Source organism: Lolium perenne, chromosome 6 (genome assembly GCF_019359855.2).
Source record: "Lolium perenne isolate Kyuss_39 chromosome 6, Kyuss_2.0, whole genome shotgun sequence".
NCBI classification, from domain to species: Eukaryota; Viridiplantae; Streptophyta; class Magnoliopsida; order Poales; family Poaceae; genus Lolium; species Lolium perenne.
This window is the reverse complement of record NC_067249.2, coordinates 221,176,693-221,248,781: the sequence shown is the minus strand read 5'-3', so window position 1 is coordinate 221,248,781 and position 72,089 is coordinate 221,176,693. Positions and strand designations below refer to the sequence as shown.

Below are 72,089 nucleotides of genomic sequence, written 5' to 3'. Positions count from 1 at the left end.
GAGATCTACGACGATTTAGGGTTTTCACCGCATAATCGGATCATCCTACTCCAGGTTGGGCCTCGCGGCCACGCACGGTGATCGTAAGCCGATCCTAAACAAGGCCTAAAAACCAACATGAAGTTGATCCTCGGAACATCCTGTTTAGGACTTGCGAACGACACCCTACGCGCCGCTGGATCCTCCCCCCCTTTGTAAGGCCTAACTATTGCAGATATTAAACTAATCCTTGTAGAACAAGGAGCAATCGTAACGGATCAGATCTACTAAATAACGATCAAGCAGGGTGCCGCCCCCACACCTAAGATAGGTGTGAGGGCGGCTAGATATGCAAGGGTTGCACTACGTAAGCATGTTATACGAAGAACTATGCTAACCCTAACACATCTATGATAACTACGTTGCTCGCCATCAAAGACGCTTCAGTACGAGCAACGCATGAACAACGTGGAGCTTGTGCTGCCTAGATCGCAAGATGCGATCTAGGCAGCATGTCGCTTACCTGATAGAAACCCTCGAGACGAAGGAGTTGGCGATGCGCCGAGATTGGTTTGTTTGGGTTGAACGTGAGTTGTTGTTTATTCCATAAACCCTAGATACATATTTATAGTCCAGCGGACTTTCTAATTCGGACGTGCACCTAACCGTGCACGAGTAAAACTCTAACTTTTAATCTAAGATGCGATCTACTATATTACAGATACATGGGCAATTCAGCCCAACTTCGTGTATAAGGCCAATTCTTGTTCTTCCTTCCATGTATATCTTCAAGTCCATCTCAATCGTGGCCCACCTCTGACTCGGTCAAATTCTGGTGATAACACTTATGAATAAAACAATGCAAGCAAACATCCATGACATGCTACTCATATTAATAGATTGGAGCTAAACATGAGAGATCATGAACTACTAGACTTTCTCAAATAACATATACCTCACATGAACCAACTAAGCATGCTCACATGGATGAGTATATGTACAAAAATGAAAACAAATAGAGTTCATACCAGCCTCTCACCACAATCAGATTGTTGTAGATCGTCATTATTGCCTTTTCACTTGTGTAGCTTGGATAATATGAAATGAAAACCACGCTCCAGCCACCGAAGACCATTGAACTCATAATGAACTTTACAAACCAAAGAAGAACAGCAAATATTTTTGGTGTTTTCAAATTTGAGAACAAGAACAAAAGGAAACAAGCAAACAAAGCAAAATCTTTTTGGGTTTTCTTATAGCAAACTAGCAATAGCAAATAAAGCGAAACAAATGCAAGAAACCAAAGCAAACAAATTATGAAGAGAAACAACAGAAATATTTTTGGTCTTTTTGTGTTTTGGAAAGAAACAAAACAGAAACAAGAAATAGCAAACTAAAAGAAACACAGAAAAGCAGGATGACAGAAATCTGCCAAAACCTGACAGCAGTACAGAAATTGATTTTTACAAAAATCTTACGTTGCTCAGCTCGAAAAGTGTTCAACTAATGAAAGTTAGATAACAACCTGGGGAACCTGCACAAAAATTGGCAGCTCAAAATAACGCTCTGGCTGTGCGCACGAATTTTTCTAGTAACAGTCCAGAATCTGTTTTCAGGCAGCACTTCCCCAAATATCATCTTCCTCTCATTAGAAAACCACTCAAACGAACAAAGCAAGTATGTACAAGTATCCAGCAATCATAATATGCAAAGAATGAGTGATGCCGGTATACCTCCCCCCAAGCTTAGGCTTTTAGCCTAAGTGGAGTTCAACCCCAACGAGGGTCGTTGTTCCTCACCGGTGGATAATTCATGGAGTAGTCATAGTAAAGCTCCTGTGCAGAAGAAAAGCGTGGAGGCTCCGCATATCCACCATGTTGATGCGAGGAACTTGCTGCATCGGATGATGAGTCAAGGTGCTCCTCGACCTCCGTGTCATCTCTTGCATGTTGGCCTCCTCTCTCTATGTGTGCATCCAGTGCACCTTCTGTGACCGACCAATCTCCCCTGGAATCAAGGTTAGACAGAACAGGCGCAGGCAATCTTACTAATTTCTCAGTTTTCTTAGTTATTCTCCAGACTTTCTTATAAAATATCATCTTGTAATACAGGTTACCCAAGTTGGAGGAATCAGAAACAAATTCATGTTTAATCATAGAGGCTATGTCAAGTTTTTCTATGGGGAATGGAATATCAAAATGATGAGGTTCTACATTATGAAAAGCTAGTAAACGAGAGGCGATGAGACCTCCACAAATTCCACCTTTCTCACGGTTAGTAGCAAGTCTATAAGCTATCAATGCCCCCAAATAATAAGTCCTACTATTTTGCAGTGCCGCAGCTAGAAAAGCCAAATCCGGGATAGAAAGTTTACCACCAATCTTTTTAGCAAGAACGCATTTGGTAATAAAATAGGCAAAGTAGCGGATAGCCGGGAGCTGAATGCTAGTGATTTTACCACTATCCTCTGAGAAACTCCTTCCATAGCAAATCATCTTGAAGAGGTCCAAGAGTTCTTGCGGCGATTCCCTTATCTTCTCGCATGACCCCCATTGCGGTACTCTAATTGCTGCACAAAAATCACTGAATGGAAGTTGACAGCTTTATTGTAAATTTTATACTGGACCGTGGGGTTAGATCGCGACCAATTGAACTTGAAGTCCTACACAAAAGACATAGTTAATTTTACATATTGTCTTGGCTCTCCTTCAACAAAGTCACTCAGCCCTGCACGAGAAATTAGACTTTGAACATCCTCAAATATCCCCGCGCTTCTCATGAAATCCGCGCACGGGTAGTAAGAGGGGTACACTCCCTCTTCACGATTGACTCTCATAACTTGCTAGACTTCCAATTCTTGCTGGTTCAAGTGATATCTATTCCACTCCATTTTCTGAAATTTCAACAAACAATATAAAAATTTGATTTGGTGACATATAACTGAGGGAAACTACCATAGGAACTTGCTAGAGTACTAATCATGCATCAAAACTAATTTCTACCACTTAGAACAAGCATGCAAGCTCACTAAACATGTTACCTACAGCAGCAAAATATTCAAGATATACTCAACCAAACAAAATTCTACTTGGATGGGTGGAGGAGTCACATACCGAAAAGCAAATGTGCCAAATTTCAGACAGAAATCTGGGCTGAGCAAAGAGATCGAGAAATCCGGAGCTCTGGAGCAAAAACGCGAGTGAGAGGAACTTGGTACGAGTTTTTTCGGGAGAGAGAAGGTGCTGGGAGGAAGAGATGACAAAGTGGGGCAAGGAGGGGCCCACACCACATGGTGGCGCGGCCACCTCCTTGGCCGCGCCGGCCTGTGGTTTGGCGCCCTCTGGTGCCCCACAGGTCATCCTCTGGTGCTCCTAGGTGCCTCGTCGAAAAATAGGACCAACGGTATAATTTTTGTGAATTTTTGAAAACTTTGAAAAACGCACATTTCTGGGTATTTAGTTTATTATTACTGGCCAGGAAAAATTTTGAAATCTCCAAATGACTAAGGAACTTTGCAAATTAAAAAGTGCTACAGCAACTAGAGCAAGTGGAGGAAGAAAGAGATGTTGTTTACCTCTCCTATGCATGTAAAAGGTATTTGTTAACAAGGTTGATCAAGTCTTGCCACCAAATAAATTTACATAGCATAAGAAGAAATAAACCTCAAATCAATCATGTTACCTTGAATTGTATTGATATGGATCCAATCACGAGAGTTTGATATTCTTCTTTAGGCTCATATATAGGATAATCAATAGTTCCCACTTTGATAGTTCTCACATTAAAAATAGTATTGACTCCACATACTTTATCAATCTTCTTGGGGAAATAAACGGTATGCTCCTTATCATCAACATTGAAAGTAACCTTTCCTTTGTTGCAATCAATAACAGCCCCTGCGGTGTTAAGAAAAGGTCTCCCAAGAATAATAGACATATTATCATCTTCAGGCATTTCCAACACAACAAAATCAGTTAATATCAAGCAGTTAGTAGTAACTTGAACAGGAACATTCTCACATATACCAACAGGAATAGCAGTAGATTTATCAGCCATTTGCAAAGATATATCAGTAGGTATCAACTTATCTAAGTAAAGTCTCTTATAAAGAGAAAAAGGCATAACACTGACACCGGCTCCCAAGTCACATAGAGCAGTTTTAACATAATTATTCTTAATAGAACAAGGAATAGTAGGTATACCTGGGTCGCCCAACTTCTTTGGAATTTTGCCATTGAAAGAGTAATTAGCAAGCATAGTGGAAATTTCCTCGTTGGGGATTTTCCTTTTGTTAGTAACAATATCTTTCATATACTTTGAATAAGGAGGCAATTTAATAGCATCAGTCAAAGGGATTTGCAAGAATAAAGGTTTCATCCAGTCGCAAAATTTATTATAGTGTTCTTCTTCCTTTGATTTTAGTTTCTTAGCAGGAAAAGGCATTTGCTTTTGCACCCAAGGTTCCCTTTCATTACCATGTTTCTCAGCAATAAAGTCTTCTTTAGTGTACTTTTTATTTTTAGCATGCTTTTCAGGTTCTTCTTCAACCTCTTCTTTATCAGGAGCATCATTCTTATCATTATCTTTATCATGTTCATTACCACTTTCAGTTTCAGCATCAGAAATAGAAATACTATTAGGATCATTAACAGGTTCAGAGGATTCTACAACATTTTTATGCTTCTTCTTCTTTTTCTTCCTAGAATGAGCACTAGGTTCAATGCGTTGAGAATCTTGTTCAATTCTTTTGGGATGCCCTTCAGGATATAGAGGATCCTGGGTAGAGACACCACCTCTCATTGTTACTTCATAAGCATGTTTCTCTTTAGAATTATTCCCTAACAAGTCATTTTGCACTTTAGTGAGTTGATCAATTTGAGTTTGAATCATATGGAAATGTTTAACAAGCATCTTAACATCATTGGAGGTTCTCTCCACAATATCATGCAATTCACTAATAGCTCGAGAATTTTCCATTAAATGATTCTCTACTCTCATATTAAAATTTTCTTGCTTAACAATATAATTATCAAACTCATCTAAGCATTGTGCAGGAGGTTTCGAATACGGAATATCTTCCCTAGTAAAGCGTTGAAGGGAGTTTACCTCAATCATGGGTGAAGGGGGAATTATCTCACATATATCTTCTATGGGAGGTAGATTCTTCACATCTTCAGATTTAATACCTTTCTCCTTGAGAGACTTCTTGGCTTCCCTCATATCTTCATCATTCAATTTAATTAAACCCCTCTTCTTCAATATTGGCGTTGGAGTTGGTTCAGGCGTAGTCCAATCATCATGATTCCGGCTTATTTTAGCCAATAATTCTTGACGTCGTGCTGAGTTCTCTTCCTGAAAACACAACCAGCACAACTATCCAGGTATGCCCTAGATTCAATGGTTAGTCCACTATAAAATATATCAAGTAAATCATGCTTTTCCAGATCATGCTCAGGCCGAGCTCTAATAAGAGAGCAAAATCTCGCCCAAGCCTCAGGCAATTTCTCTTCATCTCCCTGGTCAAAATTATAAATTCTCTGCAAAGCAATATGTTGAGCACTAGCAGGAAAGTATTTGCGGAAGAAAACATCAAGCAATTCTTTCAGACTTTTAATAGAATTAGGTGGCAAATTATTATACCAAGTTTTAGCGTCATCCTTTAATGAGAATGGAAAGATTTTAGCAACAAAGTAAGTACGCATCTTGACATCATCAGAAAACAAGCTACTTAGAGTAGATAACTCAGTCATGTGTTCAACAGCACTTTCTTTTTTAGTACCACAAAAGGGTGTTTTCTCAACAATAGCTATATGAGATAGATCAAGAGAAAAATCATAATCTTTATCCTTAATGTTTATAGGAGATGTGGCAAACTTAGGATCGGGAGACAGTTTATATCCTAACAGCATGTTACGCAAGCAACTTTTTAATTTTTCTTGCATCAGTAGTAGCATTGCATTTTTCAATAAAATCATCATTAAGCTCCACATAATCTTCATCAGGATCATCACTAAAATAATCAAGTTCAGGTGAATTAACAGGTGTAGTAACATTAGGAGTTTCAGTATTTTCAATTTGTCTAGACCTAGCAATTGTAGCATCTAGAAAAGATCCCAATGAACCACTATCATCAAGCACAGTAGAAATATTATCAATATTATGAGAGTTTTCAGATTCAGCAGAAGTACCAGCATGTGAAGCATGCGGCGGTGAAACAAGTTTATCAATCACAGATGGTGAATCAAGAGCAGCAGAGGTATTCAGAATTGTACCTTTTCTTGTAGTGGATGGTAATATGGCGATCTTAGTATCGCGAGGTTTACCCATGATGGAGAATTTGCAGCGAACAATATTAATCCAAGTGAACTTCCAAATAAAGCTATGCTCCCGGCAACGAGCGCCGAGAAAATAGTCTTGATGACCCACAAGTATAGGGGATCGCAACGAGTCTTCGAGGGAAGTAAAACCCAATTTATTGATTCGACACAAGGGGAGACAAAGAACACTTGGAAGCCTTAACAGCGGAGTTGTCAATTCAGCTGCACTGGAAACAGACTTGCTCGCAAGAGTTTATCGATAATGCTGAGTTTTATAGCGATGCTTGATAGTGAAATAACAGCAGAGTAACGAGAGACAAGGTAGTGATTTTAGTAAACAGCAGGATTAAAATACTGTAGGCACGGGGACGGATGACGGGCGTTGCATGGATGAGAGAAACTCATGTAACAATCATAGCAGGGCATTTGCAGATAATAATAAAACGGTGTCCAAGTACAAAGCAATCAATAGGCATGTGTTCCATATATAGTCGTGCGTGCTCGCAATGAGAAACTTGCACAACATCTTTTGTCCTACCAGCCGGTGGCAGCCGGGCCTCAAGGGAAACTACTGGATATTAAGGTACTCCTTTTAATAGAGTACCGGAGCAAAGCATTAACACTCCGTGAACACATGTGATCCTCACATCGCTACCATTCCCTCCGGTTGTCCCGATTTCTGTCACTTCGGGGCCATCGGTTCCGGACAGCGACATGTGTATACAACTTATAGGTAAGACCATAAACAATGAATATCATGATGAAACAATAACATGTTCAGATCTGAGATCATGGCACTCGGGCCCTAGTGACAAGCATTAAGCATAACAAGTTGCAACAATATCATCAAAGTACCAATTACGGACACTAGGCACTATGCCCTAACAATCTTATGCTATTACATGACCAATCTCATCCAATCCCTACCATCCCCTTCCGCCTACAGCGGGGGAATTACTCACACATGGATGTGGTAAACATGGTTGGTTGATGTAGAGGCGTTGGCGGTGATGATGGCGATGATCTCCTCCAATTCCCCGTCCCGGCGGAGTGCCAGAACGGAGACTTCTAGCTCCCGCGACGGAGTTTCGCGATGTGGCGGCGTTCTGGAGGGTTTCTGGCGACTTCGACTTCTCCCCGTGCGTTTTTAGGTCGAGGCCGATAAATAGTCCGAAGGAGGGCGTCGGAGGCCGGCCGAGGGGGCCACACCACAGGGCTGCGCGGGCCCCCCCTGGGCCGCGCCGCCCTATGGTGTGGGGCCCTCGGGCCTCCACCTTACTTGTCCTTCTGGCTCCGTCATTATTCTTGGAAAATAGGGCCTTCTGCATAAATTCCGAGGATTTTCCCGAAAGTTGGATTTCTGCACAAAAACGAGACACCAGAGCAGTTCTGCTGAAAACAGCGTTAGTCCGTGTTAGTTGCATCCAAAATACACAAATTAGAGGCAAAACAATAGCAAAAGTGTTCGGGAAAGTAGATACGTTTTGGACGTATCAAAGGGCTCGGATGTGTGTTGATGCAAGATGGTCATGTGGTGGCCTATGCCTCTCGATAGTTGAAACCACATGAGCTCAATTATCCTACTCATGATCTCGAGCTTGCAGCTGTGATCCATGCTCTTAAGCAATGGCGACCTTACCTTTATGGTAATCGTTGCGAGTTGTACTCAGATCATCAAAGTCTGAAGTATATTTTCACCTAGCCGGATCTGAATCTCAGACAGAGAAGATGGTTGGAAGTCATCAAAGATTATGACTTGGGTCTCAACTATAAACCCGGCAAAGCCAATGTCGTTGCTGATGCGCTAAGTCGGAAGTCCTATTGTAACAATCTGATGGTTAAGCAAGCGCAACCTTCTCTCTATGAGGAACTTGCAAAACTCAACCTTGAGATTGTTCCTAGTGGATTCCTTGCTAATCTTGAGGTGAAGCCCTCTCTTGAAGACCAGATCAATAAGGCTCAGAAGCAAGATTCTGGCATTACCGAGATCAAGAAGAACATTGCTAGCGGAGTTGCTAAATGTTTCTCCATTGATGATCAAGGTACCGTTTATTTCGGTAAGCATCTAGTCGTGCCGGATAAATCAGATCTCAAAGAGCTAATCCTTAAAGAAGCTCATGAATCACCCCTCTCCATCCATCCGGTGGTACCAAGATGTATCGGGATCTTCGCCAAAGAATCTGGTGGTCTGGGATGAAGCAAGAAATCGCTAAGTTTGTTGCTGAATGTGACGTTTGTCGTCGCGTAAAAGCTGAACATCAAAGACCTGCTAGCACTCTGCAACCTCTATCAATTCCAGAGTGGAAATGGGATGAAATTGGCATGGATTTCATTACCGGTCTCCCCAAGACCAAAAATGGAAGAGATGCTATATGGGTAGTCATTGACCGTCTATCCAAGGTTGCTCACTTCCTTCCTATCCGAGAAGACATAAAAGCTAGTCAACTAGCAGATCTATATATCTCACGGATAGTCACTCTTCATGGTGTTCCTAAGAAGATCGTCTCTGATCGTGGAAGTCTTTTCACCTCAAAGTTCTGGTCTAGCTTTCAACAAGCTATGGGAACTCGTCTTTCCTTCAGCACAGCCTATCATCCTCAAACCGGTGGTCAAACCGAAAGAGTGAATCAAATTCTTGAAGACATGCTCAGGGCCTGTGTTATATCCTTCGGTAAGGATTGGGAAAAGTGCCTTCCATTTGCCGAGTTAACCTATAACAACAGCTTCCAATCTAGCCTAGGCATGGCACCTTTTGAAGCTTTGTATGGCAGAAGGTGTAGAACTCCTTTGAACTGGTCCGAAACTGGAGAAAGAAAGTTCTTTGGACCAGATATAATCAACGAAGCAGAAGATCAAGTTTGCATCATTCGCGAGCGTCTGAAAACTGCTCAGTCACGTCAAAAGAGCTACTATGATCGCCATCATCAAGAAGTGAAGTATGAAATTGGTGATCAAGCTTATCTTCGAGTCACTCCTCTCAAGGGTGTCCGTCGCTTCGGTATCAAAGGCAAACTAGCTCCTCGCTATGTTGGTCCTTTCCGCGTCCTTGCCAAGCATGGTAATGTTTCCTACAAGTTGGAGTTACCTTCCAATTTTCCTGAAGTTCATGATGTCTTCCATGTATCCCAACTCAAGCGTTGCTTCAAAGATCCTATTCGTGGTGTTGATCACGAGACTCTTGACCTTCAAGAGGATCTAACTTATCGAGAACATCCTGTTCGTATCCTTGATGAAGCCGAGCGTAAAACTCGACGTCAGAGCATCAAGTTTCTGAAAGTTCAGTGGTCTAATCATTCTGAGCAAGAAGCAACCTGGGAACGAGAAGATCGTTTACGATCTGAGTACCCTTCCTTCTTTTCTAAAATCTAGGAATCTCGAGGACGAGATTCTTGTAAGGGGGGTAGAGTTGTAACATCCCAAACTTGTTATCTTGAATAAATGAGTGTTCATGAGCATTGCATGCATATAGTTTGCATCTAAGTAAAATTTGCATCTCCATTTTCCAATTATGCAAATCCCTCTGCATTTCTTCCTCATTCAAATCTCTCAAGATTTTCAAAAATAGGCAACATGGCATTGTTGTCATTCAATGAGCCATGTGTGTTTATTATTCTTTGGCAATTTCTGAGTTCAAACAAAATTCAAAACTGAGTTGAAATTTGAATTTGAAAAGAGAAAGAAAAGAAAACCAGAAAAAAAGGGGAGAAACCCTCTTCTCTCTCCCCTGGGCCGCAGCCCATCTCTTCTTCCCTCTCTCCTCTCTCTGGCCGCAGCCCAGAACGGCCCAAGTGGCCCAGCCGCACCCCTTCACTAGCCCAACAATATTTCCAGGGGGTTAAGCGCAAAAACGCCGTCTTCCCCGCCGACCGAAGCAGCTCGGTGGAGAGCTGCCGGCCGAGCGATGGCGCCGGCGGCCACGATGCACCCCGCCGCCCTCCGGCGGCTATAAAGCCTCTCCGGCCACCGCCCCTAACCCTAATCCCCCACTTCTCCCCTTCCCCCACGGCCCCGAAGCCCCCAGCAACCCTAACCCTAACCCGTCTGCCGGCCGGCCTCCGGCCAAATTCGTCGCCGGCGAGCGTCTCCGGCCATCGCCGACCCCACCATCGCGACGAGGGTGAGCTTCTGAACCTCCCCGTGCCCTCTCCCTGCTCTCCCTCGCTCTGTAGCACCGCGGCACCATGGCACCTGCCCCAGCCGCCGCATAGGCTCGCCGCCGGCCGTGCTCCGGCGGCCAATAGCGGGCGGCGCCGCCACCCTTGGACTCCCCACGCCGAGGCGCGTCGTTTTCCCCCGCACACGTGCGCTATCGCGCCCTGAGGCGCCGGATTGAGCTCAGCCCGAGCTCAATTTCGAGCTCATGGCCATGCTGACGTCAGCATGACGTCAGCATGACGCCATAATTTGGTTTTTGTATTTTCTGTATATTTATTTCTGTATTTTTTTAAATAGAAATAATATGACATGTGGGGTCCCTTGTCAGGATTTTATTAGTTTCATAAATAATTTAGAAAAGAATAAAATTATGACATGTGGGTCCAACTTTTATTATTTTTATTTAATTTTCAGAAATTGTTTTAAAATGAATTAAACTTGGGAAATTCATAAATAATTCATTTTAAATCAGAAAAATATAAAATTATATATCAAAATGATCAGAAAAACAAATCCTAATTTTTTTTCCATGTTTCATACATCTTTGAACCAATTAAATATGAGCCATAGTAGAAACCCTAATTTGACCCCTCTCATATGACGGGGTTCGAAGCCGAACCCCTTTAATTTCCATCGATGCACCTAGGGTTACCCAAACCCGTTTAATATGACATGTCATCATATTGTATGTGCATTGCGTTGTACCTTGTCTTGATTGTGCTCTTCCTTTCCGGTATTTGGTTCTTCTCGATAGGGACCGAACGCGAGCCTGAGATCAACGCCACCGAAGAGCAGCACCAGAACAACGAGGGACAAGGCAAGCCCTAACCTGGTTCATATATGGTTTCGAAATGCTTTACTTCTGGTTCTTACATATTGCATCCGCTTCAAATATGTTTTATCGGCAGTTGTAGATATCCTATGTGTGCATAATTCCATCCTTGTAGCCCAGAGTTACTGATCCACCGCTCCCAGCAAAACTAGGTCTGAGCTTGTTCGCATCGCTAGAGCCGTATATGTGTTATGCTTAGCCATGCTTAGCTGTTGAAGTCTGATCCATCCGGTTGATGAATCAGAGCTACGAATGAGCCTAGTTTGACAGGATGACGTGGTAAGATCAGTGATGATGTTAATAAACATGATAAAGGCTTGGATGGGCCGCCACATGGGGATATGGTGATTTGACTCGTTCTCGCCGATACTAGGACCTGAGTTCGCGCCTTCGGAACCAAGACTGAGCGTACAACCACACGGGGCCCATGGGAACCCCTTGGCCCGAACTTACCTAGCTTACCCATGAGTCAATTAGTTTGCGAGTTCCATTTGCCATACGCATGGGGGAAAGGTGGAAAAAGGTTTTCAAAGTGCATCATACAGGGCGTGGCTAGGGTGAAGGATGCTGGAGGCATTGAACTGGATCCCCTGCGCATAATGACCGGGACCGCCTCGGAGAGTGGCTACCTACGATGACGGAGCTCCCCAGTTAGTTTGACTCATGGAATAGGCGAAGTAAGGGAAAGGTTTTGGTCGACCACCCTCTGCCAGCACACCAAGGAAGTGTGTTATACTAGTGGCACTAAGAGTCGGTCGGCGCGTGTGGGTAAAGTTGTACACCCCTGCAGGGTAAATCTTTTCGAAAAGCCGTGTCCACGGTTAAGGACGACTTGGTGATGGATTCTGTGATCATAGACAACTTGAACCTAATCGTAAAACTTGATGTCAATGTGTGATAAGGATCCCTTCTCAGGGTGTCGAGGGGGTGATCCTAGGTGATAGGTTCAGGTGATGATGAAGATTCGGTGGATTCAACATGATGATCTTGAAGCTAGAGTTGATATCGCTCTCTTACCCTTTTGAAAATGGTCTGAATAGACGAGCTTCTGCTCCCTCCTGTTTACAAAGGAAAACTGGCTTTCTGCAAAATAAACTCCACATAAAGCCTCGCATACCCGCTTTGCTAACAGGTTGTACTAAGTCTTGCTGAGTCCCTGTACTCAGCCTTGCATGCTTTGTTTCAGACGAAGTTCTTCCAACTGATGGTGGCTTCTACCTTGACATCGACGAGTAGTTCGGAGTTCCTCAGGCGGCAGCCTGCGACTTATGGGCTGGGACGTCGCCTTATGTTATGGCCTCTTAGGCCCTTTGCAGTCTTGTTATCTAGATAACATAATTTGCTTTCCGTTGCTTGTTGAATTGTGGTCAGTGACCTCTGCGTGTAATAAATTTGGATCTTAACTCTGCCAAGAGATGTAATATATTTGCTTTCAGTCGTAGAGTCACTTTTGTGTTACCGATTCTCACCCTGTAGGCCCTAGAGATCTAGGTTAGGCTTATGCCAGATGTGATATCTGGATTTGTCTAGCCCTGACCTCCAGGGTCGCGACAGTCTCGACAATGCCGAAGCGTCGATGTCGAGACCTTTCCAACTTTAAAATAAACCTAAAGGTCTCGACAATGCCGAAGCGTTGATGTCGAGACCTTTCCAACTTTAAAATAACCCTAAAGGTATCGACAATGCCGAAGCCTCGATGTCGAGACCTTTCCAACTTTAAAATAACCCTAAAGGTCTCGACAATGCCATATTTTAAACTTTTTCTCACATAACACATATTTTAAACTCATTATTAACATGATAAAAAGGAATTCATTTCAACATCAGGGATCAACTTAAACAGATTCAACACATATTGTTCAACATTACAAACCAACCATCATTTAGTTCACCATTACAAACCAGACATCATTTGATCAACATTACAAACCAACACATATTGTTCAACATTACAAAACATAGGGAATTCAATTCAAACATGAAAAATAAAATTAAACTGGTACACAAGCTAACTACTCCTCACACATCTCCTTGATCTTCTTCAGCTTTGCCCTGGTGGATTCCTTGAGCTTAAATAAATCCCCAATTATGTACTCAAGCTTTCTCTTCTCTTCTTTCAACTGATCTCTCTCCTTCTCTGCCTTAATTCTCATTCATTTGTGCATATTGCTGCTTGATGCATCCAGTGCCTTCTTCTGCTCTAACTCTGCCCTAGCATCAATCAATCCTTGCTCAGCTTGGGCCTTCAAGGCAAGTATTACCTGCTTCTCCTCCACAATTTTCTTCATCTCTTCTTGAGCATTCCTCAGGTCAATGTGCATCTTCTCAATCTCATCTTTGAGCTTGAACCTCTTCTCCATGTTGTCCAGAGCATCATTAACCCTACCTTGCTTCTCTTGTCCATACAAATCCCACAACTTTGCCAATGATTTCCAAAGTGCAGGTGGCCACTCACCATCTACCCAAAGAAGAAAATCACAAGCTGGTTCTCCATCATGGCCTGCACACCCTAAGAACCTCCTCCCTGTCCAGCAACCATCAAATGCTACAAATCGAGCAGCTACAGCACCATGCTTGCAAGTCACAATACTGCCACCATCATCAGCTAAACCGCAGAAATCAGAGTCGTAGGTAGTGTTCACACTCTAGCAGTTCGAAAAAACAAGGAAGAATCAGCCTAAATCGTCCTCAGAATCAAAATTCCCCCAAATCCTAACCCTGCAATTTGCCCAAATTATGACAGCATAAGGAGAGGACTCACATCAGCGCCGAGGGAGCTCTGCTCTGAAGAGGAATCCTCGCCATCACCCCACGAAACCATGGCCGTCTCTCCCTGCTGCGGCGGAGATCTACGTCGGCGGCGACTGCTTCCAGTGCGATGGAACAGAGAGAAAGGAGAGAGGAAGGAGACGACCCAACCAACGCCTTAAAACAACAGACCTAACACGAGCCCTAACGGCCGTCCGTCGACTGGTAGCCACGTCAGCTCTGACGGTGGGCCAGGGCTGCCAGAAAGATGGTTAGTACCGTTGATCAGTTCAATCAGTGCTCCGCGTCGCGAGCTTGCCCCAAACATGGTAGTCATGTGACAATCGTGTCCCATTTGGTAGTTCCGCGTCATATATGGCACAATTGTGGTAGTTTTTTTGTCATTTACTCTGTTAGAGAAGAACATTGGGCCGCTAACTAAAGCCATGATCCATGGTGGAAGTTTCAGTTTTGGACAAATATCCTCAATCTCATATGAGAACATTAATTGTTGCTACATGCTTATGCATTAAAGAGGAGTCCATTATCTGTTGTCTATGTTGTCCCGGTATGGATGTCTAAGTTGAGAATAATCAAAAGCGAGAAATCCAATGCGAGCTTTCTCCTTAGACCTTTGTACAGGCGGCATAGAGGTACCCCTTTGTGACACTTGGTTAAAACATATGTATTGTGATGATAATCCCGGTAATCCAAGCTAATTAGGACAAGGTGCGGGCACTATTAGTATACTATGCATGAGGCTTGCAACTTGTAAGATATAATTTACATGATACATATGCTTTATTACTACCGTTGACAAAATTGTTTCTTGTTTTCAAAACCAAAGCTCTAACACAAATATAGCAATCAATGCTTCCCTCTGCGAAGGGCCTTTCTTTTACTTTTATGTTGAGTCAGTTCACCTATTTCTCTCCACCTCAAGAAGCAAACACTTGTGTGAACTGTGCATTAATTCCTACATACTTGCATATTGCACTTGTTATATTACTTTACATGGACAATATCCATGAGATATACATGTTATAAGTTGAAAGCAACCGCTGAAACTTAATCTTCCTTTGTGTTGCTTCAATACCACTACTTTGATTTATTGCTTTATGAGTTAACTCTTATGCAAGACTTATTGATGCTTGTCTTCAAAGTACTATTCATGAAAAGTATTTGCTATATGATTCATTTGTTTACTCATGTCATTTACCATTGCTTTGATCGCTGCATTCATTACATAAGCTTACAATAGTATGATCGAGGTTATGATGGCATGTCACTCCAGAAATTATCTTTGTTATTGTTTACCTACTCGGGACGAGAAGGAACTAAGCTTGGGGATGCTGATACGTCTCCGACGTATTGATAATTTCTTATGTTCCATGCCACATTATTGATGATACCTACATGTTTTATGCATACTTTATGTCATATTTATGCATTTTCCGGCACTAACCTATTAAAGAGATGCCGAAGAGCCAGTTGTTGTTTTCTGCTGTTTTTGGTTTCAGAAATCCTAGTAAGGAAATATTTTCGGAATTGGACGAAATCAACGCCTAGGGGCCTATTTTCACACGAAGCTTCCAGAAGACCGAAGATGATACGAAGTGGGGCCACGAGGTGGCGACACACTAGGGCGGCACGGCCTGTTGTGTGGGGCCCTCGTGTGGCCCCCTGACCTATCTCCTCCGCCTACTTATAGCCTTCATCGCGAAACCCCCAGTACCGAGAGCCACGATACGGAAAACCTTCCAGAGACGCCGCCGCCGCCAATCCCATCTCGGGTGATTCAGGAGATCGCCTCCGGCACCCTGCCGGAGAGGGGAATCATCTCCCGGAGGACTCTACACCGCCATGGTCGCCTCCGGAGTGATGAGTGAGTAGTTCACCCCTGGACTATGGGTCCATAGCAGTAGCTAGATGGTCATCTTCTCCTAATTGTGCTTCATTGTCGGGTCTTATGAGCTGCCTAACATGATCAAGATCATCTATCTGTAATGCTATATGTTGTGTTTGTTGGGATCCGATGGATAGAGAATACTATGTTATGTTGATTATCAATATATTACCTATGTGTTGTTTATGATCTTGCATGCTCTCCGTTTTTAGTAGAGGCTCTGGCCAAGTTTTTGCTAGTAACTCCAAGAGGGAGTATTTATGCTCGATAGTGGGTTCATGCCTCCATTAAATCTGGGACAGTGACAGAAAGTTCTAAGGTTGTGGATGTGCTGTTGCCACTAGGGATAAAACATCGATGCTATGTCCGAGGATGTAGTTATTGATTACATTACGCACCATACTTAATGCAATTGTCTGTTGTTTGCAACTTAATACTGGAAGGGGTTCGGATGATAACCTGAAGGTGGACTTTTTAGGCATAGATGCATGCTGGATAGCGGTCTATGTACTTTGTCATAATGCCCAATTAAATCTCACTATACTCATCATATCATGTATGTGCATGGTCACGCCCTCTCTATTTGTCAATTGCCCAACTGTAATTTGTTCACCCAACATGCTTATTCTTATGGGAGAGACACCTCTAGTAAACTGTGGACCCCGGTCCATTCTTTTAATCGAATACAATCTGCTGCAATACTTGTTCTCGTGTTTTCTGCAAACAATCATCATCCACACTATACATCTAATCCTTTGTTACAGCAAGCCGGTGAGATTGACAACCTCACTGTTACGTTGGGGCAAAGTACTTTGGTTGTGTTGTGCAGGTTCCACGTTGGCGCCGGAATCCCTGGTGTTGCGCCGCACTACACTCCGCCGCCATCAACCTTCGACGTGCTTCTTGGCTCCTACTGGTTCGATAAACCTTGGTTTCTTACTGAGGGAAAACTTGCCGCTGTACGCATCACACCTTCCTCTTGGGGTTCCCAACGGTCGCGTGCTGTACGCGTATCACAGGATCACAGTCTGTAAGTAATCATCTATCCATGACCTCGGCTCCTGCTGTCCATCATACTTAGCAGCGTCAGTAGGGGTAGGTTTGAACTTCTTAGGTGGCATTGTCTCACGGATCTTGTAGCTCAAGCAGTCAGCTCCCCTCAACTCGCCGTCGTACTCCTGACTTTCTTCTGAGGCGTCGCTATCGTACTCCTCCCTCGCGGCTCGCCGTCGCCTGCCTTTGTCGATTCTGCTCTGTATAATTTCGTCTTGGGCGTCTCTTGATCCCAACCCGTGCCTGGTGTCGCAGTTCAGGCAGTAGTACGAGGTCATCTCTGATGATACGGGGTTATCGGATCCAACCGACATCGAGGACGTCGATCGATGGGTTGATGGCGGGGATGAATTCGTCAAGTCTGTCAGGTCTGCCGAAAGGTCGACTGATGATGACATGATTGACCCTGCGGCCGATGGGGGCGATTTCCTTGCTGATCTGGGGGCGAACGGTTCAAGCAGACGAGGGACTCCTTCCTGCGTTGATGTTGTAGTGGACGCTCCCGAACGTCATCTCCATGTTTCCTTGTAGATCTGAAAAAGTCGAGCGAGAAGAGTCGCTGTGCGGGGTGAACTCATAGGAGCCGAATTGGATCAGACTTCCCAAGATTGGCGATGATGATGGTGTAGACGAAGCTGCCGACGACATGGTTGGATCTGCCGATGACGGATCTTATGCCATCAGGCTTCCCACAGACGGCGCCAATTGTCGAGGGTACTCCTCGGCAATGCCCTTCGATTGGGGCTTAGGGTAGATGGAATCATGTAGGCTGACACGAGACATCGGTTATCAAACAAGCGGGGAGAGCGATTTACCCAGGTTCGGGGCCCTCAATGAGGTAAAACCCTTACGTCCTTCCTGTCTGATCTTGATTATGAAAATATCGGGTTACAATGGGGTGCCGAAGGTTTCGGCTGTGATCTCGTCGAGAGGCTAATTTCTATGTGGACCTAGCTCTAGACCTGCGGTGGCTAAAGTTGCTAAGATTGATTGTGTCCCTCGGTAGTGATACGTCCAAAACGTATCTACTTTCTCGAACACTTTTGCTATTGTTTTGCCTCTAATTTGTGTATTTTGGATACAACTAACACGGACTAACGCTGTTTTCAGCAAAATTGCTCTGGGGTCTCATTTTTGTGCAGAAACTTTCAGGAAAATCCCCGGCATTAATGTCAAAGGGCTTATTTTTCCAGAAGATTCACGGAGCCAGAAGGGCAGGCCAGGGGGGCCCACGGCCCCCACACCATGGGATGGCGTGGCCTAGGAGGGGGCGCGCCGCCCTATGGTGAGGCCGCCTCGGCTAGCCTCTGACGCCCCCCCTCTGTACTATTTAAGGGTTTCGATCTAAAACGCGAGACGAGAAGTCGAAGTCGCCAGAAACCATCCAGTACGCCGCCACCGTCGCGAAACTCCATCTCGGGACCAGAAACTCCATTCTGGCACTCTGCCGGGACGGGGAATTGGAGGAGATCATCGCCATCATCACCACCGACGCCTCTCCATCGACCAGCAATGTTTCCCCCATCCATGTGTGAGTAATTCCCCCGCTGTAGGCTGAAGGGGATGGTAGGGATTGGATGAGATTGGTCATGGAATAGCATAAGATTCTTAGGGCATAGTGCCTAGTGTCCGTAATTGGTACTTTGATGATATTGTTGCAACTTGTTATACTTAATGCTTGTCACTAGGGCCCGAGTGCCATGATCTCAGATCTGAACATGTTATTGTTTCATGATGATATGCATTGTTTTATGATCTTACCTGCAAGTTGTATACACATGTCGCTGTCCGGAACCCGAGGCCCCGAAGTGACAGAAATCGGGACAACCGGAGGGGAAGGCGGTGATGTGAGGATCACATGTGTTCACGGAGTGTTAATGCTTTGCTCCGGTACTCTATTGAAAGGAGTACCTTAATATCCAGTAGATTCCCTAGAGGCCCGGCTGCCACCGGCTGGTAGGACAAAAGATGTTGTGCAAGTTTCTCATTGCGAGCACGTACGACTATATGCGGAACACATGCCTATTGATTGCTTAGTACTTGGACACCGTTTTATTATTATCTGCAAATGCCCTACTTTGATTGTTACATGAGTTTCTCTCATCCATGCAACGCCCGTCATCCATCCCTGTGCCTACAGTATTTTAATCCTGCTGTTTACTATAATCAGTACTGCTGTCTTTGTTACTCTGCTGTTGTTATTTCACCACTGCTACTGCTATAAACTGTTACTACTGATAAACTCTTGCGAGCAAGTATGTTTCCAGGTGCAGCTGAATTGACAACTCCGCTGTTAAGGCTTTCAAGTATTCTTTGTCTCCCCTTGTGTCGAATCAATAAATTGGGTTTTACTTCCCGCGAAGACTGTTGCGATCCCCTATACTTGTGGGTCATCAAGACTATTTTCTGGCACCGTTGCCGGGGAGCATAGCTTTATTTGGAAGTTCACTTGGATTGATATTGTTCGCTGCAAATTCTCCATCATGGGTAAATCTCGCGATCCTAAAGTCGCCATATTACCATCCACTACAAGAAAAGGTACAACTCTGAGTACCTCTGCTGCTCTTGATTCACCATCTGTGATAAGTCAACTTGTTTCACCACCACAAGCTTCACATGCTGGTACTTCTGCTGAATCTGAAAATTCTCATAATTTTGATGATGTTTCTGATGTGCTTGATGATAGTGGTTCATTGGGATCTTTTCTAGATGCTACAATTGCTAGGTCTAGGCAAATTGAAAATACTGAAACTCCTAATGAAAATGCTGCTACACCTGTTAATTCACCCGAGTTTGTTGAATACTATAGTGATGATCCTGATGAGGATTATGTGGAACTTGATGATGATTTTATTGATAAATGCAATGCTACTACTGATGCAAGTAAAATTAAAAAGTTTCTTGCACAACATACTGTTAGATATAAACTGTCTCCTGATCCTAAATTTGCCACATCTCCTATAAATATTAAGGATAAGGATTATGATTTTTCTCTTGATCTATCTCATATAGCTATTGTTGAGAAAACACCCTTTTGTGGTACTGAAAAAGAAAGTGTTGTAGAACACATGAATGAACTTTCAACTTTGAGTAGCTTGTTTTCTGATGATATCAAGATGCGTACTTATTTTGTTTCTAAATTTTTTCCTTTCTCATTAAAGGGTGATGCTAAAACTTGGTATAATAGTTTGTCTCCTGATTCTATTGATAGCTCAAGTGGTTTGCTTGATGTTTTCTTTCGGAAATACTTTCCTGCTAGTGCTCAACATGTTGCTTTGCAGAAAATTTATAGTTTTGACCAGGAAGATGGAGAGAAATTGCCTGAAGCTTGGGCGAGATTTTGCTCTCTTATCAGAGCTTGACCTAGACATGATTTGGAAAAGCATGATTTATTTGATATATTTTATAGTGGACTAACCATTGAGTCTAGAGCATATTTGGATAGTTGTGCTGGTTCTATTTTCAGGAAAAGAACTCCGGACGAAGCTGAAGAATTATTGGCTAGAATAGGCTGGAACCACGATGATTGGACTACACCTGAACCAACTCCGATGCCAATATTGAAGAAGAGGGGTTTGATTAAATTAAATGATGAAGATATGAGGGAAGCCAAGAAATCTCTTAAGGAGAAAGGTATTAAATCTGAAGATGTGAAGAATTTACTTCCCATAGAAGATTTATGCAAGATTACTCCCCCTTCATCCATGATTGAGGTAAACTCTCTTCAACGCTTTACTAGGGAAGATATTCCGTATTCAAAACCTCCTGCTCAATGCTTAGATGAGTTTGATAATTATATTGTTAAGCAAGAAAATTTTAATATGAGAGTAGAGAATCATCTAATGGAAAATTCTCAAGCTATTAGTAAATTGCATGATATTGTGGAGAGAACCTCCAATGATGTTAAGATGCTTGTTAAACATTTTCATATGGTTCAAACTCAAATTGATCAACTCACTAAAGTGCAAAATGACTTGTTAAAAAATAATTCTAAATAAAAACATGCTTATGAAGTAACAACTAGAGGCGGTGTTTCTACTCAGGATCCTCTATATCCTGAGGGGCATCCCAAAAGAGTTGAACAAGATTCTCAACGAACTAAACCTAGTGCTCCTTCTAAGAAAAAGAAGAAGAAACATGAAGCTGTTGTAGAATCCTCTGAACCTGTTAATGATCCTAATAATATTTCTATTTCTGATGCTGAAACTGAAAGTGGTAATGAACATGATAAAGATAATGATAAGAATGATGCTTCTGATAAAGAAGAGGTTGAAGATGAACCTAAAAAGCTTACTAAAAATAAAAAGTATACTAGAGAGGATTTTATTGCTAAGAAACATGGTAATGAAAGGGAACCTTGGGTTCAAAAGCAAATGCCTTTTCCTGCTAAGAAACTAAAATCAAAGGAAGAAAAACACTATAATAAATTTTGTGATTGGATGAAACCTTTGTTCTTGCAAATCCCTTTGACTGATGCTATTAAATTGCCTCCTTATTCAAAGTATATGAAAGATATTGTCTGTAATAAAAGGAAAATTCCTAATGAGGAGATTTCCACTATGCTTGCTAATTACTCTTTCAATGGCAAAGTTCCAAAGAAGCTGGGCGACCCAGGTATACCGACTATTCCTTGTTCCATCAAGAATAATTATGTTAGAACTGCTCTATGTGATTTGGGAGCAGGTGTTAGTGTTATGCCTTTTTCTCTTTACAAGAGACTTTATTTAGATAAGTTGATACCAACTGATATATCTTTGCAAATGGCTGATAAATCTACTGCTATTCATGTTGGTATATTTGAGGATGTTCCTGTTCAAGTTACTAATAACTGCTTGATATTAACTGATTTTGTTGTGTTGGAAATGCCTGAAGATGATAATATGTCTATTATTCTTGGGAGACATTTTCTTAACACCGCAGGGGCTGTTATTGATTGCAATAAAGGAAAAGTTACTTTCAATGTCGATGACAAGGAGCATACTGTTTATTTCCCCAAGAGGATTGATAAAGTATGTGGAGTTAATACAATTTCCAATGTGGGAACTATCAAAGTGGGAACTATTGATTGTCCTATATATGAGCCTAAAGAAGGCTATCAAAATATTATGATTGGATCCATATCAATACAATTCAAGGTAACATGATTGATTTGAGGTTTATTTCTTCTTATGCTATGTAAAATTTATTTGGTGGCAAGACTTGATCAACATTGTTAACAAATACATTTTATATGCATAGAGGAGCTAAACAACATTTCTTTCTTCCTCCACTTGTTCTACTTGCTGTAGCACTTCATGTTTTGCAAGGTTCTTTAATTGTTTAGAGATTTGAAAATCTTTTTCTGCCCAGTAATAATAAATTTACTACACAGAAATGTGCATTTTTCAAAGTTTTTAAAAATTTACAAAAATTATACCGTTGGTATTATTTTTCGAAGAGGCACCTGGGAGCACCTGGGGATGACCAGTGGGGCACCCCAGGGCTGCACCCCACCAGCCGGCGCGGCCAAGGAGGGGGCGCGCCACCCTGTGGTGTGGGCCCCTCCTTGCCCCACTTATTCATCTCTTCCTCCCATCTTACTCTCTCTCCCAAAAAAACTCGAACCAGCTTTCCCTCACGCGCGTTTTTGCTCAAGAACTCGGGATTTCTCGATCTCTTTGCTCAGCCTAGATTTCTGTCTGAAATTTGGCACATTTGCTCTTCGGTATGTGACTCCTCCGATTATCCAAATAGAATTTTGTTTGGTTGAGTATATCTTGAATATTTTGCTGTTGTAGGAAACATGTTTAGTGAGCTTGCATGCTTGTTCTAAGTTGTAAAAATTAGTTTTGATGCATGTTTAGTACCCTAGCAAGTTCCTATAGTAGTTTCCCTCAATTATATGTCTCCAAATCAACTTTTATAATGTTTGTTGAAAAATTTCAGAAAATGGAGTGGAATAGGAACCAACTAAACCAACAAGAATTGGAGGTGCAAGAATTCATGAGAGTTCACCGCGAAGAGGGAGTATACCCCTCCTACTACTCATGCGTTGATTTTATGAGGAGTGTAGGAATCTTGCGGGATGTTCAAAATCTGATCTCCAATGCAGGGTTGGGAAGTTTTGTTGTTGGTGAACCTTACCAATATGCAAAACTGACCATGTCAGTGGTGCAGGATTTTGAATTCAATTGGTCTCAATCTAACCCCATGGTTCGATACAAAATTTATAATAAAACTGTCAACTTGCCTTTTGATGATTTTTGTGCAGCAATTAGAGTGCCACAATGGGGATCATGCGAGAAGATAAGGGGACTGTCGCTTGAGCTCTTGAGTCTCTACAAGATGATTTGTCAGGGAAGAAGCTTCTCAGATGATAGTGGTAAAATCAGTAGTATTCAACTCCCAGCTATTCGCTACTTTGCTTATTTCATCACCAAGTGTGTCCTTGCTAGAAAAAAATGCAAGTAAGTTATCTATCCAGGATTTGGCTTTTCTAGCTGCTGCATTGCAAGGTAATAGGACTTATAATTTGGGTGCATTGATAGCCTATAGACTTGCTACTAACCGTGAGAAGAAGGGAGGAATTTGTGGAGGTCTCATCGCCTCTCGTTTATTAGCTATGCATGGTGTAGAACCTCACCATCGTGATATTCAGCTCTCCATGGAGAGACTTGACATTATCTCCATGATTAAACATGAATTTGTTTCTGATTTGTCTAATTTGAGTAACCTGTCCTACAAGATAACATTTTACAAGAAAACTTGGAGAACAACTAAGAAAACTGAACGATTAGTAGGATTGCCTGCACCTGTTTTGTTTAACCTTGATTCCAGGAAAGATTGGTCAGTCACGGAAGGTGAACTGAATGCGTACATAGAGGGGGATGGCCATCATGCAGGGGGTGGCACGGAGGAGGCCGAGGAACACCTCGACTTGTCATCCGATGCAGCGAGTTCTTCGCATCAGCATTTTGGGCATGAGGAGCCTTCACCCTTCTCTTCTGCACCGGGACCTTATTATGACTACACCATGTATGATCCACCGGCGTGGAACCCTGACCCTCGCTGGGGTTGATCTCCACTTAGGCCAAAAGCCTAAGCTTGGGGGGAGGTATACCGTCATCACTCATTCTTTGCATATTATAGTTGCTGGATACTTGTACATACTTGTTTAGCTTCTTAAAGTGGTTTTCTAATAAGAGGGAGATGATATTTGGGGAAGTGCTGCCTGAAAACAGATTCTGGACTGATACCAAAAAAATTCTCAAAAACAGCCAGAACGTTATTTTGCGAAGCCAATTTTTGAGCATATTCCCCAGGTTGTTATCTAACTTTCATTAGTTGAACACTTTTCGAGATGGGCAGCGGAAGAATTTCTTAAAAATCGATTACTGTACTGCTGTCAAGTTTGACGAATTTTTGCTGCTTTGTGCTTATGTGACTCTTTTAGTTTTCATTTTCTTGTTTTTGCTTTGTTTCTTTCCTAAAACACAAAAAGACCAAAAATATTTCTGTTGTTTCTCTTCACCATTTGTTTATTTTGGTTTCTTGCTTTTATTTTTCTTTGTTTGCTATCGTTGGTTTGCTATAAGAGAATCCAAAAAGATTTTGCTTTGTTTGCTTGTTTTGTTTTGTTCTTGTTTCCAATTCGAAAACACCAAAAATATTTGCTGTTCTTCTTTGGTTTTGTAAAGTTCATTATGGAGTTCAATGGTCTTCGGTGGCTAGAGCGTGGTTTTCATTCCATATTATTCAAGCTACACAAGTGAAAGGCAATAATGACGATCTACTACAATTCGACTGTGGTGAGAGGCTGGTATGAACTCTATTTGTTTTCATTTTTGTATATATACTCATCCATGTGAGCATGCTTAGTTGGTTCATGTGAGGTATATGTCATTTAAGAAAGTCTAGTAGTTCATGATCTCTCATGTTTAGCTCCAGTTTATTAATATGAGTAGCATGTCATGGATGTTTGCTTGCATTGTTTTATTCATAAATAGGTATGACATTGTGGTATCCTCCTCTGAATAATTCACTTGAATCGACTTGGCACATGCTCACGCATGCATATGACTGAACAAAACTCAATTAAGCCTCGATGATTTACTTTGCCTCAGAGTTCTTGTATCACTTTTATGCCTCCGTTAATTTATTTTGCCGCAAGCATGATTATGATAGTTACTGCTCTCTTGATTGTCGCTCCCCAGTCTATTGCTAGCCTTCACTTGTACTGAGCGGGAATGCTGCTCGTGCTTCCAAACCCCTGAAAACCAAGTTATTCCAAAGTGTCCACCATAAATACCTATGCATGGCATTTCAAACCATTCCAAGTAAATTCTCATGCGCTACCTGATACGTCCCCGACGTATCCATAATTTCCGTCGTTCCATGCTTGTTTTATGACAATACTTACATGTTTTGCTTGCACTTTATGATGATTTCATGCGTTTTCCGGAACTAACCTATTAACGAGATGCCACAGTGCCAGTTCCTGTTTTCTGCTGTTTTTGGTTCCAGAAAGGCTGTTCGGGCAATATTCTCGGAATTGGACGAAATCAACGCCAAACCTCCTATTTTTCCCGGAAGGCTCCAGAACACCGTAGGAGAGTCGGAGGAGAGCCAGGGGGCCCCACACCATAGGGCCGCGCGGCCAGACCCTGGCCGCGCCGGCCTATGGTGAGGCCACCCTGTCAGCCCTCCTGCGCCGCCTCTTCGCCTATAAAACCCCTTTCGACCTAAAAACGCAGTACCGATTGACGAAACTCCAGAAAGACTCCAGGGGCGCCGCCGCCATCGCGAAACTCCAATTCGGGGGACAGAAGTCTCTGTTCCGGCACCCTGCCGGGACGGGGAAGTGCCCCCGGAAGCCATCTCCATCAACGCCACCGCCTCCACCATGCTCCGTGAGTAGTTCCCCCATGGACTACGGGTTCTAGCAGTAGCTAGTTGGTATTCTGTCCTCCATGTACTTCAATACAATGGTCTCATGAGCTGCCTTACATGATTGAGATCCATCTGATGTAATCGGTGTTGTGTTTGTTGGGATCCGATGGATGATACATTATGATTAGTCTATCTATAAAGTTTGTGAAGTTATTGTTGCTGCAATCTTGTTATGCTTAATGCTTGTCACTAGGGCCCGAGTGGCATGATCTTAGATTTGAGCTCTATAATTATTGCTTAGATTGTATCTACAAGTTGTATGCACATGTCACTGTCCGGAACCAATGGCCCCGAAGTGACAGAAATCGGGACAACCGGAGGGGATGGTAGTGATGTGGGGATCACATGTTTTCACGGTGTGTTAATGCTTTGCTTCGGTGCTCTATTAAAAGGAGTACCTTAATATCCAGTAGTTTCCCTTGAGGCCCGGCTGCCACCGGCTGGTAGGACAAAAGATGTTGTGCAAGTTTCTCATTGTGAGCACGTACGACTATATACGGAAAACATGCCTACATAATTAATAATCTTGATGTTCTATCTTAATGCTTTGATTCCTATCAATTGCCCAACTGTAATTTGTTCACCCAACACTTGTCACTTATTGGAGAGTTACCACTAGTGTAGATCGCTGGGAACCCCGGTCCATCTCTCATCATCATATACTTGTTCTACATGTCATTGGAAGTAGTATCAACTATTTTCTGGTGCCATTGCTCTCATATTGCTATTCTCGCTGTATTCTGTGTTATCCTACTACTGCTCTCATATTACTGCTACTTTCACATCACCCCTGTTGCTAGTGCTTTTCCAGGTGCAGCTGAATTGACAACTCAGTTGTTAAGACTTATAAGTATTCTTTACCTCCCCTTGTGTCAAATCAATAAATTTGGGTTATACTACCCTCGAAGACTGCTGCGATCCCCTATACTTGTGGGTTATCAAGACTATTTTCTGGCGCCGTTGCCGGGGAGGCATAGCTCTACTCATAAGTTCACCTGGGGAGTACACTCTACCTCTCTCTCTGTTTTTATTTTGTTTTGCTTAGTTTACTTTTGTATAGTTTTTTTGTGCTTAGTTTATTTCCGTCTATTTTTATTTTGCTTAGTTTACTTTTGCTTAGTTACTTTTTGTCTTGTTTTATTTTTCTCATATACCCAAAAATCCATAAAAATTTGAAAAATCGAAAAATTAAAAACTGCTGTTATGGGAGAACCTACAACCTACTTGGAACTTATAGAATGTTATAATAATTATAGAGAATCAAGAACTGGTAAAATAATGAGTGCTATGATGGAAAAATTGAATACAATGGCTACAATCTTGCTTAGACGCCATGATATAAACTGTTGCTCTCAACAGGATACTAAACATCTTAAATTTCAATGTGGCTTTAGTGAGGAATTTTTAATTAAGAACTATAATCGGAATTACTATATTCATTATGGGTTCGAAGAGGTAGAACAATTTGTCTTATTTATGGGAGCCTCCGAGATAGAATCCTTCATGGTTGAGAATTATGAAACTTGTGCTATTTGTAAGGACCTTAAAGATTATGTCTCTACTATCCTTAATTCTTGCATAGAATGCTACAGTAGGAATCCTTATATCCTTGATTATAAAGAGAGACACATTAATGCACAAGAATGCACTCACAATTTGCAGGAACCGGTGGAAGAAGAAATTGATGAACCTGAAAGCTCATTGGATGAAAAAGAGGAGGAAATTGATGAACCTGAAAGCTCATTGGATGAAAAAGAAGAGGAGAGCGACGAACAAAAGGAGGAAGAATGGATTAGCTACCCATGCCAACCTTCTAATGAGAGTAACTCTTTATCTCTTACACTATTTGATTGTCCTCCATGCTTACCAAAGGAGGTTGAATGTTATGTTCCTGTGGATTCTCTTGAAATATTTCCTATGAGTAAAACTTGTGAGAATGATTATGCTACTGTTATTTATGATAATCCATGCTACTTTGATAAATCTTATGATAATGCTTTGTTTGTGCCTGATATCGAAATGCATGGTACTAAAGAATTTTGCGTAGCAAATGTTTATGATAAAGCTCTAGATGATGGTCCTATGTTACTTGATAATATTAATTGTACTACTAATGAAAATGGGATTGGAGAGTTCTTGACTTATTCTATGAGTCCCATATCTCTTGAGATTGATCAACTACCTTGTTATATTATTAATAAAAGTAAGTTTGAAAGTTTTAAATCCACTATTCTTGAACTTGATAAAAATTATATGTTTGTGGATCATGAAAAGTATGCTGCATGTGATAGTTATATTGTTGAGTTTGTTCATGAAGCTACTGAAAATTATTATGAGAGAGGAAAATATGGTTGTAGAAATTTGCATGGTACTAAAACACCTCTCTATGTGCTTAAAATTTTGAAGCTACACTTGTTTTATCTTCGTATGCTTGTCACTTTGTTCTTCATGAATTTATTTGTGTACAAGATTCCTATGCATAGGAAGCATGTTAGGCTTAAATGTGTTATGGATTTGCTTCTTGATGCTCTCTTTTGCTTCAAATACTATTTCTTGCGAGTGCATCATCGAAACTGCTGAGCCCATCTTAATGGCTATAAAGAAAGAACTTCTTGGGAGATAACCCATATGTTATTTTGCTACAGTACTTTGTTTTATATTTGTGTCTTGGAAGTTTTTTACTACTGTAGCAACCTCTCCTTATCTTAGTTTTGTGTTTTGTTGTGCCAAGTGAAGCCTCTAATCGAAGGTTGATGCTAGATTTGGATTTCTGCGCAGAAACAGATTTCTATCTGTCACGAATCTGGGCTGTTTTCTCTGTAGGTAACTCAGAAAAATATGCCAATTTACGTGCGTGTTCCTCAGATATGTACGCAACTTTCATTAGTTTTGAGTTTTCTGATTTGAGCAACGGAAGTATTTATTTAAAATTCGTCTTTACTGGCTGTTCTGTTTTGGCAGATTCTGTCTCTGTTTTTTGCATTGTCTCTTGTGGACTTTAAGCAAGGCTTTCTAGACGTAGAGGGCTGTAGCTAATGTTTTATTGAGTTCTTGCAATGTGCCACTACAGGACCAAGGTGGATTCAATTTTTTTGAGTACTAACCCCTCTAATGAAGTTTATGAGAAGTTTGGTGTGAAGGAAGTTTTCAAGGGTCAAGAGAGGAGGATGATATATGATCAAGAAGAGTGAAAAGTCTAAGCTTGGGGATGCCCCCGTGGTTCATCCCTGCATATTTCAAGAAGACTCAAGCGTCTAAGCTTGGGGATGCCCAAGGCATCCCCTTCTTCATCAACTTATCAGGTTCCTCCCCTGAAACTATATTTTTATTCGGTCACATCATATGTGTTTTACTTGGAGCGTCTGTGTGCTTTTATTTTTGTTTTTGTTTGAATAAGATCGGATCCTAGCAATTCTTGATTGGGAGAGAGACACGCTCCGCTTTTTCATATGAACACTTGTTCTTCGTTTTACTTTTAATGTTCAATGATAAAAGTTGGAAGCTACAATACTTATTTTTATTTGGTTGGAAGCAGAAAATGCCTCATATGTCTTGGATAATTTGATACTTGGCAATTGTTTTGAGCTCTTAAGTAGATCATAAGTTTTTGCATGTAGTTTAAACCTATTAGTGGAGAACTACCGTAAAGCTTGTTAAAATTGGTTTGCATAATTGATCTCTCTTAAGGTCTAGATATTTTCTGGTAAAAGTGTTTGAGCAACAAGGAAGACAGTGTAGAGTATTATAATGCTCGCAATATGTTCTTATGTAAGTTTTGCTGTACCGGTTCATACTTGTGTTTGCTTCAAACAACCTTGCTAGCCAAAGCCTTGTACTGAGAGGGAATACTTCTCGTGCATCCAAAAACCTTGAGCCAAAACCTATGCCATTTGTGTCCACCATACCTACCTACTATGTGGTATTTCCTGCCATTCCAAAGTAAATTGCTTGAGTGCTACCTTTAAACAATTCAAAATGCTTCTCAATTTGTGTTAATGTTTTATAGCTCATGAGGAAGTATGTGGTGTTTAGCTTTCAACCTTGTCATTTACTTTTGACGGACTCTCATATGGACTAGTGGCACATCCGCTTATCCAATAATTTTGCAAAAAGAGCTGGCAATGGGATTCCCAGTCCCGAATTAATTAACTTAAATAGACACTCCTCCATGGTATGTGATTGTTGGAAGGCACCCGAAGGATTCGGTTAGCCATGGCTTGTGTAAGCAAAGGTTGGGGGGAGTGTCATCATCATAATAAAACTAAAATAAAAAGGCACTCCTTCATGGTATGAGATTGTTGGCAGGCACCCGAGGATTCGGTTAGCCATGGTTTGTGAAAGAAAGGTTGGAAGGAGTACCGCATAAACATAAAAATAATTCATGGGAGCCGCTCTTGGAAGTCCGGTTGGCGAGGTAGTTGGTGTGCCCACTACCATTCGTTGACAACAACAAACACCTCTCAAAACTTTACTTTTGTGCTCTCTTTATGTTTTCAAAACCAAAGCTCTAGCACAAATATAGCAATCAATGCTTCCCTCTGCGAAGGGCCATTCTTTTACTTTATGTTGAGTCAGTATACCTACTTCCTTCCATCTTAGAAGCAAACACTTGTGTTAACTGTGCATTGATTCTTACATACTTGCATATTTGCATTCATCATATTACTTTGTGTTGACAATTATCCATGAGATATGCATGTTGAAAGTTGAAAGCAACCGCTGAAACTTATATCTTCCTTTGTGTTGCTTCGATGCCTTTACTTTGAATCTATTGCTTTATGAGTTAACTCTTGTGCAATCTTTTGATGCTTGTCTTGAAAGTACTATTCATGAAAAGTTTTGCTATATGTTATCTATTTGTAAGCAACTATAGATCATTGCCTTGAGTCACTTCGTTCATTTCATATGCTTTGTAATAGTATGATCAAGGTTATGTAAGTAGCATGTCACTACAGAAATTATTCTTTTTATCGTTTACCTGCTCGGGACGAGCAGGAACTAAGCTTGGGGATGCTGATACGTCCCCGACGTATCCATAATTTCTGTCGTTCCATGCTTGTTTTATGACAATACTTACATGTTTTGCTTGCACTTTATGATGATTTCATGCGTTTTCCGGAACTAACCTATTAACGAGATGCCACAGTGCCAGTTCCTGTTTTCTGCTGTTTTTGGTTCCAGAAAGGCTGTTCGGGCAATATTCTCGGAATTGGACGAAATCAACGCCAAACCTCCTATTTTTCCCGGAAGGCTCCAGAACACCGAAGGAGAGTCGGAGGAGAGCCAGGGGGCCCCACACCATAGGGCCGCGTGGGCCAGACCCTGGTCGCGCCGGCCTATGGTGAGGCCACCCTGTCAGCCCTCCTGCGCCGCCTCTTCGCCTATAAAACCCCTTTCGACCTAAAAACGCAGTACCGATTGACGAAACTCCAGAAAGACTCCAGGGGCGCCGCCGCCATCGCGAAACTCCAATTCGGGGGACAGAAGTCTCTGTTCCGGCACCCTGCCGGGACGGGGAAGTGCCCCCGGAAGCCATCTCCATCAACGCCACCGCCTCCACCATGCTCCGTGAGTAGTTCCCCCATGGACTACGGGTTCTAGCAGTAGCTAGTTGGTATTCTGTCCTCCATGTACTTCAATACAATGGTCTCATGAGCTGCCTTACATGATTGAGATCCATCTGATGTAATCGGTGTTGTGTTTGTTGGGATCCGATGGATGATACATTATGATTAGTCTATCTATAAAGTTTGTGAAGTTATTGTTGCTGCAATCTTGTTATGCTTAATGCTTGTCACTAGGGCCCGAGTGGCATGATCTTAGATTTGAGCTCTATAATTATTGCTTAGATTGTATCTACAAGTTGTATGCACATGTCACTGTCCGGAACCAATGGCCCCGAAGTGACAGAAATCGGGACAACCGGAGGGGATGGTAGTGATGTGAGGATCACATGTTTTCACGGTGTGTTAATGCTTTGCTCCGGTGCTCTATTAAAAGGAGTACCTTAATATCCAGTAGTTTCCCTTGAGGCCCGGCTATTGCCACCATTTGGTAGGACAAAAGATGTTGTGCAAGTTTCTCATTGTGAGCACGCATTTAATCGACTATATACGGAAAACATGCCTACATAATTAATAATCTTGATGTTCTATCTTAATGCTTTGATTCCTATCAATTGCCCAACTGTAATTTGTTCACCCAACACTTGTCACTTATTGGAGAGTTACCACTAGTGTAGATCGCTGGGAACCCCGGTCCATCTCTCATCATCATATACTTGTTCTACATGTCATTGGAAGTAGTATCAACTATTTTCTGGTGCCATTGCTCTCATATTGCTATTACTGCTGTACGTATTCTTGTTACTACTACTCTCATATTACTGCTACTTTCACATCACCCCTGTTGCTAGTGCTTTTCCAGGTGCAGCTGAATTGACAACTCAGTTGTTAAGGCTTATAAGTATTCTTTACCTCCCCTTGTGTCGAATCAATAAATTTGGGTTATACTACCCTCGAAGACTGCTGCGATCCCCTATACTTGTGGGTTATCACTACCTTTAAACCTTCAAAATGCTTCTCAATTTGTGTCGATGTTTTATAGCTCATGAAGTATGTGGTGTTTATCTTTCAACCTTGTCATTTACTTTTGACAGACTTTCATAATGGACTAGTGGCACATCCGCTTATCCAATAATTTTGCAAAAAGAGCTGGCAACGGGGTTCCCAGCCCGACTTAATCAAACTTCATTAATAATTCTCTTCACATGTTTTGCCCTGATTCATCAGTAAGCAACTTAATTTTGCAAATAGACACTCCTCCATGGTATGAGAATGTTGGGAGGCACCCGATGATTCGGTTAGCCATGGCTTGTGTAAGCAAAGGTTGTGGGCGTGTCACTCATAATAAAACTAAAGTACGTGTGTAAACAAAAGAGAAGAGGCATGATCTACCTTGCTGGTAGAGATAACATCCTTCATGGGAGCCGCTCTTGAAAATCTGGTTGACGAGTAGTTGGAGTACCCATTACCATTCGTTGACAACAAAAACACCTCTCAAAATAATTTTACTCCTGTTTAAAAAATGAAAAGCTCTAGCGCATGTTAATCCCTGCTTCCCTCTGCGAAGCGTCAATCTTTTACTTTTATGTTGAGTCACCATCCTTTCTTTGAGCACTTTCTTGAGAGCACAACTGTCATTCTTAGTATAATATGCTTGTCCGAAAATGTGATTAATTGTGGTATAATTTTGATGCTTTTATCTTTGACAATCTCTACTTCTAGTCTTTCCATGAACTTCAAAGGTGCCCGAGCATTTATGTTTTGCTGTACAAATACGGGCAAGAGAGATACCACTTTATCATATCCTTTTATGAACATTGCAATCCTGCTAATAGACATGATTCATGATGCTTATTATTAATTTGTTAGTACCTTTTCCATGATTGACATAGCTATTAGATGATTTTATTTGCATGTATCTTATTATGAATTGCCTAAGTACTTGTCCATATCATGAGAATATTTACATCATATGAACAAATGTGTTCGTGAAACTTCTTTTATCGCACTCAGTTGTTAACTGAATTGCTTGAGGACAAGCAATAAGCTAAGCTTGGGGGAGTTGATACGTCCAAAACGTATCTACTTTCCCGAACACTTTTGCTATTGTTTTGCCTCTAATTTGTGTATTTTGGATACAACTAACACTGACTAACGTTGTTTTCAGCAGAATTGCTCTGGTGTCTCATTTTTGTGCAGAAACTCAACTTTCAGGAAAATCCCCGGAATTAATGTCAAAGGGCTTATTTTTCCAGAAGATTCACGGAGCCAGAAGGGCAGGCCAGGGGGGGCCCACGGCCCCCACACCATGGGCCGGCGCGGCCTAGGAGGGGGCGCGCCGCCCTATGGTGAGGCCGCCTCGGCCAGCCTCTGACGCCCCCCTCTGACCTATTTAAGGGTTTCGATCTAAAAACGCGAGACGAGAAGTCGAAGTCGCCAGAAACCATCCAGTACGCCGCCACCGTCGCGAAACTCCGTCTCGGGACCAGAAACTCCGTTCTGGCACTCCGCCGGGACGGGGAATTGGAGGAGATCATCGCCATCATCACCACCGATGCCTCTCCATCGACCAGCAATGTTTCCCCCATCCATGTGTGAGTAATTCCCCCATTTGTAGGCTGAAGGGGATGGTAGGGATTGGATGAGATTGGTCATGTAATAGCATAAGATTGTTAGGGCATAGTGCCTAGTGTCCGTAATTGGTACTTTGATGATATTGTTGCAACTTGTTATACTTAATGCTTGTCACTAGGGCCCGTGTGCCATGATCTCAGATCTGAACATGTTATTGTTTCATGATGATATGCATTGTTTTATGATCTTACCTGCAAGTTGTATACACATGTCGCTGTCCGGAACCCGAGGCCCCGAAGTGACAGAAATTGGGACAACCGGAGGGGAAGGCGGTGATGTGAGGATCACATGTGTTCACGGAGTGTTAATGCTTTGCTCCGGTACTCTATTAAAAGGAGTACCTTAATATCCAGTAGATTCCCTAGAGGCCCGGCTGCCACCGGCTGGTATGACAAAAGATGTTGTGCAAGTTTCTCATTGCGAGCACGTACGACTATATACGGAACACATGCCTATGGATTGCTTAGTACTTGGACACCGTTTTATTATTATCTGCAAATGCCCTGCTTTGATTGTTACATGAGTTTCTCTCATCCATGCAACGCCCGTCGTCCATCCCTGTGCCTACAGTATTTTAATCCTGCTGTTTACTATAATCACTACTGCTGTCTTTGTTACTCTGTTGCTGTTATTTCACCACTGCCATCGTTTATAAATCACATTATCGATAAACTCTTGCGAGCAAGTCTGTTTCCAGGTGCAGCTGAATTGACAACTCCGATGTTAAGGATTTCAAGTATTCTTTGTCTCCCCTTGTGTCGAATCAATATATTGGGTTTTACTTCCCGCGAAGACTGTTGTGATCCCCTATACTTGTGGGTCATCAGGCAGCCCCTCTCTTGGCCCTTATATAGGGAGCTAGGTCTCGAGAGATCTGTCCGGGTACGACCGGGTTACAAAAGATCCTAGTTCTAGACTTTCCTTGTTTGATTCGTTTCTTCGTCTTGTTCTTCAAGGAATCTCCTTCGGCACCGACATAGTGGCCCACCTTGCCATCGGGTGTCTTCATGGGCCTCCAGTTGGGCCGTACAGGATAGGACAATAACAGTTACCCGAAGGGTAATGCCCACGTCACATTCCGTCTGTCACCTCGCCTTCCTTTGGAGTCGAAGCATCTGACCACTCTGTACCACTCCACCGTCGGCTAGGACCCGATGCCACCGCCGGTGTTCGACACCTCGAGCGAGTCTTGGTTGAGCAATGTGAGTGTCTTCTGCCCATCGCACTAACCAAGTATAGATTTAGGTTTTCAAGATTAAATTTAGCATATTTTTAGTACCTATACCTATGTTAGAATTTGGGGCTATTTTCGCCGATCTTGTTATAAACGCGACAAGCAAATAACAAAGAATGATATAGAAAACACAGCGGAGACACGAGATTTAACGTGGAAAACCCCTTCCAACACAGAATGGTAAAAAAACACGGGCACCAACCATCAAATACTTCACTATATCGGGGAGTGTTTACAAACATCGTGGGTTATCTTATAATCTGATAAACCCTAGCCGGCGGCTTACACGATGTATATATAGGCGGCCCAATCCTACCGGCGACGGGCCTCACTCCGCTCGTCAGAAGTTAACCTCTCTTTAATATATGAATTTGGATCACAATATAATAAACTCCACCTTGAGAAAAATTCCATCTTGTAGCATGAACTTCAACAATCTCCTAAACAACAAAGAAAAATACTTGCGGTCGCCAACAACCCGGGCTAAACAGTTATACCAACCAAGCTTGAGCAAAGCTGAAACTTGGAAACATGAACTGGCTTTCATATCAGCAGGATTATCATGAGTACTTATCTTGCATACCTTCAGTTTACCTTGAGCAACAATATCGCGAACATAATGATACTTGATATAAATGTACTTTGTCCTCTCATGGAACATTTGATCTTTAGTAAGGTATATTGCACTTTGACTGTCATAAAACAAGTAAATGCAAGAATCATCTCCACAAAGCTCAACATACAAACCTTTCAACCAATAGACTCTTTGCAAGCTTCAACAATTGCCATATATTCTGCTTCGGTCGTAGATTGGACAACAACAGGTTGTAACGTTGACTTTCAACTCACAACACATCCACCATCAGTGAACACATAACCTGTGAGGGATCTTCTCTTATCCAAATCGGCAGCAAAATCTGAATCCACATAGCTTGCGAGTTCCTCACCGGTCTTGCTAAACTTCAAGCAAGCTTTGGATGTGCCACGAAGGTACCTGAAAATCCGCATAACATATTTCCAATGTTCTTAACCAGCATTAGCCATGTATCGACTAACCAAACTCATAGCATATGATAAATCACGGCGAGAACCAACACCACTAGAATATGGAACTCGAGACATGTACTCAATATCTTCATCAGTACTAGGACATTGCAATGCTTATAATTTGAAGTGAGGATCAATTGTTGTACTAACAGACTTTGCATCATGCATATTAAAATGACGAAGAACTTTCTGAATGTATTTTGCTGACTAAGAAATAACACACTAGATTTTCTGTCTCTTGTAATTTTCATAACTGGTATTTTCTTAGCAGCACCAAGATCCTTCATCTCAAATTCATTACTTAATTGTGACTTTAAAGTAGTGATCTCTTTCTTGCTCTTAGCAGCAATCAACATATCATTAACATATAACATCAAGTATATTTGTGATCCATTAACAAACTTCATATTAACACAACTACCATACTGAGATCTCTTAAACTCATGTACAAGCATAAATGAATCAAACCTTTTATACCACTGTCTTGGAGACTGTTTCGTACCATAAAAGTACCTCTTCAACTTACAAACAAGATCGTCCTTATCAGTCACAACAAAACCTTCAGGTTGGTCCATGTATATCTCATCCTCATGCTCACCATGAAGAAAAGCAGTCTTTACATCTAGCTGCTCAAGCTCAAGATCATGCATAGCCACAATACCAAAGAATGCACGAATGGAACTATGCTTCACAACCGGAGAGAATACATCCTTATAATCAATACCTGGAATTTGGCTGAAACCTTTTGCTACTAACCATGCCTTAAACATTAGAGACTCATTAGGAGATAAACCTTCCTTTCTTTTAAATATTCACTTACGGCGAACATCCTTCTTTTGTTTAGGCAAGCGAACAACATCCCATGTGCCATTCTTGTCAAGCGATTGCATCACCTCTTGCATAGCAGAAATCCACTTCACGCGGTCAACGGATGCAACGGCCTCAACATATGTGGCAGGTTCAGTATCATGCTCCACCTGGTCAGCACACCTCAAAGCATGATGAACAAGATTACACTCTTCAATTAAACGAGGACGTGGACCTTTGTTCAGCCTCGGTCTATCAGCAGCAATGGTACTCTTTGTTTGTTGCAAAACAGGTGGTGAGTGCTGAATAACATTGTTCTCATTCTCAACATCATCAATTTCTTTCTCCTTCACGCGCTCCACGTGCACGCTAATCCTCTATTGCTCATCATCAGAAACATCAGATAATTGATAGCATCAGAAATATCTATAGATAAACTTTTATAAAACATGACAACCTCATTAAAGACAACATTCCTTCTATGCAAAACTTCCTTAGTTTCATGATTCCATAACTTATATGCCTTAACTCTTGAACCATAACCAAGAAACACACACTTAACAGCCCTAGGCTCTAGCTTTCCATTATCAATATGAGTATAAGAAGTGCAACCAGAAACTCTCAACTGTGAATAATCAGCAGGTGAACCTGACCATATCTTAATAGGAGTTTTATTATCAAGCGAAATGCAAGGTGACATGTTTATTAAGTAACAAGCGGTGGAGGCTGCTTCAGCCCAAAAACATCTATGCATACCAGTATTTGACAACATGCAGCGAGCCTTGGAGATGATGGTTCTGTCCATCCTCTCTGCCATACCATTCTGCTGACGAGTAGAACAAAACTCCATGCCATTGTCACTACGAAGCAATTTAACTTTCTTTTCTGTTTGCTTATCTACCACAACTTTACACTTTCTAAGAGTATCAAACACATCAGATTTATGTTTCAGAAAGAAAGGCCACACTTATCTGGAGTAATCATCTATAATAGTAAGCATGTAATTTGCACCACCAAGAGAAGTCTTGCTGGAAGGTCCCCACACATCAACATATGCACATAATCTAGAAACCCTTTAGTGGTACGAACGGAATCATTGAATTTAACTCTTTTATGCTTACCAAAAATGTAGTGCTCACATAACTCAAACTTACTCAAATTGTAGCCATCTAGCAGGTCTCTCATGTGCAATTCTGCCAAGCCATGTTCACTCATATGTCCAAGACTCATATGCTACATATTAGTTTTACCGGATTCATCAGGAATAACAGCAGCAATACCAGACAAAGTGCTACCTCTAAGAACATACAATTTTGCATAATTCATATCACCAATCATGTGAACAAGAGAACCTTTTAATACCTTTAGAACGCCGCGAGAGCCGGAGTGTTTATACCTATCAACATCAAGGGTACAGAGAGAGATCAGATTTCTGGCCATGCCAGGTATGTGTCACACATCTATCAGAGTGCGTGTCATGCCATCATGTATCTTGATCTGAAGGGAGCCAATTCCCATGATCTCATGTGGGTTTTTATCTCCCATACGCACAACATCTCCACTCTGCACAAACTCATTAGCACTGAATCAGTCTTTGTTACAGCAAATATGAAATGAACATGCAGAATCAAGGATCCACTCATCATTACCAGAAACACAACCAGCAAACACAACTAGGCAATTGCCATCGGAATTATCACTCGAAACAACAACAACTTTATCATCACCATCAGATTTGTTTTTCAGTTGGTAAGTACCGTTTCTTTTCTCTTTGTTCTGCAACTTCCATCAATCATCAATATTGTGGTTAGTTTTCTTACAATACTTGCAGAACTTACAATCTCATCCCTTGGACTTTGAGCGACCTATGTCGGTCTTGCTCTTATCTCTGGTGTAGTTGTTGTAGCTGTTGTTTCTGTGCTTAATCCTGCCTCGGACCTGCAGTGTTTCTGCCTTAGATGATGAACCCTCTGTCTGCACCATAGACTCATCTTTTCCCTCTGTTGGAGGGCCTCATAAACCTCGGCAAGGGTTAGTTCATCACAGCTGTATAACAAGGTGTCTCGAAAATTCGCAAAAGAATTAGGCAATGAGACTAACAGTATAAGAGCGAGATCCTCATCCTCATAATTTACCTCTATGGACAGCAAATCAGAAATGATCTCTCTAAATATCGATAGGTGAGTCATCATTGATGCACCTTCTTGTATCTTGTGCGAGAACAACTGCATCTTCACGTGCATCTTATTGTTTAGATCTTTGTACATGCAGATCGATTCCAGTTTCAACCACAACGCCGCTGCAGATTTCTCAGCTAGCACTTCCTTCAAGATATTATTTGATAGATGAAGCTGAATTAAAGAAAAAACTTTACGGTCTTTCCTCTTTTCATCGTCGGTCCAAGTCTTGGCATCTTTCTTGCCAAATCCATCAAGAGCTTCATCTAGATCAGAAGATTGGGTAAGGATCACCCTCATCTTCACTTGGCACAGAGAAAATCTCGTGGTATAATCCAGCTGGGGTAGATCGTACTTCAAGGAAGACATGTCGCAAACCCTATATTGAAACACGGGCCCTGATACCACTTGTTATAAATGTGACAAGAAAATAACGAAGAACGATGAAACAAAACGCAACAGAGACACGAGATTTAACGTGGAAAACCCCTTCCAACACAGAAGGGGAAAAACCACGGACGCCAGTGAGCAAATACTTCACTATATCGGTGAGTGTTTACAAACGCAGTGGTTATCTTATAATCTGATAAACCCTAGCCGGCGGCTTACAAGATGTATATATAGGCGGCCCAATCCTATCGGCGACGGAACTCGCTCCGCTCATCAGAAGTTAGCCTAAAATTAACAGATATGTAGTATGCCATGGTGGACTATGCATCATGGCTGCAGATCCAACATGGAGCGCATTTGCCGATGCTGAACCGGACGGGCATTGCCGCACCCACGGCCGTTTGCCAGAGAAAAGTCGTTGCTTTCAAAGGGACGAACGCAGGCCGGCTGTCTACACCTGTTCACATCACAATGTAAGTAATGTGCTACGGTGTTTAAATTTAATTAGTAGCATGATGATTTTGTCTAGTTCGTTTGAAAAAAATTATGTGTGCAACTATCACTTCGTGGGATGGACTGATCCTTAGTGGCCTTTGCCATTACAACATAGACAATCTATTTTGTGGGAATTTTATGAGTATAACAATAGTACGTGTTAGATTTCAGGAGAAGAAAATGTATAGTTGTCAAGATTTTGTTTGAAGAGATAATAGGGTGGACTGAAGGAGAACCGTGAGGAGGAAGCGGGATTGAGATGAGCAATATGGAGAAGAGAAACTTGCTGCTAGACAAGAAGAAGAAATAGGTGATCTAAGAAAAAAAACTGAAGGAGGAGAAGAAAAGGTTGGAATACGTGTTACATGATCTTTTCAAAACTAGCGATGCTGATGCAAAAGGACAAGATGAAGATGAGACAAATTTATGAAGAGTGGGAGATGTATTCCTTGTTGAGCACGTGTGCTAAAAAATGAATATTAGTTGTAATAGTATTTAAACTGTTGTGTGAGATTAGTTTGTATCTAACATTCTAGAGAGATTTGTTTTATTTTTTAAACCGATATAAGATCCGCCTTTAGAACGCAAAAGTTCGAGTAACGATTCATAATCCTCGCGTCCGACTTACTGTGTGTGATGTGTTTTTTTTTTAGGTCAAGGAGCAACATCCCCAATTGATGCACACGGCTTTATGTGTCCGACTTACTGTGTGTGATGTGTATACTATACTTGTATTAACCAAATCAACTACAGCTCATAGATCCCTAGCCCATTGTCAGATGGAGTAGCTTAATGACTAGGAACCAATTAAGAACTGGCCATGTGAACTGGAATGATTAAGACTTGTGTTCGATTAAAGGAGGCAGCCCTTGAGCCTGAAGAAAGGGCAAAGGTTCAACGAAGCATGAGTATTTTGCTAAACTACGGTTCCAGCTGGAATTGGTTACTTCAGAAGCTACATAAAACCAAACCGTGTGAATAACAACGACGCAAAGCAAATGGACCCTATCGGAATTAATAATAAATCCACAGAACACTGCAGTTCCTATCTATGAACTCGAGTGCACGCCCCCAATAATTTGCGCCATCAGCTAGAACTGTTCTTTTCTCCCTCCTCCGTCGGATGTTACAGCGACACGTTGCAATGCAAAAATAACGGGCTACTTTGCGTGAAAGCGCATGGACTGATGGAGATTCTGCATCCATTTCTTAACTGCATGCTGCCTTTGTTCTTCCCAGATGACAAACCTCCACTCCAGCTTTCGGCTGTACTTGGTTGGAATATTTAATCGGAAGCCGGCAGATGTCAAAATATTTATATGTTTTTTCGGAAAGGGGATATCACCCCAGTCTCTGTATCGTGGTGATGCACACGATCTTTATTAAAACAAAAATATTTATATGTAGACTGAGCGATCTGCTGTAACTTGTAGTGAGATGGAAAAAAAGAAGTGAAGGGTCCCTGTTCCCCGGACTGCAAACCAAAGCAACCGTGACAAAATAAGCTATATATTGTGACGTATATAGGTGGTGGTAGACTGGTACCCTGCTGCCCATATCGCGTTGCGGCTGTCTTATTACTGACGCAACAACAAACAATTGCAAGCCATGGCTGTGACTTGGTTTTGATTGGGTCCGTTGCTTTGGAAAAGGTTTTGAACAATGGAGTGGTGCCCCGCATCCACGGCAGAGCGGTGACGGCGAAGTATGCACCGCGACTTGCTTGTGACTTTGGGGGACAGACATGGGCACCCGACGCTACAACATTGACACGACTTGGTAATGGTCTGACGTACATGATCCGTACGTACCGTCTGAAGATCGTCGTGACAGAAATCAGAGGGTAGGCAGCCTGGAAACATAAGTACTCCCACAGTAGTATATATGGATACATGTGTCACGCGCGGATTTCCATGCAGTAGAAGCTCCCACAGTTCCACCGTCATGCTCCTACAAGCTTGGGGGCTAAGCAATCCTAAACGTCAGCATGTCAGACAGCAGCCAGACTAGAGTAGAGGCTAGCTGTGAAATGTGTGACGATCCATATATAGGGCCGCCTCTCGTCTTCTACTAGTTCTGACACGTCGTACATGCCATCTTAGGCTAGCTGGTCGCGGTCACGCAACGTGGCCGTCGAATCGCGCCGGAGAACCATGCCCCGCCGCACCACCCTCGACGTACGTACGCGTACTCGTGCGATCGTGCTGGCCGTTCCCGTCCGGCGCGACGCGTCATGTCCAGTCGTGTCTCTGTCCCGGTCGGTTGTTGAGTTTCATCGGCGTGCACGACCTCAAAGGCCTCGAAGGCCAACTGGCCAAACCAAGTTACTGTGCCACTAGGGCATGTAGAGTGTCTCACACATTTCAGACGCTAGAAAAGAACCGCATGCGTTCGTTTGCCTCAGGCAGCGATGCGACATTATCCATGGATCATATTTCATCGTTTGCGTGTGGAGATGTTTCCAGCGACCCGACGTTATTCTACCCCAACACATCACAATTTTTTTTTTTTTTTTTTTGCGGGAGAAGGAGCAGCATTACATCGGAAACATTACAGAAAGGACCCCAAGAAACACAAAAATACAGAACCGCCCTCCTGCACGTTGACCGCGGCTTCGAACCGTCGATGCCGTCGGTGGCGCGCCGCCGCCGCTGCCTCCCTCGAAGCCTTGGATCGGAGGCAGTCCCCAGGCGAGCGGGAAGTCGCCGAGCGCCGGTCCCGAAAGACCTACACCGCCGAACGTCGTCGCAGACGATCTGACGCGCCACTGCAACACCTTCTTCATGAACTCGATTTGGAGGCTCCGCCGCCCTCGGAGCCGGCCACGAGGAAGACGCCCACGGCACCTCCACAGAGATGCGAGGGCGTCGATGGCGGTGGATCGAAGACGACGCCCCACAGAGCGCCGACGCCGGAGAGGAGATCCACCGCCCGCAAACTTCAGCCGCCACGCCTCCACCTCCAAGACGTCGACGACCTGCAACCACAGAGCTCCTACACTATGTACAGGACACGAGACGGGGATCCCCCGGCCTCCCGCCGCCGAAGCGGCCGGCGGAGACCGAGGGATCTGACGAATCACGCCGGCGAGGTGGAATATTTGAAAGAAATTACACATATTAGCAGTGAAAATAGAGGTTCAAACAAATTTTTAAATAAATTATAGCAACAATCTACCTTTTGTTTTTAGGGCCTTGCCTAGCCATCGTCACGGCGGTGCTTCCTATTTGTCACCTCTTCCGACGAGCTCATCACATCCGACGAGCTTGCCACGTTCGACAAGCTTGTTACAGGACTGAGTATCTGCATCCTTCGGGTGCACGGCAGCATATGCCAGACTAGTCTAGGTGCATCTTCAGCGGCATGATGTAAACGGACGCAAAGTGATATAGTGTTTGCGTACTTAATTACAGTCCGTTTGGAAACTTACGAGATTCATTGGTACTAGGAGGCATTGGCGCGGCGCCACGCCGCGCCCGTGTGCCTAATATCTGAAGAATGTTGGCAGAGTTGTGTGTAGCTTTCTACAAAGTTCGAAGCGGACGTGGGCACATAATATGGAAGAAACATCGATGTAGTTGTAACAATAACATGCATATGTATGTACAATAAATTACACGGTGGATGCCAATCAGATAATCAAGCCTTCACGTCTGTAACATTATACCTCATGTAGTATACGAGGACATGTACAAACATGAATGCAAAAGGTAAACTGCTTTCATTCTCATAATCAATTCGAAGAATAGGTTGTATACAGTTTGACAGACATAAGCTGAAAAATATGTACATGGCTTATAATCTGTAGCTGTATCTCCTGTTGGAAGAACCCCATGACAGCACACCAAAAATGCCCTATGTCAGTTACCCTTAAGTGTATCTTCAGACTTCAATGATTTGTTGTGTGGTTGTAGATTAGAAGGGCCAAGGCCGGAATTTAAGACTTCAATGATTTGTTGTGTGGTTGTAGATTAGAAGGGCCAAGGCCGGAATTTATCTGGACAGTTCTTAAAAATAAGCTAATCTAGGTACTTGTCAAGACCATTCCAGTACTGTGCCCATGCTGGTCACCAACTGAAACATCATGTCTGCATGTTCGAAACTATTGAACTATAATAGTCTGAATCCTACTTCCAGTGTGCTCACTATTACTAAAGCTTTTCTTTGGTTGCGTGATGGATAAGTGAACAACTATCACACTATAACATTCTGAATTCTACTTCCAGTATGCTCATTGTACTAAAGCTTCTCTTTGGCAGCCTGATGAATATATGAACACCAAAGAGTTGTAAAAATAAATTACACACAGACGCTGGATCATCACTAAGCAAACTAATCAAAATGGTAAACAGCAATATAGGAACAGGAAGTACAGGGGACAGCCTGAAGATGGTCTTCAACACATTGACTGGAAAAATACAAAAAACAAAGAAATCTAAGGGGCTGCATTAGCTAATTTAGAATAATCGGCACTACTTTGAGCTTCTAATATAGACCACTGTGAGCTCTTATGATATTTCCTTGATGGTATACTAATGCTGATGAGTAACATGAGGAATGAAACCAAATTAGCAATGGTCTGTTAGAACTGGGTACGAATGGTGTGTTACTATGGTTATATCTAGTTTATCTCAAAAGATCCAGAACATAGTATATTTGGATGTACATAGTCCCAAAGTGTAGTTATATCACATCATAGATCTTAACTTTCTGATAATGTCTTTTCATTGCAGCAAATTGCAGATTCTATAATCAATAAACCGGAAGCACAACCTGCTCCTACAGAAGCAGTATGTAGACGCACATCCAAACGCCGCCGACGATTTGCTACAGGCATGTGAGAAGTTGTGAAAGGAGTAGAAGATATTGAAACCAAAAACAAAGAAGAATCAGAAAACAACCAATAAAAGTAAAACAGATACCGAGGTACATCAAAAGCAGAAAAAGCACAAAATGTGAAACAATGGATCAACTGCTATGGCAAGATCGACCACAGCAGGAGCATCAGAATGAGTGGGGTCAGAAACCTGAGGACCATATGCAACAGGCGAAGACAATCCACCTAAATCACCAGCCACTGAATGGACAACAGACCCGCTCATGGGCAGCATCACCCATATTGGATGAACTACCTACCAAGAACTCTAGTTTCAAGTATTGTATTCAGTAAGAAATGATATAAGACCATGGATGAACTACCTAGGTAGATTGATATAAAATCTGTGTATAGCAGCTGACTATTTCAGATAATGATTTGCCAAAAAGAGAAAACCCAATTGGAGAAGAAGCCTCATCGACCTTTCATAAAATACAAAAATATAAATGGATAAGCTCATGAAAGAACAAATTATATAAAGAAGATCAGCTTTGGCTGTATATTATAAAATCATCAAGAGAATGCCAAGGCAAACATTATAAAAGAATATCTCCATGCCAAAGAAGAATGAACACGACGTAGGGCTTCTGCAATCTGAAACAAAATAGGCACCACAATATTAGTTATCAATTGTCTGTAAGCCAAATAGGCACCGCACAATTAGTTTTCAACTGTCCATGGTAAGAGAATGATTCACCAATGGCAGATTCAGTGGTACTGGTAACTAAATGGAAAGCTGCAAATGAAACAGATGTTCTTATACATGTGAAAGGGATTGTATGTAAATCAAGAATAAAACAACCCGAGCTGCAAAAGAAAATAGGAAATCATGGGAAAGGAGGAGGACCGTGAATGAATTTTTCTTTGGCAGACAAAGGTATGTGTACCTAACTTTGGTTATTCAAAGCCTATATAATCATATGAGCTTGATTTTGATGAGTGGATACTAAGATAGAAGATAGTCCCTATTTCTTAAACTTCTATTTCTCTGATTCGTAGTGCTACAACCGGTGGTAACTGGTAGAGAATGAAGTCCTACAAACCAGACAAAAAGAGTACATGCGCATGGATAAATAATCAACAAACTTACAAAAGATTCAAAATTTCTCTATCTTTTATAACTTTTAGGCATAACCTGATAGCGTATTCTGGCGCATTCCCACATTTTCAACAAATCGCAGTGAACTGTAAATATGTTAGGAAAAACTTTCACAATTGAATTGGTCTAACATAACAACATGGTCTGATGCTAATTCGTGGTTTCAGAACCAACACATGCTGCAAGGAATGCATATCGGTGAGAGCGACCATAATCCATACCTACTTCGAATATCAACAGACTTGAGTTATCAAACGTGTGTTGTTCTATTTTCCTTACCCACCGTATTTGTAGTAGGCATTTCGTCGAACACACAGCATGCATATATGGAAAAAAAAAGTGTCCCTGTTTAAACAGCACAAATACGGGGAGAATCAATGTAGCGCTCTGAAATCAAATGAAAGAAATAAGGGGAGAGAGGGAGACACATTACAACTCATGGAAGATATTTGCCTGTGCGGACATCACCTTGTCTACGCCTGCATGGTACTTGCAGCAATGCAACTTTCGTTCAGCAGCCAAGCTGAACCTAAAAAAGCACAGGAAAACCATAATCAGTAGAATCAAAATTAGAGGAAAACATCATTGAACCAAAACAGATCGAGACTTCGAGAGTTCAAAAAGAAGCAAAATATGGCACATGAAGAGAGGGAAAAGGGAGGAATCACTGCAGTTCTCCTCCCCGGCGGTGGAATTCATGGGTCCGCCCCAACAGGAAGGTCGAGGCGCGCCGGCCGTGGAGGGCCTGTTCGTCGCCAACGGCGGACGTTGCCGTTAGAAAATATCAGGCTGCCGTCCAGCGGTGAGAGGGGCCACCTTGCGGTGGAATTCATGGGCAGCCTCAGGCCCATCTGGGAGCTCCCCGCCGTGCCGGCTATGGCGGGCATATTCGTCGGCCACGGCGACGGGGCGTGCGAGGAGCCAACAGAAGGAGGGCCAGCAGTTGGAGAAGCCGAGACGAAGAAGAATAGAAGTGGATTTTTGGGAAGAGACAACATCGTGGAAGATGAATCTGGAGAGAAGTAAGCGGTCATTGGTGGGGTCCAGCTGCTGACGTTTCTAGTTTGCACAAGAGAAATATCTGGTAACTTGACTACCTGTAATCGCCAAGAATTTTGTTTGCCATCGCAGTCTCACAGATAACCACGGGGTACAACGCAAAAGTGGGAGCAACCGGCAGAGTATGCCTAAATAACCGGCAACCCGAAAGAAATCTGCCCTAAAAAATAAAGGGAAAAAGAGAAAATAGATGGTAAGAGTCCACCAACCGTAACAACTGGACATGTGTCACTAAACGGCTGAAGACTCAATCGTGAAAATAGCGCATCAACAGTAACCAAATCTCTCACAGATCGCTGATGTGTTTAACTTTTATATAGTGTATAATGTTATATAAGACGCATATATGTACGTACGTCTTTTACATGAAAACAAAATCATCCAATTTTTTGGAGAAAAAGAAATACACATTTTAGGCCCGCACAGTGCAAACGGGCTCAGGAGTTCCACAAATTCAGCCTTACTCTAGTTCACGCTGTTCAGTTCTCCAAGTTTTGGAAAATGCTTGATGGTTGCTACTCAGCTAAATCAAGCTTATAAGATGCAAGTTTGGGTCTCACTACCTCCATGCCATCCTTGATGTGGAAGTCTTGGGCTTCTTCGAAGTGCAAGATTTTGTTTGATTGATCCTCTAAAATATATAGTGTTTCAATAACGGATACACTTGAGAAAAGAGGGTGTTAAAATTGTGGAATTTGCAACTATGTAATCGAGACTGGCCGCCGCCTCCTCCTCAAATATCTTTTCACCATTCAAGTGTGGTCCACCTTAAAGAATTGGCTTGAACTACAAAACGGCGTAGCGTTAAGAAACGGTGGAGGGAGGCAACCCATAAAACGAGCCAATCAAAAAAGGTCAAGGTTTCTTAGAATTTGGAAGGAATGAAATGTTTGAGTATTTTGAAATACTTCCTCTACTTCCTTTTATTTTGGCTAAAAGAACCGCCGATCTATTAATTATCATAAACAATACAAAGAACAACAAAGGTAATAAAGAGTTGTGAATAGATCGTTGGACAACCTAGCAAAGACTGCGGACATTGGAGTTAGCCGGAGGCGCGCAGTTGTCTTAGCCCTCACTGAAGCTGGAAAAATGTTGTCGAAGTAGAGCTTGTTGTAGTACACTGACGGGAAGTCGTCGTGCTAAGTTGTCACTGAAGGACTAACGCAGTTGAGAAACATCCCTTGCCAATGATGAGAATTGTAGATCAGAAGAGTCGAACTTGTAACCACACCGACGAACACAAAAACGGTCCGCATCCCATGAGAACCGATGGACTCAAACCTCCACACGCCCTCGTCGGCGCTAGGATCACCACCAGAGCGAGGATAGGGCAGGGATGACCTTCTTTTTCCATCAGGATGTAGCCGCCTCCCCATCGTCCCCAAAATGACAATGAAAAACAGCCTAAAACAGAACGAGAATCCTCCTGCCGTCGAGGGGCCGTGGTCCGCCACGCCTACAACTCTACAAGGTTCTAAAGCCACTGGAGGCATAGCAGACCGGCGAGATCGCCGACGAGGGGACGGAACCCTAGATGGGTTTCGCAGTCACCTCTCTCCTGGAGTCTCCTTTACATGGCCCCGTGGTTTGATTGTTCTTCGGCTATGCTTGTGTCAAAAAATCAAAGATGAGGCCAACTTGTGTTGTCTCGTAGGGGAAAATGTGTCGGGTAACGTAATACCGCGAGAGTAGTCTTTCTGTGGTTTCTTGGCCTTCCATGCCTAGGAGTTTATCGGTATTTTTTTTATGAAATTTCTCCTTGACCAATGAAAAAGGCAAAAAAAAAAAGACATGTGGTTTCAAAGAATTAAAAAAAAAACCGTTAGAGAGAAGAGTAGCATAGGAGTGTGGATTTTTTAGCTGGAGCTACACATAGCTCGTTTTTTTCAAAAATTCAAAATGATACTTTAAAGTTTCAAAAAAATCTTAAAAAATATCTTGATGTAGGTAATGTTGGGATTTACGTATGTGCAAAATTTCAACTAGAAATACCTTATATTTGGAGGTGCAAAAAAATGACAAAATGTGGTTGATTTGGAGGTTTTGAAATCTTGCAGTGTTCACTATTATAGGTGTGAGATTTTGTCATTTTTGCACATCCCTGAATATATGGTATTTCGAGTTGAAATTTTGCATGTACGTAGATCACAATTTGTCTACACCAAGATTCTTTTTTCAGATTTTTTAAAACTTTAAACCGCAGGTTTTGAATTTTTCAAAAACCGAACTACGCTCGGTCTACACTCATTGTTTTCGAGTAGCATGCTCACTTCATAACCAGAAGTCCAAAACTAGCACCACCTTTGAGCAAACGACCTGCAGATCCGAGGATCCGCATTGCCGTACGGTTCTCGTTGCAGGGTCGCAGTCTTGGCAGATCACACCCCGACGGCTGCGCTCGCTTCCGAAAGGACAAATATTCCGGCCGCAACATGGCAGTTGCAGGCCTGCCCCACTGCCTGATGATGAATATATAGTACACCTATACACGAGGAATTTTTTTTTTAATAAAAGAAGTACCCAACTTTGAATTAACAAAGCCACCAACAACAAGAACGATACAAAGTACTGAACCCAGCTTACAGAACGACACCACACACACACACGAACTACCGAAGAAGCTACAGCCGGAAGTGCGACTGTCGTTGCCTAATCGACGGTACCTCGGAGGAGGGATCCTCACGAGGGGGAGAAGAAGTAGGGGCCATAGGGCGGAGTGCTCTCGGGACGGTGGTACGCGAGTTACCCAGCTTCGGAACACCTGCACGATGACAGGGCCTACTGCTGCTTGTCTGGAATTATCTGGGCGCTTTCGCGTTGTTACAATGAGTTGTGGTTGTGCCTCTAGGGCTCCCAGGATCCGGCTTATAAAGGCGCACGGATCTAGGGTTTACATGGAGAGTCCTAGCCGGATTACAGATAGCCTAGCTACGGTACAATATCTTGCCGTGCACGCCACGGATCCGCCTTCCATACTCGTCGTCCTGGATCCGGGTCCCTCATGGGCCTCCATGGATCCGGGTCACTCCTACGTCGGTACGGATCCGGCCTGCTGATCCTGGGCTGGACTTCTTCCTTCAAGATCAACAAAGAATCGGGCCGCCCGATGGGCCACATGCCTCATCACCGTCTCGTGGGCCACCCGGGCTTGCCGGATCTAGGCCTTGTCGATGGTACACCCATGAAGTATACCCACAACGGTAGCCCCCGAGTTCTCCGAGTTTCGCTCAGCTTCCGCCATGCTTGCTCCTTAGGTTTCCGGCATCGTCGGCAACGCGGAGAAACTTGAAGAGCTCCAACTTTGCATTTTCTTCTTTTTCCAACTTACAGCCGGAAAATGCTCTCATCCTGCAGGACTTCATCCATCGACGTTCCAAAGAACATTTCCGGGTTACTCCCTGCTCGCGAACGAGAGCCAACTTATCTTCACGCAATTACCCGGAATCTTAAAAGACTCAAACGGTTCCGCCAATTCTGGCGCCATTTTCGCGCGATTCGCGCGGTAACTTATCTCTAGCCATTTTTACCGCTAGGGTTTGGGACACGTGTCACGCATCCAACGGCGCGACGCTTGCGTTCCGACCACAGGATGCGGAACACGAATCTTATCCCCTCAGCCTATAAATATCAGCCGTCGACCCCTTTACCCCTCATTCACCCCCTTCTCACCTCTCTTCCGAGCGCCGCCCGTGAGCCCTTCCTCCGCCGCGCCGAAACCTGCCGGAAAGTCACCGGAGCATCGCCGGAGCGAGCCCTCCGCCGCAGTGTTCTTCGTGTTCTTAACTCCGGCGAGCCACCGCGCGGAAAAACTCGCCGCCAGCAACTCCGACCGCCGCACACGCCATTACGGTAAGCTTCGAGCTTCACTTTTGCGCCGTAGTTGGTAGGGGTGAACCTGGGGAAGACGATGTGGGATCCGACTGAGGAAAGTTTCCGCCAAACTCTTTTTCTTCAGATGTCTTCAACAACTCCGCCTCCGACCTCGGAACCGATCATGGCGACGCCAATCTCCTCCGCCCCTCCTCCCTTCGCTCCAGTGAGGCTGGATCCTTCAAAGGATTCCGGCAAGGAGACTGAGGGGACCTCAGCTCACCCGGAAAAAACCTCCGGGGCGGGTCAGACGGAGCAGCAGGCGGAAGAGGCTGCCAAGAAATCGAAAGCTCGGAAGCGCGACTCCGAAGCTAAGGGGAAGTGGTGGCCCTGCACCACCACTGAGATGGAATTAAAGAATCTCGAGTCGGAAGGCTTCCTGCAACCCGGAAGCTGGAGGTCAGTTCCGAATGAACCAGCTCCGGCTCCAAGGGACGACGAGATGGTGCTGACGAAGGCACTAGTGGAGCGCGGATTTTCGTTTCCGCCTTCGGATTTCTTCCGGGAGATTCTGAAGACATACGGACTCCAACCCCACAACATATCTCCGAACAGCGTGCTCGCCATCAGCAACCACGTCGCTCTCTGCGAAGGCCACCTCCGGGTAACCCCAGAGCTTTCTCTCTTCCAATACTACTTTTCTGTGAAGAAGGAGAAGATCCGCCAAACTTCCGAGTTGGCGACTTGCGGATCTGTCACCTTCATCATCCGCCCAGGCCGCGTCTACCCCCCGACCGACCGCCACGAATCCGCGAGGTACTGGTGCAGGGGTTTCTTCTATCTGAAGGACGCCTCCGACCCGCGAGCGACAAGAAGCTCCCACCTTTGAAGAACTGCCCCGGCACCGAGCTTCCGTCATGGACGCACTGCCCCCACTTCTCCGGCTCGCCTCAGCTGACCCGCGCTGTCGGGCGGATCTGCAAGCTTACGGAGGAGGGGCTGACGGGAAAAGACCTAACCCTCTCCTGGTTCACGAAGCGGATCCAGCCGATGCAACATCGGGACCGCCTGATGTTTGAATACACAGGGCGCGACGATCCGATGCGCGCCACCAAGGATAATCTCTCCGCCGACGCCATCGACAAGAGGATCCGGGTCCTCATCAAAATCCCACGTGAACTCCACGTTCACGTATGCAACAAAGACATCCACACGGAGGGATCCGGAACTGCGGTACGTCGTCTTGACTTTGGTTTATCGCTTTTCTTCAAACTTTTGGCTAAGTGTAACTTTGAACTAGCTCGAGGCGCTTGAGGAAAATCAACTCGGAACTCTCCTCCGAGTCCCATCCACCGGCCACGCGGATCCGGAAGCCACGTCAGAGGCGGAAGCTCCTGAAGCTCCACGTCCCGCGAAGAGGAAGAAGCCAGCCCCTTCCAGCCCTCACGCGAAACGCCCCCGCGAAACGCTCAGCATCGCGGCTACCCGGAAAGCTGAGGCGGAAAAGAAGCGCCTCGCGCTGATTAATACCAGCAACAAGGGGCAGCCTGCCATCCAGCACTTTTTCAAGCCTTCCGGGTAAGCGTCTTCTTCCGAGACCCAAGTTCTGGTTTAACACTCGCTCTTATATTTGTATGTTTTCCTGAAGTTCCGGAAGCCAGCCTCCCAAGGCCCCAAGGGTCCTTAAGAAGAAGGCCAAACCATCTCCGGCTTCCTTCCCTATTACTCCTGAGGTGGAAGTTCCGCCTAAAGCTTCATCTGCCAGCAAGCCGGATCCGAAGGACATCATTGACCTTGATGACCTTCCGGAAGACCCTGCCCACCATGGCGACTCCGCCCAGGGGACCTCCTCACCCACTCCTCCACCAGATCAACCAAGTTCCGCTTTCGCGGGACCTACTGAGGAAGAGCAAGAGCAAAAGGTCAAGCTCCTCCAAGTTACCAATGCGACCCGAGTCAGCCTCGAGCCAACTCCATCCCTCCAAAAACTTTCCCTCGCCGAGCGTCACGCGGAAGTTTCCGCCATGCTGAATAAGGTATGGGGGAAGCCGGAAGAGGAGGTGGGTTATCTCGCGGAACTGGAGGACAGCCTGAAGGAATTTTTCGCCAAGCACAAGGAAGTGCGGCAGGTAATACTAGCCCCCAAGCATTGGGTGATATAGTTCCGTGTAACATGTATTAGCCGATGCTTTCTCCAAATGTACTGTTAGGCGGAAATTTGAAATGTTTATCCAAGCCTTTGAAATCTTCGCCAGCCCCCCAGATTTTAATATCCGACTAACTCTCTGCTGCTTCTCAGTCCATGCGGAAACTGCACGAAGATTTGCGCATTCACGTGCTGGAGCAAATCAAGGAGATCGAGGGACTGCGCGAACACGCGGAAAATAGCCGAAAGGCTATCCAGCTGCTTGAGACCCGACTTCAAGGTACGAGATCCGGATCTTTACTTTTTTTTTGTGCTGACAGTTGTTCAGGGTGCATAACATGTTCAATTCTGCTTTCAGAAGAAACTGCCAAGCATTCCTCGCTTGATGAACTATCCGCCAAGGTCAAGGTGCTTGAGGCGGAGAACGAGTCCCTCCAAAACTTCATAAAAGAATCTTCAAGCAAAGAGACTGAGGCGAGGAAGGAGCTCTCCGAGAAGCATGCCCGTGAGAAGGCGGAACTGATCGACAAGCTGGAGAAAAGCCAAGGCCGCGTGATCTCCATAATTGCCAAGAACAAAGCCCTAGAAGCGGAGGCGGAAGCCATTGACAAGCTTATCTTTCGTAAGCATTTTTCCGCGTCGTTGCTCCGACCACCTTGCATGTTTTCTCTGACGGAACTGAACCTCTCTCTTTCACAGCAAGCCTCGGCTTTGAGTGGACAAAGGACTCAAACCTGACGAGGACGGAGGCGTACGATGAAGCGCGGATCTCAATTGATGCGCTGTTTGGAGCCTGTCGCGGAATCGCCACGGCTCTGTCGCTGAAGAAGGCCAAAACCACAGTCATCGACACGATGACCAAACTCATGCGACAGGTGCCGGAGTTCATCAAGGACTGGCAGAAGTCTTCAGCACGCGGAGCCGCCTCCTTAGTCTTGGCCACCTGCAAGGCTTTCTTCCCCTCACTCAACCTGGCGCAAGTTGCACGCGGAGCCCCCGAGAGTTCCGACATGAGCGCCCTCCTCGCGGAAACTGAAGGCTATGAAGAGCTGTTTGTCAGGCGAGTGGATCACTCGTTCTGGTACAAGCAGCACAATCTGCCCGAAGGTTTTTCCGATGCAGAGGAGGAAGCAGGCGAGCCAGAGTATTATGGGGAAGGATCCGGGTCCAGCAGCGAGCACTCCGGAGAAAACTCTGGAGACGACTCTGAAGCCGGATCTGGCGGCAGCGACGACGGCTCCAGCTACCAGCAATCTGAAGAGGAGGACTCCGAGTAGAGTTCCTGTTTGAAACAATGAAACAAGTTGCATCATTTTGGCCCCAGCGAGGGTTTGTAATAAGACTTTAAATTCTTAAGTAGCTAGGAACGAAACGATTATGCATGGGGCGGAAACACTTATCCTGCTATCCGTTAAGTATTATGTGCATGTTTCGTTTTATGTCGGAAAGCAAGTGCTGACTTCGTTATTTTCCGGCTTGCCCGCTTGACCTTCCACGAGCCGGAAAACCTTAGCCGGAAACGCTCGCCAGCGGCGACGAAGCCCAATGGCAGTCCGTCCATAACCGCGGAAACAAGCCCCCAGGCATAGGTGCCGGAAATCGCTACTAGGAATCCACGAGTTCGCAACAGATAACAACTTAATCAGAAAACTTAAGCTTACGTCCTAAAGGACGATTTTGAAAACCACAACTTTCATACACGCCTAGGCGGAAATATCCAGCTCTGCGGTTTTAGTCGGAAAAACATACACGATCTAAAATGAACAAGTAAAGGAGGTAAAAGACTCAAAGAGTGAACCATAAGCTTTATTTCATTGATCATGTATAACTATTACAGAGTTTATAACTCGGAAAAAATATGCTAAGTGTAGAAAGGACGTAGCTGTGCGATATTCCAAGGGCGATCTGTTTCATCGTAGATGTCATCCGGATCCTCACGCTTGCGTTTCCGGTGCCAGTTAGCAGGTCTATCCCTTAGCTCGCGGAAATCAACAAGGTAGTACGACCCGTTATGAAGCACTTTGCTAACGACGAAGGGTCCTTCCCATGGAGATTGCAGCTTATGGTCTTTCACCTGTCGAAGGCGGAGGACCAGGTCTCCTGCCATAAAGGAGCGTTTCCGAACTCGACGACTGTGATAGCGTCGGAGCTTCTGCTGGTAGATGGCGGAACGCTGGTCAGCTAAGTTCCGAGCTTCCTCGATCAGGTCCACAGATAGCTGTCTGGCCTCGTCAGCTGTTTCTTCATTGTAGGCGGAAACTCGCGGTGAGTCGTGGATGATGTCGGAGGGAAGCACGGCTTCGGATCCGTATACCAGGAAAAATGGGGTAAACCCTGTTGATCTGTTAGGGGTGGTTCGTAAACTCCACAAAACAGCTTCCAACTCGTCAGCCCAAGCTCCGGCTGCTCGTCGCAGCGGTTCTTCAAGGCGCGGCTTAATTCCTGATAATATGAGACCGTTGGCCCTTTCAACCTGACCGTTAGATTGTGGATGAGCCACAGATGCAAGGTCCAGTCGGATCCCCATTGTGTCACAATAATCCCTTAACTCTCCTTGAGCGAAGTTTGTGCCATTATCTGTGATTATGCTGTGTGGGATGCCGAATCTCATTACGAGGCTGCAGACGAATTTTAGTGCCGTAGCACCGTCGGCTTTTCTCACTGGCTTAGCCTCGATCCATTTGCTGAACTTGTCAACAGCGACCAGGAGGTACTCAAAACCGCCAGGAGATGATCTTTTTAACTTACCAACCATATCGAGCCCTGCACCGCAAACGGCCAGGTGATAGGTATGGTCTTCAGCTCTTGGGCTGGAGCGTTTGGTTGAGTAGCGTAGTACTGACAACCGCGGCAGGTCTTGACTATTTTATCAGCGTCTTCTTTAGCTGTAAGCCAATAGAAACCCAACCGAAAAGCTTTTGCAACGAGTGATCTGGGAGCGGCGTGATGCCCGCAATCCCCTGCGTGGATCTCTCTGAGGATTTCAATGCCATCTTGGTTGGAGACGCATTTAAGAAATACCCCTGCTGCACTTCGTTTGTAGAGCTGACCATCAACTATTGTGTAGGTTCTTGCTCGTCTGACGGTCTGTCGTGCGAGGACCTCGTCCTCTGGCAACTTCTGATCGATGAGGTAGTCCAGGAAAGGCTGGGTCCAAGCCGGAATGATAGCCATCACTTCCCTAGCCGGAGACACCGCCACCTGCAGGTTTTTCCGGGTTAGCGCCCTTAATCGAGGGTATCCGGAGATGCTCCAGGAAAATGCCAGGCGGAATTGGTTTCCTGCCGGATCCGAGCTTGGATAGCATATGCGCTGTGTTATCGTCTCTCCTGACGTATTTGACTTCGTATTCGAGGAAGCTCTTGGCGATCTCGTCAACTTCGTCTCTGTAGGCCGCCATGACGGAATTTCTGGCGTTCCAAGTTCCGGCTACTTGCTGTGCCACCAGTCGGAATCTCCACAGCATATGATGTGCTTGATCCCCATTTCCTTAGCGATGCGCAGACCGTGTAGTAGAGCCTCATATTCCGCCATGTTGTTAGTAGCTTCGAAGTGGATGCAGAGAACATCTTTGCGGTTCTTCTCCGGTAGGGGATTTAAGGGTGACTCCGGCTCCTGAGCCTTGATGCTGCTTGGATCCATCGAAGTGCATAACCCATGTCTCTGGTTCCGGCTCCAGACTTGCATCCGGAGCTTCTGTCCAATCTGCAACAAAATCTGCCAGAACCTGGGATTTTACCGCATTCCTTGGCTTGTAAGCGATGTCGAAGGCAGATAATTCGATGCCCCATTTAGCCGTACGTCCTGTTGCGTCAGCGTTGTTGAGAATTGTTGACAGCGGAGCCTTGCTCACGACTGTTACTGGATGCTCTTGGAAATAATGCCTCAGCTTCCGGCTGCCTAGGAACACGCCATAAGCTAGCTTCTGAAAGTGAGGATATCTCTGTTTTGATTCCGTCAGCACCTCGCTAATGTAGTAGACAGGTCTCTGGACGTCATACTCATGGCCTTCTTCCTTTCGCTCCACCACAATGACGAGGCTGACGACCTTGTTGGTAGCTGCCAGATAAAGGAGCATTGGCTCTGACTCTACTGGAGCTGCCAAGATAGGCGGGGAGGTGAGTATTTCCTTCAACCCTCCAAGAGCTGCATCAGCTGCGTTGTCCCAGACAAATTTGTCTGTTTTCTTCAGCAGCTTGTACAGAGGTAGTGCCTTCTCGCCAAGACGGCTAACAAACCTACTGATTGCTGCGACACAACCAGTTAGTCGTTGCACATCTTTGAGACAAGTTGGCCTTTTGATACACAGGATTGCCTTGATCTTTTCCGGGTTAACCTCAATGCCTCTGTGAGAGTCTATGAAGCCAAGGAGTTTTCCGGCTGGCACGCCAAAAACGCACTTCAGCGGATTTAACATCATCTTGTACCTGCGGAGGTTGTCGAAGGTTTCTGTGAGGTCGCTGATCAAGTCGGATCCTTTCTGGGTCATGACCGCGATGTCGTCGACGTAAGCGTGCACGTTCCGGCCGATTCGGTCCTTCAGGCACCGCTGCATCGTACGTTGGTAGGTAGCACCTGCATTTTTCAAACCAAAGGGCATAGTAACATAGCAGTAAGTACCGAACAGGGTAATGAATGAAGTCGCCTTTTGGTCGGATTCCTTCATCCGGATCTGATGATACCCGGAATACGCATCAAGAAAACACAGAAGTTCCGCCCCCGCCGTCGAATCAATGACTTGGTCAATGCGCGGCAAGGGGAACGGATCCTTCGGGCAATGTTTGTTCAAGCCAGAGTAATCGATGCACATTTTTAGTATTTCAGTGTTCTTTTTGGGTACAAGGACGGGATTCGCGACCCAATCAGTATGGAGTACTTCCATTACAAAACCTGCTTCTAGTAACTTTGCTAGTTCCATTCCTATGGCGCGGCGCTTCTTATCTCCAAAGCGTCGCATAGCTTGCTTCACTGGTTTGGCCCCCGGATTTATGTTGAGGTAGTGCTCGGCGAGTTCCCTAGGTACTCCGGACATGTCAGAAGGTTGCCATGCGAAGATATCCATGTTAGCGCGGAGGAACTCGACGAGCGCGCTTTCCTATTTGGGGTCCATGTTGGCTCCGACTGAAACCTGCTTGGAAGAGTCACCTGGAATGAGGTCATGCTTCTTGGTTTCTATCGCGGGCTTGAAGGAGGTTTTCTGCTCGGAGATCTGCTTCTTGGTGGTCTGCATCTCAGTCGGATCCACTGCGGCTCTGTAGCCTTTCAGCTCTTCTCCGGATATCACAGACTCTGCGAAGGCGGCTTCGCCTAACTCGCACTCATGAGCCTTTTTGTAGTCTCCGGATACGGTAATCATACCTTTAGGACCCGGAATCTTGAGCTTGTTGTAGATGTAGCACGCTCTTGTGTGGAACTTGTGGTAGGTGGGCCTGCCGAAGATGACGTGGTAGGAGCTCTTGAAGGGCACAACTTCAAACGTGATCTTCTCTTCGCGGAAATTATGAACATCGCCAAAAGCCACGGGAAGTGTGATGCTGCCGAGGGAGTTTGCCTTCTTACCCGGAACCACACCATGAAACTCGGTGGTGCTATGTTTGAGCTGTTCCTTGGTGAGGTTCATCCGCTCTAGAGTCTCCAGGTACATGATGTTCAAGCTGGCTCCGCCATCCATGAGGCACTTGGAGAAGTCATACCCGTCTATGCGGGGACTTACAACCAAGGCGTAGCATTCCTTTGGCACAATTGCGGGATGATCCTTCCGATCAAATGTGCACGGAATTTCCGACCACTCGACGTCTTGCGGCACGGCCGGAACTATGGCGTTCGGGATCCGGGTAGCTGACTTGGAGGCGCGTCTTGTTGGGGTTCCGAGGAAAGTGTGGTAAGCCCCCACGCTCTTTTTGTCGAATGGATTGGATTTACCTGCGGCTCCTGCCTTGGGATCCGGCGAGTTATCATCCTCATCCATCGCCTCGGAACTATCGTCCTCCTTGTCTTTGTTCTTGCCCTTGCCACCTTTTCCGCGAGGGCGGTGCTTCCGGGCGCGCTTGTATCCGGCCTCCGGGTCGTTCTTTAGATCATTGACCCACTTGCAGTTGCGGTTAGTATGAGTGGACTTCCCTGTAACCGGATCCAGATGGGCCAGGCAGGGCATGTCTCTGTACTCCTCATAGGTTTGCGGTGCGCGGGATCCGGCAGCAGTGACCTCGGAGGTATGCTGCTAACCCCTGCCGGCTCCGCTTCCGCGTCCGCGTCCTCTTCCGCCTCCTGGACCTCCGCATTGAAACGCCATGGCGACCATCTCGGATCCGCCACTCTTCTGGTCATCAGGGTTCTTGCGCTTATGGCTGCTGCTGCCGCCGTTGTCACGGTTCTTCTTTTGTTGGTGCAGGGGGATTGCTGTAGCTGCGAGATCACCGCCTGCGTCGTCATCGGCGGCCGTGTGATCGCTAGCGATGGTGATCATGTCATCCAACGTCAATTTATTTGCATTGACCAAGCAAGTTAGCTTGTGTCGCAGCAATCCTCCTCGCTGCAAGCCCCCAATGAAGGCGTGCATTGCTGTGCGGTTGTCAACGTTCTCGCACTCGTTTCTGCATGCCAACCATCGGGTGAGGAAATTCCTCGATGTTTCGCCCTTCTTCTGGATGCAAGCCTGTAGGTCGCTTGTTGTGGCAGGTCTCTTGTAGGTGCCCCTGAAGTGTTTCTCAAAAGCGTTCTTCAGGTCGAACCAGCAAAAGATGGAGTTCTTCTCGAGGTCGCTGAGCCAGATCCGGGCTGGACCTACAAGGTACAACTGGAGCATGCGGCAGGCGATGTTAGGGGTTCCTTCGGCGAAGGTTACCGCATTGTAGTAATCCTCGATCCAGGTATCCGGCCTTTCGGTGCCATCATAATGCTTCAGATTTCCGGGTAGCTTGAGGTTCATCCTTGGCTTTGGTTCCTCTCGAATCATCCTGCCAAAGCACTTTGGACCAATGTAGTCGGTTCTGTACTCGTTAAGGCGGTCCCGTGCGTCGCGCGAGCCGTGGCGAGGAGACTTTGAGCGAGAGCGAGATCTTCGGCCATTGCCTCCGCCTCCACCTCCGCCGCCACCGCTAGGTGGTGGTGAGGGAGACCTGCGAGGTGGGCGGTCTGACTTCTTGCTTCCGCCATCTGAATCTCCTCGGCCTTCCTGGTGCTGACTCCGGCTCCTGTGGCTGCCTTCGCCTTGGCGCTGGCTGCCCTGGTCGTTCCGGCGAGGCTCCGGGTCACGGCTCCGACGAGGCTCGGGTCCCGGCTCTCGCGAGGTTACGGGTCGCGGCTCTGCGAGGTTCTGGGTCGCGGCTCTGCGAGGTTACGGATCGCGGTTCCGGCGAGGCTCTGGACCGCGGTCTTCATTCCGACTCCTCCTGGGCTCGGGCTCATGAACATTGTTCTGATTCCGGCGAGGTTCCGGCGAGCGCTCCCTGTTTCTGTTTCTTGGCAGCACGTTGTCGCGGATAACAAGCGCACCATGCCCTATGGACCTGGTGTTTCCGGCTGGACTACGGCGGCGAGGGGGTCGCGGGTAACCGTTGGGTGGAGGTGAGGGGTTGCGGTATTTGTCTCTTCCGGAGTACATCGCGTCCTTTCCCTTCCTTGGATCCGACGGAGGCGTCTGTGACGGAACGGGGATCGGATTTGGGTGCTCCCTGGCCCTTCTTCTGCGCTCCGAGGATCCGGTATGTGATTCGTCATCGGTTCGCCGATCAGCGCGGGCGTCCTTCTGCGCGGTAGATATACAGATATCCGGATTGGATTCCAACCTGCGCGAAGTATCCGCCTTGCTTTGCTGCTGCATTGCTGAAGCGACAAGTGTGCGGAGATAGTTGATGTCAACTTCTTCGTCCTTCTTCTTCAGCAATTCCGCTGCTTTCTGCATGTTGTCCTTTGGAGTTTCCAGTGGCTGGTGATCTGCGGGCGTGTTGAAGGGTATTCTGCGAGGCGGAATTGCTTCTCTAACAATTCGATCGGCCTCCGCCTGCGCATAGGTCATCTTTACCTCCCACTCAGCCCTCATGTTCTTGACCAGCTCGAGTGTGGCAGTAATCTCGCGGTCCTGTCTCTCGAAGTTTTCCGTCCAGGCTGCATGATCTGCCCTTCCTATCCTTAACGCAGCTTCGGTATCGGCGAGCCTCTTGGCTGTGGCTAGCATTTCCTTTCTGGCGGTCTCTAGGGCCTCCAGATCTGCGGCGTCGCCCGGGGTTATAGGTGTGTTAAGAACTACTCGCGCGGCCACCTCCTCTGCTGACAAGATTTCCTCCGAGGGAGAATCCCTTTGGGGTCGCACCCGAGACATTGGAGATCCTTGATGGGATGGTTGGGGGTCAGATTGGCTGACTTGGTCTCCGGATCCGGTTTGTCCCAGCGCTGCTACCGTTGCGAGAACCTGCTTGGGCTGGGCAGAGTCGACTTCAGGCTGATCACTGTATCCGTATTCCCTTATCTTGCGAACGAAGTCATCAGATTCCGTAGAGGGAGTATCTCCGGAAATTGGGCTCAGGTTGCCCAAAATCGACTCTTCAACCGGAGTCTCGCTCTCTCCGACAAGCTCAGCCTGATCCGGATCCGCGTTGTGTTCCGGTGCCTCTTCCTGCTCAGGACCAGCTCCGTCTTCTTGAGGGGCGGTTCCGGCGGTATGGGCCAAGAAGTGTACGAAGTGGCACCTCTGCTTTTCTAACATCTGGGAGACCCAGGCGGATCTGCATTGGTCTTCCACCTTTGTTTCCTGCTCAGGGGCGGATTGGGTGGGCTTTGAAATTTCCAGATCCAAGGCGGAATCTTCCTTGGGAAGCTCCTGCATCTCAGATCGGATCTTCGCGACAGCGTCCAGCTCAGCGGCGGTCGCGTCTGCGTTACTTACCAGTGGGTTTCCGTCGGAATCGACGGTTTCCCCGATGAAGATGTGAATGCCGCCAATTGGGACGATGGAGAGCTTGACGGGGTTTGTCCTAGCCGGAATCCAGCACTCATCCGGAGGGACGATCGGCAGATTTCCGGCGTAAAGGACGCGCCCCACAGCGATGGTGTCGTCGTAGCTTCCCATGGCGAAACCCTCCCGGTTCCGGCCTCCAGACGCCACAGGCCCCACGGTGGGCGCCAACTGTCGTTGCCTAATCGACGGTACCTCGGAGGAGGGATCCTCACGAGGGGGAGAAGAAGTAGGGGCCATAGGGCGGAGTGCTCTCGGGACGGTGGTACGCGAGTTACCCAGCTTCGGAACACCTGCACGATGACAGGGCCTACTGCTACTTGTCTGGAATTATCTGGGCGCTTTCGCGTTGTTACAATGAGTTGTGGTTGTGCCTCTAGGGCTCCCAGGATCCGGCTTATAAAGGCGCACGGATCTAGGGTTTACATGGAGAGTCCTAGCCGGATTACAGATAGCCTAGCTACGGTACAATATCTTGCCGTGCACGCCACGGATCCGCCTTCCATACTCGTCGTCCTGGATCCGGGTCCCTCATGGGCCTCCATGGATCCGGGTCACTCCTACGTCGGTACGGATCCGGCCTGCTGATCCTGGGCTGGACTTCTTCCTTCAAGATCAACAGCAACTGGGCCGCCCGATGGGCCACATGCCTCATCACCGTCTGTGGGCCACCCGGGCTTGCCGGATCTAGGCACTGTCGATGGTACACCCATGAAGTATACCCACAACAGCGACCAACAAACTCAGCCAAATGCCTACGAGACTCGGAGAAGAGCTGGAGTCTACAGTGTCGGGCCGGAGATCACTCGAGAGCGAGCCATTTTCACGCGCGCCTCAATAGTACTCCTCCGTCGCAGAAACGCCACCGGAAGCCGACCACCACCGGGGCCAACCCTCGTTGCTCACAAACCGAACAACAATGCCAAGGAAGCTCGACAAGGGAAGGGTACGGAGCAAGCCTTGCCGACGATCGCCGAAGAATCACCTCCGTCTGAACCCTCGGTGAGCCTCGCGCTGTGGGCTCCAAGACGGTGTCTTCAAGAAGAGCACGACACCGGAGTGCCACCACCGCCCGATCCGAGGATCTTGGGTTTTCACCCGGAGGAAGTAGAAGGACGAAGATTTGCCTCACGGCGCCTTCAGCAAGGGAACGCCATCCGCGGACGTCGCCACCGTAGCCCAAGGGGCAAAGGTTTCCCTTTGGCATGGTCACCACCCTCTACCCCACAACACTCAACGCGCCGACCACCACGTCGCCCTCACGGCCGTGGTCACCAGCCAGCACCAGAGTCATTGGCTCGCCCGCCAACCAACATGACTCCCACCTTCCATGGCCACCGCCCCGGCATCCCAGCTCAGAGCACCGACGAACGAGAGAGGAGACGGGAAACGCCGCCGCGCGAGAAATCGGAACTGCAAACCGACAGCCCCCATGGCTGTCGGGCACACCGAAACGGAGATGGGTTGGGGCAAAGCCCAGGGCCCCTGCCCTGCCCCGCAAGCGCGGCGGCCAAACCGCTGCTGCACCGCCGCTGCACCAGGAGATCACCACCATCCAGATCGGCACCCAGCAGCCCCCGAGGCTATGGGAGCCCGCAGATCTGAGGCGGAGGTAGGTGGGCTCGGATGGGGCGCAGGCCCCTGCCTCGGCCCGACTCGAGGCGACCAGATCGGGATCTGGCCTCACTACCCAACACCTCGCCGTGGACCTCCGGGACAGGGAGGGCGGACGCCGCTGCCGGCCGCGCCCTGCCGCACCAGGCCTCTACCGCGACGCCCGCGAACTCCACTGGTCCGCCGCACCACCAAGCACGCGTTGCCCGCAGCAGGACGCGCCGGAGACCCGCCGCCGCCGCGAGCACGCCGGAGCCGCGTAGTGGCCACGCTGTTGTTGGGAAACCTCGCCGCCGCGCCCTACCAGCACGGCGCCCTCACCGGCCACGAAGACCCGCGCCGCTGCCACCGCGCGAGGGAGCAGAGGAGCCCCGCCGCCACCGACGCCGCGCAAGCTTTGCCCGGTGACGCCTTCTGGCGGCGGCGAGGAGGAGGGGGAAGGGAGGGGGAGGGGGAGGGAGGGGCGCCGCCAAGGAGCCCCCAGGTCGCCCGCGGGGGCGACGCTAGGAGCTAGGGTTTTTCGCTTGACCCTTAGTCAATACTCACACGAAGAAATGGCCTTCGGCCGGTCGAAACTCGCTTCATCTTATGGGCGACGTGAATCGAACGTCCAAAGCTACAGGTTGCGTCTGTTTGCGTCGGTTCGTGGACACGAAAATAATTATTTTTGTGTTTGGAGTGCTCAGGCACACGCATATTATTTTTCCAATATTTTTTATTGATCAATTGAAAAGCATAATTTACATATGCAATAAATGAAAAATAAGAAGAAACAAATACAGTAATAAATGAAAATGGCTAGGCCCCTAAACAGCTAGACTACTTGTCGCCCCTCAGGGTGGTTAACGACCCGACCCAACCCGCTCCTCCTATGCCTCCTGCTTCGTGTCAGTCATGAACTTCGCGTTCATCGTTGTGTTGATAACGTCATTGATACGTCTCCGACGTATCGATAATTTCTTATGTTCCATGCCACATTATTGATGATATCTACATGTTTTATGCACACTTTATGTCATAATTATGCGTTTTCCGGAACTAACCTATTGACGAGATGCCGAAGGGCCAGTTGCTGTTTTCTGCTGTTTTTGGTTTCAGAAATCCTAGTAAGGAAATATTCTCGGAATCGGACGAAATCAACGCCCAGCATCTTAGAATCCCCGGAAGCATCCAGAACACCCGAGAGCCGCTAGAGGGGGGCCACAGGGGACCCAGATGATAGGCCGGCGCGGCCCAGGCCCTGGCCACGCCGCCCTATGGTGTCGTCGCCTCGTTGACCTTCTGACGCCGCCTCTTCGCCTATTTAAGGGTCCTCGACCTAAAACCTCGATACGAAAAATCCACGGTACGAGAAACCTTCCAGAGCCGCCGCCATCGCGAAGCCAAGATCTGGGGGACAGGAGTCTCTGTTCCGGCACGCCGCCGGGACGGGGAAGTGCCCCCGGAAGGCTCCTCCATCGACACCACCGCCATCTCCATCAACGCTGCTGTCTCCCATGAGGAGGGAGTAGTTCTCCATCGAGGCTCGGGGCTGTACCGGTAGCTATGTGGTTCATCTCTCTCCTATGTACTTCAATACAATAATCTCATGAGCTGCCTTACATGATTGAGATTCATATGATGATGCTTGTAATCTAGATATCATTATGCTAGTCAAGTGAATTTTACTTATGTGATCTCCGGAGACTCCTTGTCCCACGTGTGTAAAGGTGACAGTGTGTGCACCGTGTGGGTCTCTTAGGCTATATTTCACAGAATACTTATTCACTGTTATGAATGGCATAATGAAGTGCTTATTTATATCTCTTTATGATTGCAATGTGTTTTGTATCACAATTTATCTATGTGCTACTCTAGTGATGTTATTAAAGTAGTTTATTCCTCCTGCACGGTGTAATGGTGACAGTGTGTGCATCCGTGTTAGTACTTGGCGTAGGCTATGATTATGATCTCTTGTAGATTATGAAGTTAACTATTGCTATGATGGTATTGATGTGATCTATGCCTCCTTTCATAGCGTGAAGGTGACAGTGTGCATGCTATGTTAGTACTTGGTGTAGTTGTGTTGATCTATCTTACACTCTAAGATTATTTAAATATGAACATTGAATATTGTGGAGCTTGTTAACTCCGGCATTGAGGGTTCGTGTAATCCTACACAGTTAGTGGTGTTCATCATCCAACAAGAGGGTGTAGAGTATGCATTTATTTATTCTGTTATGTGATCAATGTTGAGAGTGTCCACTAGTGAAAGTATGATCCCTAGGCCTTGTTTCCTAAATACTGCTATCGCTGCTTGTTTACTGTTTTACTACTGCCTGCAATATTACCACCATCAACTACACACCAGTCCTGGACAGCAAAGCACTTTTCTGGTGTTGTTACTACTATTCATATATATTCATACCACCTGTATTTCACTATCTCTTCGCCGAACTAGTGCACCTATTAGGTGTGTTGGGGACACAAGAGACTTCTTGCTTTGTGGTTGCAGGGTTGCATGAGAGGGATATCTTTGACCTCTTCCTCCCTGAGATCGATAAACCTTGGGTGATCCACTTAAGGGAAACTTGCTGCTGTTCTACAAACCTCTGCTCTTGGAGGCCCAACACTGTCTACAAGAATAGAAGCACCCGTAGACATCAAGCACTTTTCTGGCGCCGTTGCCGGGGAGGAAAGGTAAAAGGCACTCATACTCCAGTTCCAGGTAACAGTACTTTTCTGGCGCCATTGTGTGTGTGCTCGAAGCTATTTCCTTTAGATCCTGCAATTGCATCATTTTGTTTCTTGTTTACACTAGTTAGGCATAATGGAAAACAACAAAAATATGAGAGATCTTTATGAACTTTATCTTGAATTAGGACATGATGTGTTTGAAGAGAGAATTAAAAAACCCATGGAACTTTATATGCATGCAAATGGGAATGTTATTAATATGAATGCTTTGAACACTATTGTTGCTAATGCTATGGAAAATTCTAAGCTTGGGGAAGCTGGTTTTGATGAGCATGATCTTTTTAGTCCCTCAAGCATTGAGGAGGAAATTTACTTTGATGATACTTTGCCTCCTATTTATGATGATTATAATGATAGTAGTCTTTTGTTACCGCCTGTTATGGAGGATAAATTTGATTATGATTACAATATGCCTCCTATACTTGATGATGAGAATAATAATGATAGCTACTTTGTTGAATTTGCTCCCACTACAACTAATAAAATTGATTATGCTTATGTGGAGAGTAATAATTTTGTGCATGAGACTCATGATAAGAATGCTTTATGTGATAGTTATATTGTTGAGTTTGCTCATGATACTACTGAAAGTTATTATGAGAGAGGAAAATATGGTTGTAGAAATTTTCATGTTACTAAAATGCCTCTCTATATGCTGAAATTTTTGAAGCTACACTTGTTTTATCTTCCTATGCTTGTCACTTTGCTCTTCATGAACTTGTTTATTTACAAGATTCCTATGCATAGGAAGCATGTTAGACTTAAATGTGTTTTGAATTTGCCTCTTGATGCTCTCTTTTGCTTCAAATACTATTTCTTGCGAGTGCATCATTAAAATTGCTGAGCCCATCTTAATGGCTATAAAGAAAGAACTTCTTGGGAGATAACCCATGTGTTATTTTGCTACAGTACTTTATTTTATATTTGAGTCTTGGAAGTTGTTTACTACTGTAGCAACCTCTCCTTATCTTAGTTTTGTGTTTTGTTGTGCCAAGTAAAGTCGTTGATAGTAAGGTTCATACTAGATTTGGATTACTGCGCAAAAACAGATTTCTTTGCTGTCACGAATCTGGGCAAAATTCTCTGTAGGTAACTCAGAAAATTATGCCAATTTACGTGAGTGATCCTCAGATATGTACGCAACTTTCATTCAATTTGATCATTTTCATTTGAGCAAGTCTGGTGCCTCAATAAAATTCGTCTTTACGAACTGTTCTGTTTTGACAGATTCTGCCTTTTATTTCGCATTGCTTCTTTTGCTATGTGGGATGGATTTCTTTGTTCCATTGACTTCCAATAGCTTTGAGCAATGTCCAGAAGTGTTAAGAATGATTGTGTCACCTCTGAACATGTGAATTTTTGATTATGCACTAACCCTCTAATGAGTTGTTTTGAGTTTGGTGTGGAGGAAGTTTTCAAGGGTCAAGAGAGGAGGATGATATACTATGATCAAGAAGAGTGAAAGGTCTAAGCTTGGGGATGCCCCGGTGGTTCATCCCTGCATATTTCAAGAAGACTCAAGCATCTAAGCTTGGGGATGCCCAAGGCATCCCCTTCTTCATCGACAAATTATCAGGTTTCTTCTCTTGAAACTATATTTTTATTCGGTCACATCTTATGTACTTTACTTGGAGCGTCTGTATGTTTCTTGTTTTTGTTCTTGTTTGAATAAATGCTTGTGTGGGAGAGAGACACGCTCCGCTGGTTCGTATGAACACATGTGTTCTTAGCTTTTAATGTTCATGGCGAAGGTTGAAACTGCTTCGTTAATTGTTATATGGTTGGAAACAGAAAATGCTACATGTAGTAATTGGTATGATGTCTTGAACAATTTGATACTTGGCAATTGTTGTGCTCATGTTTAAGCTCTTGCATCATATACTTTGCACCTATTAGTGAAGAAATACATAGAGCTTGTTAAAATTTGGATCGCATGAGTGGTTTCTCTAGAGTCTAGATATTTTCTAGTGAGGTGTTTGAACAACAAGGAAGACGATGTATAGTCTTATAATGCTTGTAATATGTCTTTTATGTAAGTTTTGATGTACTAGTTCATGCTTGTGTTTGCTTCAAACAACCTTGCTAGCCTAAGCCTTGTATCGAGAGGGAATACTTCTCATGCATCCAAAATCCTTGAGCCAAACACTATGCCATTTGTGTCCACCATACCTACCTACTACATGGTATTTCTCCGCCATTCCAAAGTAAATTGCTTGAGTGCTACCTTTAAACAATTCAAAATTTATCACCTCTGATTTGTGTCAATGTTTTATAGCTCATGAGGAAGTATGTGGTGTTTATCTTTCAATCTTGTTGGGCAACTTTCACCAATGGACTAGTGGCTTCATCCGCTTATCCAATAATTTTGCAAAAAGAGCTGGCAATGGGATTCCCAGACCCAAATTAATTAACAAAAATAGACACTCCTCCATGGTATGTGATTGTTGGACGGCACCCGAAGGATTCGGTTAGCCATGGCTTGTGTAAGCAAAGGTTGGGAGGAGTGTCATCATAATAAAACTAAAATAAAAAGGCACTCCTTCATGGTATGAGATTGTTGGCAGGCACCCGAGGATTCGGTTAGCCATGGTTTGTGAAAGAAAGGTTGGAAGGAGTGCCACCCAAAAATAAAATAAAATGGGAGCCGCTCTTTGAAGGTTTGTCTGGCAAGGGGGTTAGAGTACCCGCTACCATTCGTTGACAACAACATACACCTCTCAAAACTTTATTTTTATGCTCTCTTTATGTTTTCAAAATAAAAGCTCTAGCACAAATATAGCAATCAATGCTTCCCTTTGCGAAGGGCCATTCTTTTACTTTTATGTTGAGTCAGTTTACCCATTTCTCTCTATCCTAGAAGCAAACACTTGTGTTAACTGTGCATTGATTCTTACATACTTGCTTATTGCACTTGTTATATTGCTTTGCATTGACAACTATCCATGAGATATACATGTTACAAGTTGAAAGCAACCGCTGAAACTTAATCTTCCATTGTGTTGCTTCAATACCTTTACTAAGAATTTATTGCTTTATGAGTAACTCTTATGCAAGACTTATTGATGCTTGTCTTGAAAGTACTATTCATGAAAAGTCTTTGCTATATAATTCATTTGTTTACTCATATCATATACATTGTTTCGATCACCGCATTCACTACATATGTTTACAATAGTATGATCAAGGTTATGATGGCATGTCACTCCAGAAATTATCTTTGTTATCGTTTACCTGCTCGGGACGAGCAGAAACTAAGCTTGGGGATGCTGATACGTCTCCGACGTATCGATAATTTCTTATGTTCCATGCCACATTATTGATGATATCTACATGTTTTATGCACACTTTATGTCATAATTATGCGTTTTCCGGAACTAACCTATTGACGAGATGCCGAAGGGCCGATTCTTTGTTTTCTGCTGTTTTTGGTTTCAGAAATCCTAGTAAGGAAATATTCTCGGAATCGGACGAAATCAACGCCCAGCATCTTAGAATCCCCGGAAGCATCCAGAACACCCGAGAGCCGCTAGAGGGGGGCCACAGGGGCCCCAGATGATAGGCCGGCGCGGCCCAGGCCCTGGCCGCGCCGCCCTATGGTGTCGTCGCCTCGTTGACCTTCTGACGCCGCCTCTTCGCCTATTTAAGGGTCCTCGACCTAAAACCTCGATACGAAAAAGCCACGGTACGAGAAACCTTCCAGAGCCGCCGCCATCGCGAAGCCAAGATCTGGGGGACAGGAGTCTCTGTTCCGGCACGCCGCCGGGACGGGGAAGTGCCCCCGGAAGGCTCCTCCATCGACACCACCGCCATCTCCATCAATGCTGCTGTCTCCCATGAGGAGGGAGTAGTTCTCCATCGAGGCTCGGGGCTGTACCGGTAGCTATGTGGTTCATCTCTCTCCTATGTACTTCAATACAATAATCTCATGAGCTGCCTTACATGATTGAGATTCATATGATGATGCTTGTAATCTAGATGTCATTATGCTAGTCAAGTGAATTTTACTTATGTGATCTCCGGAGACTCCTTGTCCCACGTGTGTAAAGGTGACAGTGTGTGCACCGTGTGGGTCTCTTAGGCTATATTTCACAGAATACTTATTCACTGTTATGAATGGCATAATGAAGTGCTTATTTATATCTCTTTATGATTGCAATGTGTTTTGTTTCACAATTTATCTATGTGCTACTCTAGTGATGTTATTAAAGTAGTTTATTCCTCCTGCACGGTGTAATGGTGACAGTGTGTGCATCCGTGTTAGTACTTGGCGTATGCTATGATTATGATCTCTTGTAGATTATGAAGTTAACTATTTCTATGATGGTATTGATATGATCTATGCCTCCTTTCATAGCGTGAAGGTGACAGTGTGCATGCTATGTTAGTACTTGGTGTAGTTGTGTTGATCTATCTTACACTCTAAGGTTATTTAAATATGAACATTGAATATTGTGGAGCTTGTTAACTCCGGCATTGAGGGTTCGTGTAATCCTACACAGTTAGTGGTGTTCATCATCCAACAAGAGGGTGTAGAGTATGCATTTATTTATTCTGTTATGTGATCAATGTTGAGAGTGTCCACTAGTGAAAGTATGATCCCTAGGCCTTGTTTCCTAAATACTGCTATCGCTGCTTGTTTACTGTTTTACTACTGCCTGCAATATTACCACCATCAACTACACACCAGTCCTGGACAGCAAAGCACTTTTCTGGTGTTGTTACTACTATTCATATATATTCATACCACCTGTATTTCACTATCTCTTCGCCGAACTAGTGCACCTATTAGGTGTGTTGGGGGCACAAGAGACTTCTTGCTTTGTGGTTGCAGGGTTGCATGAGAGGGATATCTTTGACCTCTTCCTCCCTGAGATCGATAAACCTTGGGTGATCCACTTAAGGGAAACTTGCTGCTGTTCTACAAACCTATGCTCTTGGAGGCCCAACACTGTCTACAAGAATAGAAGCACCCGTGCATTTTCATCGTCGAACCTGTCGGTGTCGGAGTTGTCGGTCAGGGGAGGTGGAGTCGGAGGTGAAGCGGAGTAGCCTGACCGCCGCCGGTGCTGCTCATCATGGCAAAGGTGGTGGCAGAGGAGAGGTTGTGCGGCGGCTAGAGTTGAGGAGGGGATGATGCATTTGATCGTGCACCCCTCTTTATATACGCCGGAGGAAGCCAAGAGGCGCGACACACTTGGCAACGGTATTAATTTCATTGGCAGAGGTGGGTCACGGCCGCTCGGCAGGCGAGACATCGGCATTAACGTAGCTTAGACTGCCGAAGCGATGTCTCGTCGCTAGTACTGTTGCGCTTAAGAAGACACGTAGACCTAAATCATTGAGCCTGGGTGCAAGCGCATTTCTCCGCCGCGTGGTCGCAAAGGAACACTTTATCAAGCCGTTGGATATGCCCTAAGGGATCTCCAAGGCGGCGACCCAAACAAACACGCTGGGCCATCTGTTTTGGTCCGTTTGGGTGCCGCGTGGACACCCGGACAGCGGCCCATGTCCTCGTGTCCGTTTGGGT

At 45.0% G+C, this 72,089-nt stretch overlaps 1 protein-coding gene across 1 annotated transcript; it reads left to right on the top strand.

Annotated features, from left to right (window-relative positions):
• The first annotated feature begins 46,874 nt into the window (after positions 1-46,874).
• On the top strand, positions 46,875-54,631 carry LOC139832631 (uncharacterized). The gene is made up of 4 exons (XM_071822431.1): positions 46,875-47,263; positions 47,353-47,422; positions 53,662-53,881; positions 53,959-54,631. Exons 1-4 carry the CDS (start codon positions 46,875-46,877, stop codon positions 54,534-54,536), a joined length of 1,257 nt encoding a protein of 418 aa, XP_071678532.1. The 3' UTR covers positions 54,537-54,631.
• Positions 54,632-72,089: the final 17,458 nt, after the last annotated feature.

Bases quoted from the DNA above. Each gene is read 5' to 3' on its own strand.
- LOC139832631 (XM_071822431.1), top strand. From the start codon at position 46,875: ATGGCACATGAAGAGAGGGAAAAGGGAGGAATCACTGCAGTTCTCCTC. The intron at 47,264-47,352 runs GTAAGCGGTCAT...GTAATCGCCAAG, and splicing joins GAAGATGAATCTGGAGAGAA to AATTTTGTTTGCCATCGCAG. The intron at 53,882-53,958 runs GTAAGCATTTTT...TCTCTTTCACAG, and splicing joins CATTGACAAGCTTATCTTTC to CAAGCCTCGGCTTTGAGTGG.